The 70,900-nt window shown below is 38.3% G+C and overlaps 6 protein-coding genes across 6 annotated transcripts; 2 read left to right on the top strand and 4 right to left on the bottom strand.

Moving 5' to 3' along the window:
- The first annotated feature begins 41,323 nt into the window (after nucleotides 1-41,323).
- On the top strand, nucleotides 41,324-46,001 carry LOC112749835 (probable RNA helicase SDE3). Its single transcript, XM_025798251.3, has 5 exons — nucleotides 41,324-41,505; nucleotides 42,023-42,840; nucleotides 42,957-43,130; nucleotides 43,674-45,125; nucleotides 45,471-46,001. Exons 2-5 carry the CDS (start codon nucleotides 42,052-42,054, stop codon nucleotides 45,705-45,707), a joined length of 2,652 nt encoding a protein of 883 aa, XP_025654036.1. The 5' UTR covers nucleotides 41,324-41,505; nucleotides 42,023-42,051; the 3' UTR covers nucleotides 45,708-46,001.
- Nucleotides 46,002-46,091: 90 nt separating this feature from the next.
- LOC112749838 (non-specific lipid transfer protein GPI-anchored 25) lies at nucleotides 46,092-47,184 on the bottom strand. Its single transcript, XM_025798254.3, has 3 exons — nucleotides 46,706-47,184; nucleotides 46,536-46,592; nucleotides 46,092-46,439 (listed from the first exon to the last, which is right to left on the bottom strand). Exons 1-3 carry the CDS (start codon nucleotides 47,058-47,060, stop codon nucleotides 46,234-46,236), a joined length of 618 nt encoding a protein of 205 aa, XP_025654039.1. The 5' UTR covers nucleotides 47,061-47,184; the 3' UTR covers nucleotides 46,092-46,233.
- Nucleotides 47,185-47,507: 323 nt separating this feature from the next.
- On the bottom strand, nucleotides 47,508-48,737 carry LOC112749837 (non-specific lipid transfer protein GPI-anchored 20). The gene is made up of 4 exons (XM_025798253.3): nucleotides 48,288-48,737; nucleotides 48,140-48,166; nucleotides 47,937-48,011; nucleotides 47,508-47,842 (listed from the first exon to the last, which is right to left on the bottom strand). Exons 1-4 carry the CDS (start codon nucleotides 48,625-48,627, stop codon nucleotides 47,643-47,645), a joined length of 642 nt encoding a protein of 213 aa, XP_025654038.1. The 5' UTR covers nucleotides 48,628-48,737; the 3' UTR covers nucleotides 47,508-47,642.
- A 430-nt stretch (nucleotides 48,738-49,167) lies between these two features.
- LOC112749840 (non-specific lipid transfer protein GPI-anchored 5) lies at nucleotides 49,168-50,691 on the top strand. Its single transcript, XM_025798255.3, has 3 exons — nucleotides 49,168-49,986; nucleotides 50,155-50,250; nucleotides 50,341-50,691. The coding sequence occupies exons 1-3, from the start codon at nucleotides 49,644-49,646 to the stop codon at nucleotides 50,463-50,465; spliced, it is 564 nt and encodes a 187-aa protein (XP_025654040.1). The 5' UTR covers nucleotides 49,168-49,643; the 3' UTR covers nucleotides 50,466-50,691.
- An 805-nt stretch (nucleotides 50,692-51,496) lies between these two features.
- Nucleotides 51,497-53,380, bottom strand: LOC112749836 (protein CDC73 homolog). Its single transcript, XM_025798252.3, has 3 exons — nucleotides 52,082-53,380; nucleotides 51,855-51,937; nucleotides 51,497-51,731 (listed from the first exon to the last, which is right to left on the bottom strand). Exons 1-3 carry the CDS (start codon nucleotides 53,151-53,153, stop codon nucleotides 51,639-51,641), a joined length of 1,248 nt encoding a protein of 415 aa, XP_025654037.1. The 5' UTR covers nucleotides 53,154-53,380; the 3' UTR covers nucleotides 51,497-51,638.
- A 184-nt stretch (nucleotides 53,381-53,564) lies between these two features.
- LOC112749841 (uncharacterized protein At2g34160) lies at nucleotides 53,565-55,119 on the bottom strand. The gene is made up of 5 exons (XM_025798256.3): nucleotides 54,795-55,119; nucleotides 54,500-54,548; nucleotides 54,173-54,235; nucleotides 54,000-54,061; nucleotides 53,565-53,884 (listed from the first exon to the last, which is right to left on the bottom strand). The coding sequence occupies exons 1-5, from the start codon at nucleotides 54,942-54,944 to the stop codon at nucleotides 53,798-53,800; spliced, it is 411 nt and encodes a 136-aa protein (XP_025654041.1). The 5' UTR covers nucleotides 54,945-55,119; the 3' UTR covers nucleotides 53,565-53,797.
- Between the last annotated feature and the right edge of the window lie 15,781 nt (nucleotides 55,120-70,900).

The following is a 70,900-nucleotide window of genomic DNA, read 5'->3' as shown; positions in this document are numbered from 1 at the left end:
AAAGAATTGGCGGTTGATTAGGTTAAAGGAGACTAAATTTCTAAGGAATTAAGGTTTAGTCAATTACAGTTTGCCATGAATTGAATCTTGCATGATTAAAATAGTTGGTAAGAAAAGTTAATCCGGAAAATAAACATCTCTGAAACCTTAACTGTTTTCTCCCATATTCTTCACACCAATTTACTGCTTGCTTTCTAATTTTCTGAATTTACTGTTTAATGCAATTGATTATCAAAACACCATTTTTTGCTTATCTAACTAAGCAATTCACTCAATCATTATTGCTTGATCCATCAATCCTCGTGGGATCGACCCTCACTCACCTGAGGTATTACTTGGTACGACCCGGTGCACTTGCCGGTTAGTTTGTGGACTTTAAATTCCGCACCACATATTTAAGAGTATTTGGTTCTCTTGCATATGCCTCCACATTAACAAATTCAAGAACAAAATTAGACCCAAGAGCCAGGAAAACAACTTTTCTCAATTTTAAATTAGGAACAAAGGGTTTTTGACTTATTGATTTAAAATCATAGGAAATTTTTATATCTAGAAATGTAACTTTCTATGAAACTCATTTTCTATTTTCACATTCCAGTAGCACTGACATTCCTGCGGTACCCACTCATACTCCACAATGCATTGATTTTTTTCAATATGATACACCATCCATACATCATTTGCAATCACCCACACATATTATACTCACAGATTCAAATAAACATTTCTCAAGCTCAATGCACTCACCAATGTACTCACACACCATTGCACCCACTACCACACCACACACTAATAATGCACCTGCATTACAAAACTACGACATTACACATGACTGCGTCACTAGAAATCTAAAAGAATCAAGAAATCACTTTTTTGTTTAAAGGACTACCATTGTATGATAACCCACGCAGCTCACTCTTGTAACTTTGCCAACTCTAGCTCTTTATATCCTATCTCACAACACTTGTCATATGATAAACTAACCCCAAAATATAAGTCTCTTTCTCTAGCCATCACCTTAAATCTGGAACCTAGCACTTATGAGGAAGTGACTACACATGAATGTTGGAGAAAGGAAAATTGACAGCTCTAGATCAGAACAGAACTTGGTATCTCACTGAACTCCCAAAAGACAAGAAGGTTGTGGGTTGCAAATGAGTTTTTCGGATAAAATTCAATCCTAATGGCACCATAGAAAGGCACAAAGCGAGGCTAGTTGGAAAAGGATCCACTCAAGTGTAAAGAGTGGATTATGGTGATACTTTTAGTCCAGTTGTCATAATGACTACTCTACGAGTAATGTTAGCATTAGCAGCGGCAAAAAATGGCATTTAAAACAGCTGGACGTCAATACTGCATTCCTTCACAGAGATTTGGATAAGAAAGTTTATATGAGGATACCACCCAATTTGGCTACGTCACAACCAGGTTTGGTTTATAAATTGCAAAAGTCTCTATGTGGGCTTAAGCAAGCAAGCAAGCAGACAATGGAATATTAAGCTCACTCAGACTCTTGTTGATGCTGGTTATAAGCAATTTTTTTGTGATCATTCCCTCTTTATCAAGAAACAATCTGAAAGCTTTACTGCCATTCTAGTATATGTTGATGACTTAGTTTTAATCGGGGATGGCATTGGCAAAATCAATTCCATCAAGCAAATTTTGGATGACAAATTCAAAATAAAGGATCTTGGTAATCTCAAGTACTTCTTGGGAATGGAAGTAGCATGCTCCAACTCTACAATTCACAATTATCAGCGGAAGTACGCCATGGACCTTCTCAAGAATTTTAGTTATCTAGATTGCAAGCCTCTCTCCACTCCATTTGATTATAGTCAGAAACTCTCGAAGGAGTCAGGTACCATTTTAACCGACAACACTACTTACAGACATCTCATCAGCCGACTCCTTTACCTCACAAATACTAGACCCGATATCTCTTATGCTGTGGGACATTTGAGCTAGTTTTTGGACTATGAAACCACTTTTTAGTTTTCACCCACAGGCTGATTTCCACGTACTTTGATATTTAAAAGGCAGACTTGTAACTGGTCTATTCTTCTCCTCTACTTCTAATCTGCATCTCACCGGATTTACCGACGCTGACTGGGCTAACTGTGCCGATACTCCTCGCTCTGTTTTCGATTATTGCTTCATGCTTGGAAACTCTCTTGTTAGCTGGAAGAGTAAGAAGCAAACCACCGTTGTCAAGTCTTCTACAGAAGCTGAATATAGGTCTCTTGCAGTTGGCATTTGTGAAGCTAGTTGGTTATCTTTCTTAATGGATTTCATTAGTTTTATGCTTCAAAAGTCTATCACTCTATGCTGTGACAACTAGTCAGCCATTCACATTGGCAATAATTCCATTTTTCATGAAAAAACTAAACATATTGAAGTGGACTGCCACATTGTTCGTGAAAAATATTTGTTTGGTCTCATTCATCTTACGTCAGTTCATTCCAAAGACCAACTTGCTGATTTTCTTATCAAAGCGCTGCCATCGGGTCCTTTTCTTACTAATGTTTCCAAGTTAGAATTGTTAGATTTATACAATTCTAGCTTACGAAAGGGTGTTACCTAGATTTTTTTTATTAGTTTAATGTTGATAGTAATTAATTATAGTTGGAGTACATAAGAAGTATATAAGGTTAACCACAAAATATTTTTTTTCAGTTTTCTGTTTTCATTCATTTAAAATTTTAAAAATGAGAAGAACCAATTTTTCTCACTCTCTCAACTTTCATTCTTCCTCTATTTTCTGGTTCGTCAAACCATTAACATTACAACTTGAATAGCTTAGGACATGAGATTTTCTTCAAGATAAGATAACAAACTCGAACTATTAAAAAGAGCACATTCCTACCCTCACATATACCTCTTTGATCCATTCTGACTTGAGCATTGGAGTTTTTTTGCAGGTATCACTCCCGTCGCTCCAAAGATCCAACTGCATCACCACCTTGACCGGCGAGTCCCTGATCCATCCTACAACCCGTACTAGTGACATCTTGAACAGTATTCACGAATTTTTTATTTGTTAGGAACAAGAGAGTAATATGAAGAAAGTGATTGTGTATTATTAAGTGTGATACTTGAATGATACAATATACAAGAGTATTTATAGGTGCTAGAAGAATCAAAACAATAAAAGCGTAATATCCTATAATAAATTTACAGATATGGTAAATAAATATAATTGATGCTAATTGATCGTAATTGATCCTAATTATACTCTAACATTCTCCCTCAAACTTAAGTGGGAGCTAAGGATACCATCTTGAGTTTGGATATTAGAGTCTAAAAACGAGTAGGGTGTTGAGCCTTCATGAAGATATCAGCAGTTTGATCCAAAGTCTCAACAACTATAAGATGAACAACATCAATAAGGAGACATTGTCAGAAAAAGTGATAATTAATTTCAATGAGTTTGGTGCGTTCATGAAAAACATCATTATAGGCAATCTAAATAGCACAACAATTGTCACAAAAAATATTAGTTGGGGACGACTGAGGAGCACCCAAGTCTTCGAGAAGCCAACGAATTGAGACAACCTCAATAGTAGTGTTAACAAGAGCACGATATTCAACTTTGGTGCTTGATCAAACAGTGAACGTTTGCTTCTTGGCTCGCCAGGAAATGAGAGAGTCACCAAGAAACAAATAATAACCAGTAGTAGAACGACGACTAGTGGGATCACCAGCCCAATCAACATCAAAGTTCATTTGAAGAGTTAAAGATAAATGGGTAGAAAAATGAAGGCCATGAAACAGAGTGCCTTTGATGTAGCAAAGAATGCGAAGTACTGTCGCATTGTGAGTAGTACGAGGAGCTGACAAGAACTAGCTAAGAACATAAACTTGATAGGCGATGTTTGGTCGTGTGACAATCAAGTAGATGAGACCTCCAACTAACTGTCAATAAAGAGTAGGATTATCCAAAACAGTGCCATCCATTGGAGTAAACCGAACATTAGTCTCAAGAAGAGTAGACTCAGTGTGACTATCTGTAATTCCAGCTCGAGCAAGAAGATTAGAAGCATACTTAGCTTGAGAGAGATAGACATCATCATCTGAGGATATGACTTCAAGGCCAAGAAAATAATTGAGAAAACCAAGATCTTTCATCTCAAAAGCGTAGTGAAGGGATACTTTAAGATCAGAGATACTATCAACATCTTCTCCAATAATGATCATGTCATCGACATACAAAAGTAGAAGAATAACCCCATGTTCACTTTTACGAATAAAGAGAGTATTCTCACGAGGCCTGCAAGTGAAATCGAGATTGCATATAGCGGTGCTAAACTTTTTAAACCATTCACGAGGAGCTTGCTTCAGATCGTGCCATATGAAGGAGACAAACTTATAAGGATATCTCGAGGGTGGTTTCATATAAATCTTCTTCTTCAAATCCTGATTAAGAAATGCATTCTTCACATCCATCTAACTGAGAGCCCATTTTTTACTACAGCAATGGCAAGGAAAGCGGGAACAGATGTGAGACGAGCAACAGGAGTAAAAGTCTCTTCATAATCAATACCATATTCTTGCATACATCCTTGAGTAACCAATCGTGCCTTATAACGGTCATTAGTACCATCAGAGCGAGTTTTGATCTTGTATATCCATCTACTATCCACAAATTGTTGATCAGAAGGAGGATGAACAAAGTCCCAAGCATATACTTTTTCAAGTGCTTGGATTTCTTCTTATATCGCTTGTTTCCAATTTGGATTTGTGGAGGCTTCTCAAAATAACTTAGATTCATGGTGATGAAGAGTAGTAGAAAAACAATGATAATAAAAAAGATAAGGAGGTGGATTTTTTATCCTAGAAGAACGAGTGGAGAAAGGAAACATGACAGCAAGAGCAAGATCATCGTCTGGTCTGGAATCATCGAGAGATGGAGAAGGCAGAAAAGTAAGAGGCTCGAAAGGTTAACTTGAGATAGAACCTGTAGTATTATCACTAGAAAAAAAGATCAACATTGGGGTTAGCAAAAAATAGTGATTGAATAGAAGGAATGGACTCAAAAGAGGAGAAACTAGAGAACATGTGATGCTCCCAGAATACAACATAACGAGATATACGAATACGTCAAGAGATAGGATCCCAACAAAGATAACCCTTGTATTCAGTGCCATAACCAAGAAAACAACATATGCGAGCCCAAGGTTCAAGTTTATGATGCTTATGAAGCTGAAGAAGGACAAAACAGAAACAATAAAAAACACAAATAGAGCTATAATCTAGAGATGTATGATAAAGACGCTCAAGGGGAGTAGCATTACCAAGGACAGAAGAAGGAAGTCTAATGATAGTATGGACAACAGTGAGAATAGCTTCACCCCAAGTACATTCAGGACACGAAAAAAAATAAGCATAGCATGAATAAATTCAAGAATGTGACGGTATTTGCGTTTAACTCTTCCATTTTGTTGAGAGGTACTAGGACAAGAAAACTCAGACAAAGTACCATGTTCATTAAAAAAATTTAAAAGTTTGGAATCACGATATTCCATAGCATTATTGCGTCAGAAGACTTTGATGACCTTGGAAAACTGAGTTTTAATCATAGTGACAAAGTTAATATAAAGGTGAGGTAGCTCATGATGATTAGTCATCAAATAAACCCAAGTAAAATGTGAATAATTATCAATAAATACTACAAAGTATCGAGCCCTTCCCATAGAAGCGATAGGAGCAAGGCTCTAAACATCAGAGTGAATACGATCAAAAGGAGAGCAAGCAAGAGATGGATTATTATGAAAAGATAATACTAGTTGTTTTGCAGTTTGACAAGAAATGCAATCAAAAGACTCATGATTAACCTGACCTAAAACATCTTTAGACATAAGATGACACAATTTTTTTAAGTAGCTGTGGGCAAGACGGCGATGCCACAAGTGAAGTGTAGATGGAGAAGAAATAATACAAAGATTTAACGTAAAAGGAATATAAAAATTCTTGAGCTCAAATAAACTTTCGACCTTACATCCAGTCCCGATGATCTGTCCCATCTGACGATCCTGCACACAACAACCAGAAATAGAAAAATTGACATCAAAACCGAGATCAACAAGTTGATCAACAGAGATAAGATTAAAGTTTAATTTTGGAATAAAATAAGTGTCAGAAAGAGTAATATTTGACTGTGAAATAAAACCCTTATGTGTTGTATGCAAGAGAGAACCATCAGCAGTATTGACAGAAGGTGCATTTGTAGTAGTAGACAAAAACGAGAAACGAGGATGCAAAGGAGAGATGTGGTTAAAGAAACTAGAATCAAAATACCATTTATAATTACCTAGAAGAGTGAAAAGAGTAGTAAAGGTATTACCAGAAAAGGAGAAAAGTTGCTTAAGAAGAAACTCAATACCGAATGGAGAGACAGAAGGTGGGTTGAGAGAAGTAGAGTTGGTGGATTCATTAGCAGTAGTAGCAATAGTAGAAGCAGCACATTCTTAAAGTAGTTGGGACGAGAATGATACTTGTTTTGATCTGAACGTGGTGGACGAGTAGGACAGGTTGTAATCAAATGTCCCAAGAGCTTGCAATAATGGCAGAATAGTTTTGGACAATTGTAGCTAATGTGACCTTTCTGTTTGCATTGCGACATATGATTTTTTGACATACAATTTTGACAGAATTTACCATTTCTGTCTGTGGCAGCAAAGACATATGATTTTTTGATAATATATAATAGATATAAACATGAAAGAGAAGAAAAAAAAACTATAAGATCAGAACAAAAATCGAGGAAACGGAAGTTAAAATTGAAAAGATCTCACCAAAAAAATCTTAGGATGGGTCCCACTATGTGCCACATCTACAGCCACATCAGCAGAGGAGGACACATGGCAATGCGTAAGAGGAAGAGGAAGACACGTCAATGCTAACGCGGTGAGGAGCTGGCGCATGGGTCAGGAAGCAGGTCGGTCCATGTTGACACGTGGACTGGACACGGGTTAGCAGGAAGCACGGTCTACGACACGTGGAGGAGTCTGGACTGTTGATCGTGGACATTGATCAACAATGTTGGATGCATCTGGAAGGAAAAGAAAGAGGAGGCGGGTAGCGATCTTCCAGCGATGCGTGGCGGCGCGTCTGGAGGATTCCGGCAACGTGGTTGGACTCAGAGCGACGAGAAGAAGACGATGGTATGGTCATTGACGAAGAAAAACATCGGTAAATGGATCGATAACAGGTACAAAAAGGCTGTCGGAAGAAGAAAACATGAAAGGCTAAGAACTAATTTTCATGAAAAAAAAACATATACTCTTGATACCATGTTAGAAATAAGAGAGTAATCAGAAGAAAGTGATTGTGTATTCTTGAGTTTGATGCTCGAGTGATACAATATACAATGATATGTATAGGTGCTAGAAGAAGCATAGTAATAAATACGTAATATCATATAATAAATATAAAGATATGTTAAATAAATATAATTGATACTAAATAATCTTAATTGATCCTAATTATACTTTAACATTATTAAATGAAATTTAAGGCTCATATTTAATAATAAAAAATAATAGCTAAATATGCTCCATGAATACCATGATATGGCTATGCTTAAAGTGGAGATCAAATGATATGTTATATCCCTTGTTTATTTTGAGTCATGTTATTCTTATCGTTTTAGAGACTAAATTAGTATTATATAGTATATATCTTTTAAGGAATCAAATTACTATTATAATCCCTCTATCAAAAAGTAAAATAAAATAAACTACCAGTATTATAATCTTGAATTAATAAAAAATTACGAGAATGCACAAAAATGTAAGATAGTTTAACAAAAAAAGAGAACACGAAGTTTGTGTATTGATGAGCGGATATTTTATACGCTTTTTGGCATCATTTTTATATAGTTTTTAGTATGTTTTCTTTAAGCTTTTTTAAGTTTTCATAGGTTTTAGTGTTAAAATCACAGTTTTGGATTCTACTTTGAGTTTGTATTATTTTGTGCAATTTCAGGTATTTTCTGGCTGAAATTGAGGAGTTGGAGCAAAAGTCTGATTCAGAGACAGAGAAAGCACTGCAGATGCTGTCCGGATCTGACCTCCTTGCACTCAGAAGAGTTTTTCTGGAGCTACAGAAGTCCATATGGAGCGTTCTCAACGGCTATGGAAAGCTGACTTCCAAAGCTTTTCAACAATGTATAATAGTTCATACTTTTCTTCAGAATTGAAGGCCCAAAACTGGCGTCTAACGTCAGCCTCCTGCCCCATTCCAGGCATCCAGCGCCCAAAGGAGGAGACCAGCATCCAAACGCCCAAAGAGGACCTCCTAGCCAGCGTTCAACACCTTAGAGACCTCATAGCACGTAGATCTCATCAAAGCTCAGCCAAAATACTCACCAAGTGAGCCCCAGAAGTAGATTTTAGCACTAAAAAGACTGTTTTACCCTTCTTATGTAATCCTTAGTCATTAGTTTAGTATTTAAAAGATATTTTACATTATCTCAGAACTCTATGCCATATTTCATTTTTATCATTGTGTTTCCTATCAGTATGAGTTTCTAAACCTCTTAGGTTGAGGGGAGGAGCCCTGCTGAGTTCTATGAATTAATAAAAGTATTACTGTTTCTTTTCAATCCGTGTTTGATTCAATTCTAAGATGTATTTTCGTTCTTCAACTTGATGAATGGAATGACCTGTGACAATCATCTCTGTTCTTCATACTAAGACCGCCTGCCTGACAACCACCCGTGTTCTTCTTGGATTCGTGTGAATACGTGACTGGAAAGCATCGAACCGCCAGCTTGATTATACATCTCTTAGACGGCTAATCCACGACTTCGTTGGGGACTTCTCGAGACATCAGTTCAGCTGAGGTATGGGTTGATTAGAGTCTCTGTAGTAGATGCTAGAACCCAAAGGCACAGAATTCTCTGATCCAGAAGATCCGACCTTGTCTGTGGCATTTTGAGTAGGATCATTAAAAAGGATGGACTGTAGGAGCTTCACCCTCAATTAGAATGGATCCGCACTAACCTTGGGGTTCAGATCTGGAGAAGATTGGCAACTGCGACCGTACGGCGTTGATCACATACATCCTGCCATAGAAGAAATTATTCACAATTGAAGAAGACAGTAATATCAGAGTTAATCCAGAAGGACAAAGCATCTCCAAGCCTTGACCATCTTCTTATCACTGGTTACATTCAAATTCACAAAGTATTTTATACCCTTTTTCTTTATTTCCTTTTTTTGCAATTAAACATGTCAACCTAGTTTAGATCTCACAAATTCAACAACTCTTCTATCCACCTAACTAAGACCTGCAAGATAACCATAGCTTGCTTCAAACCACAATTCTCGTGGGATCAACCCTGACTCGCTCAGGTATTACTTGGACAACCCAGTGCACTTGCTGGTACAGTTGTACGAAGTGAAGGGATTCGTGCACCAAGTTTTTGGCGTCGTTGTCGGGGATTGTTCGAGTTTGGACAACTAACGGATTATCTTGTTGCTTAGATTACATAAATTTCTTTTTCTTTACAGATTTAATTTTATTTTATATGAGTCTTTTATTTTCTTTTCAAAAAGCTTTCAAAAATATTTTCTTTTCTTTATTAATCTTGATCTTTTTATTTGAGTCTTTTGATTTTGTTCTTGCTTAAAGTTCGAATTTTTTTGTTTTCTTTCAAAAAAAATTTTCAAAACCTTTTCTGTTTTTGGCTATGTATTTTCTTTTGATTTTTCTTACTTTGAGTCTTACCTATTTCTTGTTTTCTTTTTCAAAATTTTTTCAAAAATCTTTTCTTTTCTTTATTAATCTTTATCTTTTCTTTGAATCTTTAGTTCTTGTTCTTAGCAAAAGTTTCGAATTTCTAGGTGTCTTTTTTTTTAAAAAAAAGCGTCTTTTATTTTGAGTCTTGTGTTAATCTTTAAGTTTAATGTCTTCTTGTGTGTTTTCTTTATTTTTTCGAAAATAGTGTTCTTGGTTTTCAAAAATTTTAAGTTTGGTATCTTTTGCATGTTCTTATGTTCCTTGAATTCTTTGAGTTTTGTTCTTACTATTCTTGTTGATCTTCAAAGTGTTCTTGTTTTTCTTTTTGTTTTAATCTTAAAATTTTTAAGTTTGATGTCCCTTTGTGTTTTTCCTTCTAATTTTCGCATAGTAGGTGTCCTTAGATATAAAAATTTTAAGTTTGGTATCTTTTTGTTGTTTTTCTCTCTCTTCATTAAATTCAAAAATCAAAAAAATAAAATATCTTTTCTTATTTTTAATTAATTTTTCGAAAATTTTAATTAAAATTTCAGATTTTAATTTCAAAATTTTTATCTTATCTTATCTTAGTTTAAATTTCAAAATTCAAATCTTTTCAAAATCAAATCTTTTCAAAAATCATATCTTTTTCAAAATCTTATCTTATATTTTTATCTTTTTTTAAAATTCAAAATTTTATCTGATCTTGTTTCAATTTCAAATTTTAAAAGTTATACCTTTTCAAAATTCAAATATTTTTCAAATCTTTATCTTATCTTATTTCAAATTCAAAATTCAAAATTCAAAATTTAATTTTCAAATTTAAAATTTAAATTTCAAATCTTTTTAATTTAAAAACTTATCTTCTCTTAACTTTCTTATCTTATCTTTCTTACCTAACTTATCTTATCTTTTCTATCTTATCTTCTTTTAAATTTTAAAACTAAAATTTTTTCAAATCTTTTCAATTCTTATCTTATATTGTTGACCTTTTCAAATATTTTTGAAAATCAAATCTTTTCTAATCTTCTATCTCATCTTATTTTCAAATATTTCTTAATTAGTTACTTGTTTTTTCCCTCTTCTTTTTCGAAACTTCCTAACTAATTTCTCTCTCTTCTAATTTTTGAATTTATTCTTCTATTTCTCTCTCTTCTTTTTTGAAATTTATTAATTAATTTTCAATTCTTTTTAATTGATTAACCTTTATTTTTGAATTTAATTAATAAATAAAATAAAAATAAAAATATTTTAATTACAATTTACATTCTTTCTCTTCTTCTACCTTTCTTCATCATGAACCCGAATGGGAATGAAGAGTTCAGAAGAACTCTGGGTCATATACACACCCCACTACTGACTTTTATGGAAGAAGTATTAGCATACCTTACATCAGAGCAAGTAGCTTTGAACTGAACCCTTAACTCATTACTTTAATGCAGCAAAACTGCCAGTATTCTGGACTTCCATAGGAAGAACCTACTGAGTTCCTGGCAGATTTTTTAAAGATTGTTGACATAGTACACAATGAGGGAGTAGACCAAGATGTCTACAGACTATTACTATTTTCTTTTGCTGCAAAGGACCAAGCAAAGAGGTGGTTGGATAACCAGCCCAAAGCTAGCTTGAAAACTTGGAAATAGTTAGTAGACAAGTTTTTAAATCAATACTTTTCTCCAAGAAAGATGACCCAGCTGAGACTGGACAACCAAGGCTTCAAACAAGGAGATAGTGAATCTCTTTATGATACTTGGGAGAGGTATATAAGGATGCTAAGAAAATGTCCCACTAAAATATTTTCAGGATAGGTACAATTAGACATCTTCTACTATGGGCTTTTTAGACATGGCTAAAATGTATATGGACCACTCTGCTGGTGGTTCCATACAGATGAGAAAGACCGTTGAAGAGGCTCATGAGCTTATTGAGACAGTTGCTACTAATCAGCATCTGTACTTAGCTACTGAGACTTCTATGAAAGGAAAGGTTAGGGCAATATCTACTTAACCTAACCCTCCAGAGCAAGATGGCCGATTGACTCAGTAGTTGTACGCCCTTGCCCAGCAACTACTGAAACTGCAAGAGGCTTTGCGAGAAACTCAGGCTTTTAACAGGAATGTAGAAGCCCAGCTTAGTCAAACAAGGCAGCAGTTATCTAAGCAGATAACAGAGGAATGCCAGGCTATTCAACTGAAGAGTGGAAAATCCTTAAACACCTAACCTCAGTACAACAAGAAAGAAAAGCTAATAGAGGAACACCAGACTGATATCCAAGATGTCTCTGAGGGCATTGAATGCCCAAAGAGAAATGTCATTGGGTTCAACACCAAGAAGGGGTATTCATCCCTCGCATTGAATGCCCAATTGGAGACATCAACAAGGGCATTGAACGCCCAAAAAGAAGTAGTATTCCTGGCGTTGAACACCAGGAAGGGGGCAGCAATATGGGCGTTGAACGCCCAAGCAAGGGAGGCCAGTCACATACTGATAACAACCCTCTTAAGCAAGCTAGTAACCTCCCTTCCAACACACACAGTACTCAGCCTTCATCAACCAAGATTGATGAGTATAAGGCTAAAATTTCATTTCCTCAGAAACTCTGTTAAGAGGAAAAAAATAAACAATTTTTCCGCTTTGCAGATTATCTCAGAATATTAGAGATCAAGATCCCTTTTGCAGAGGCTCTTGAACAAATACCTTCATATGCTAAGTTCATGAAGGAAATACTGAACAACAAGAGGGATTGGAGGGAAGTAGAGATAGTAGCTCTTACTAAGGAGTGCAATGCAGTCATTCAGAGGAACCTTCCTCAGAAACTGCAGAGACACCCTAACACTCTTCTCAGAGACACAAAAGTGAATCCAAGAGAAGAGTGTCTGGCCCTCATTAGTACCAAAGAGGCTGAGCCTCAGATGGTACACATTGATGAGGAACTAAATGAAGAAGAGACTCAAGAAGAGGCTGGGAGCACATTGTTGCACGCCCCTCTTATGGGAAGAAAGCCTGAAGTACCACACCCTTAGATGTCCCAAAAGGAGACCAAGGACGAGCAATGCTCACAATCCTTAGAAGGCTCTGAAAAGATACAAATCAATATTCCTTTTGTTGAGGTTGTGGAACAATGGTCTCTATTTACTGAAAGAAACGTCTCTGATGTTGAGAGAGGCAAATTAGTGAGGAGTTTACAAAAGGATTACATGGTTATCAAGGTCCTTCAACCTCCACTACCCCCTGACAAAGGAGGTACTTCCATGCAAAGTACAATACTGGAGCCTCCTCCCCTGGTGAAAACTCATACAGTTTCCCCAGACATCAAACTTAAGTTTGGTGTTGGGCAGTCATCACCCACCAAGGAGGAAGGTCCCAAGAGGAATATGCATAGGGGATGGAGAAACAACACAATCCCTACCCTAACAAGCAAGGAGAATCAAGCTCATCACACTAAAAGAAAGCTTGTTAGGAGGAATTCAAATCTGAGGGCACTAATCTCCTCCTCTTCTCCTATGGAGTCATTTCTGTTAACCAACTGGAAGAAGAGGAAGAAAGTCAGCAATCGAATGTCAAGCTAATGACATTAAAGAAGCGCTTGTTGGGAGGCAACCCAACCATGAGTAAAGTATTTCTTTTCTTATTTTATTTGTTTATTTTTGTTTGAGTTTATTTTAGTTTATTTTTAGAGATTTTCCTTGATTTTTAATGTTTGTGATCATGTGCAGTAGTCAGAACAGAGAACAGAAAGGTTCAGCAATGAAAATAGAACACTCTGGATGGAGTGTCTTGCTGGTGTTGAACGCCAGCCAGGGAGCCAGGCTGGGCGTTCAAATGCCCAAGGAAGAAGAAGACCTAGTGTTGAACACCAGGAAGGAGTCTCTCCTGGGCATTCAACACCACAACTGGGAGGAAAGCTGGCGTTGAATGACAGCCATGGTGTAGTAACTGGGCGTTCAACGCCCATATGGAGGGCAGGGAATTCAATTGCCCTACTCTCAGGACCAATAGGTCCCACAGAATCTCCACCTACACCACCCTCTTCTACTCTATTCTTCCCATTGTTCATATTTGCTCGAAGATGAGCAAAGTTCTTAAGTTTGGTGTAGCAAAAACTTTGCTTTTTAACTTCTACCACTCCTAAGTATGGTACCAAAGACTGGTGCAACCTCTTTGGGAGAGTGGAGCTCAAACGTGGAGCAACTGAGGTTGGAACATCAAGAGCACTCCACCATCTTCCATGAAATAGAGAAGATCAGAGAGCTATGAGGGAAGAACAACAGAGACAAGGGCGTGACATTAAAGAGATCAAGTACGACATTGGATCCTCAAGGAGGAGTAATAGCCGCCATCACTAAGGTGGACTCGTTCTCTTAATTCCCTTTTTTCATGTTACTTTTTTCTGTTTTCTACTATGTTTTATTGTTTGTTCTCTTGTTCTTGTTGCATGATCATCTATGTCTTAAGGCTATAAAATGTTCCATATATCCCTAACCTTGCTTAAAAGAAAATTTTTAATTGAAAATGAATTGAGAGATACATGAATTTTGAGTTATATAATAAGAATAGTCAATTATTTTGATGTGGTGGCATTGCTTTTGTTTTCTGAATGTATGAATGAACAGTGCATATTTGAAATTGAAATTAAGAATGTTGATTCTTGAAAGAATGATGAAAAAGGAAAAGTATTATTGGTAATCTGAAAAATCCAAAAATTGATTCTTGAAGCAAGAAAAAGCAGCAAAAATAAAAAGAAAAAGCATGTTGCAATAAAAGAAAAAAATACATATGCATGCAAAAAAAAAATAAAATGGCAAATAAATAAATAAATAAAAATTAGAAAAAGTCAATAGCTCTTTAAACCAAAAGGCAAGAGCAAAAAGTCAGTAACCCTTTAAACCAAAAGGCAAGGGTAAAAGGATCCAAAGATCCTAAGAGTGCGCTTATGAACTCTAGACACCTCTCTCTGGGGATTCTAGCAAAGCTGAATTACAATCCTAAGGGGTTCACCCAGTTAAAGTATCTGTGGCATTTATGTATCCAGTGGTAATACTGGAAAACAAAGTGCTTAGGATCACTGCCAAGACTCTAAAAGCTGTGTTCAAGAATAAAAAAGAACTAAACTAAGAGAGTCAATAATATCATCTGGATTCTAAGTTCCTAAAGATGCCAACCATTATGAGTTTCAATGGATAGTGAGATGCCAAAACTATTTAGAAGCAAAAAGTTACTAAGTCCTGCTCATTTAATTGAAACTGAGCTTCATTAGAAACTCTGAGATTTATTGTATCTGACTATTCTTTTTATCCTACTGTGTTTTTAGTTGCTTGGGGACAAGCAACAGTTTAAGTTTGGTGTTGTGATGAGCAAATATTTTATACGCTTTTTAGCATCATTTTCATATAGTTTTTAGTATTTTTGTTTAAGTTTTATTAAGTTTTCATAGGTTTTAGTGTTAAAATCACATTTTTGGATTCTATTTTGAGTTTGTGTGGTTTTGTGCAATTTTAGGTATTTTTTGGCTGAAATTGAGTAGCTGGAGCAAAATTATGATTCAGAGACAGAGAAAGCACTGCAGATGCTATCCAGATCTGAACTCCTTTCACTTGGAAGAATTTTTTTGGAGCTACAGAAGTCCAAATGGAGCGTTCTTAATGGCTATGGAAAGCTGACTTCGGGAGCTTTCCAGCAATGTATAATAGTTCATACTTTGCTTCAGAATTAAAGGCATAAAACTGGCATCTAATGCCAGCCTCCTGCCCAATTCTAGGCGTCCAGCGCCCAAAGGAGGAGACCAGCATCCAAATGCCCAAAGAGGACCCCCTAGCCAGCGTTCAACGCCCTAGAGGCCTCATAGCATGTGGATCTCATCAAAGCTCAGTCCAAACACTCACCAAGTGGGCCCCAGAAGTGGATTTTAGTATTTAAAGGATATTTTACATTATCTCAGGACTCTATACCATATTTCATTTTTATCATTGTGTTTCCTATCAGTATGAGTTTCTAAACCTCCTAGGTTGAGGGGAGAAGCCCTGCTGAGTTCTATGAATTAATAAAAATATCACTGTTTCTTTTCAATCCATATTTGATTCAATTCTAAGATGTATCTTCGTTCTTTAACTTGATGAATGGAATGACCTGTGACAATCATCTCTGTTCTTCATACTAAGACCGCGTGCCTGACAACCACCCGTGTTCTTCTTGGGTTCGTGTGAATATGTGACTGGAAAGCATCGAACCGCCAACTTGATTATACATCTCTTAGACAGTTAATCCACGACTTCGTTGGGGACTTCTCGAGACATCAGTTCACCGAGGTATGGGGAGATTAGTGTCTCTATGGTAGAGGCTAAAACCCAAAGGCACAGAATTCTCTGATCCAGAAGATCCGACCTTGTCTGTGGCATTTTGAGTAGGATCATTAAAGAGGATGGACTGTAGGAGCTTCACCCTCAATTAGAATGGATCCGCACTATCCTTGGGGTTCAGATCTAGAGGAGATTGGCGACCGCAACCATACGGCGTTGATCATATACAGCCTGCCATAGAAGAAATTATTTACAATTGAAGAAGACAGTAATACTAGAGTTAATCCAGAAGGACAAAGCATCTCCTAGCCTTGACCATCTTCTTATCACTGGTTACATTCAAATTCACAAAGTATTTTATACCCTTTTTATTTATTTCCTTTTCTTGCAATTAAACATGTCAACCTAGTTTAGATCTCACAAATTCAACAACTCTTCTATCCACCTAACTAAGACCTGCAAGATAACCATAGCTTGCTTGGACGACCCAGTGCACTTGCTGGTACAATTGTACGAAGTGTGGGGATTCGTGCACCATGTATTGATTAGCACACGAAAACCAGTAGCATTTATGGTGGAGCATTTTTTTATGGATTCACTTCTAAAGTTCTAATACCTTATGATCCGTTACCCCAAATTCGGTCTAAAACAACAAACTCAGAATCGAAAACTATCAGAAGAAATAACCTCCCCAAAAATATCTCTAACTAAACCACTAAGACCTCAGTCACCGGAAAATCAGGTGAAAGACTCCGAGAAACAAGTAAAAAGATTTGGATAACCGTCTCAAAGTAGCTCAATATATATGAGTGACTTACTAAGTCACAGGTATGCTATTCATTCCATACTCTCTCTAAAAAACTCACACTCTTTCTTACTTGAGCGTTGGAGTCCCTTTGCAGGTGTCCACCGCCGTCGTTCTTGGAAGAAACCGAAGTATTATCCTTTGTCCAAGGAGAGCAAGTTCAAGCACCAACAGAACGAGCTATACCTTGGAAACAGCTACTCACACAGGAATATTTGGCACCCATCATGGGGCTCGAAATTCATCTAACCCCACATTCTATTATTACTTGTTGTAGCTTCTCTTTTTTTCTTGCAGGTTGCAGTCTATAGTGGACAAACATGGTCACCTTCCTTCAAATCCCACTCCAGCCGAGTTAATGACCATCAATGAATCCCTCCGGGCAGAGAATCAAAAGATGGCCGAATTGTTACGTCAGAGGCAACACAGTCAAAGCAAAGGAGGAGAACAGAAGAATACTGAAAATAAAGATGACCACAACAAGCATACGTTAAAGGCCAAGCATGTCATACCAACTTCTTTGAAAGCAATAACAAAAAGAATCAACCCCTTTTCAAAGGAGATCATGAGCTTTCAAATGTCTAAGAATTTCACTCTGCCAATGACTCTGAAACCTTACGAGGGAATAGGAGACCCTAATATCCATGTCATCAAGTTTTATACAGTGATGTTCATGAACAAGGAATTCGATCCGATCCTATGTCAAACTTTTCCCACCCTCTTAGACGGAGCCACACTGATTTGGTTCTCTAACCTACCCGAAGGATCCATTTCTAGCTTTGATGAATTGGCTGAACTTTTTATGAATAATTTCGTCGCATCCAAAATATATGTACACAACTCCGACTACCTGAGCACGATAAAACAAAGACTGCATGAAAGAGTGGGCTCCGCCCTAGAAAATTCCAGAAAACCATAGTCATCACAAAATCAAAAACCCTAGTTAAATTCTGAGAAAAAGCAACAAGCCAAATCAAAATAGAAGAACTCTGGCAACTTCGAAAGGCAGAGAGACCTGTTCCGAGTAGAGAAGACAACAAACAAAACAAACATACAAACAACAGAACGGACCAAAGGCCATTCAAGCTGACGCCAAAGTTTGACAGCTACACTCCTCTTAACACGAAAAGAGAAAACATCATCAAAGACATCTTGCATTCCAAGATCATCAAACCTCCAAAAAAAGTAGGCGCATACCAAGATCAAAGACACGTGGACAAATCCAAATACTGCACTTTTCATCAGAAATACGGGCATACAACAGACGACTGTGTTATAGCAAAAGACCTCCTTGAGAACCTGGCTCGCCAAGGCCTATTAGACAAATACATCGGTACCCGAGGATGAAAGTGGAATACGGAAGATTTCGGCCAACATTCCAAAACAGCTGACAATCCCCAAGATAAAGGGAAAAAGGTAGATGAGGATATCAATCCACCTCGTCGCATAATAAATTGTATTTCTGGGGAGGTGAATGCACTAGCTCGGCCATAAAAAGATCCTACAGGACTATGATGTCAATAACAGGTTCAAGCTCGTCCCACACCATCAACTCAGACAAGCTAGAAATATCTTTCCTGCCCACGGATTACAAAGCAAACGACCGAAACCTCGACGATCCAGTTGTGATATCCACACAAATAGGAGAACTACTAGTAAGGAAAGTTCTCATGGATCCCGGAAGTAGCACATACATTCTGTTCTACTCAACATTTCAAAAAATGAAGCTAAGTGATAAAGCTCTCCAACCATCATCAGGAGAACTGGTAGGTTTCTCAGGTGAGCGAGTTCCAATCCGAGGTTACATTTGGTTACAACCACACTTGGTAACTACCCTGACTGTAACATTATGGATATACAATATTTAGTCGTTGACTGCAAAAGTCCCTACAATATAATTTTAGAAAGACCTTCTTTAAATGCTTTCAATGCTATTATCTCCACTATGCATCTATGTGTTAAGTTTCTTTCGCAGGATAACAAAGTAACTACAATCCTTAGCAACCAAAGGGAAGCCAGGCAATGCTACAATGCAAGCCTAAAGACCGAGTACTCAAGACAACCTGAGCAACAACACGTCCAAGTAGTATACAATTCGGAACATCTACCACTATTGGCAAACCTAGATCTTTGGACCCATAATCAAAAACGACCAATACCAACAGACAACCTGACGAAGGTCCAATTAACAACCGAAGAGAGCAAGTATACATATCTAGGAAACACACTAAAGATGAAGAAAAGGAATAAATCGCCGAATTATTATGATAAAATGTTGACCTCTTTGCTTGGACATCAGCAGACATGCCTGGCATAAACCCAAATGTCATCTGTCACAAATTAACTATTGACCCATCAATTCGACCTATAGCTTAGAAAAAATGATATCTTGGCACAAACAAAAGGGCAGCTTCCTTGGAAGAAACATAGAAGCTCCTCAATGTTGGGTTCATCAAAGAACTCAGATACACAACTTGGCTAGCCAACGTGGTAATGGTTAAGAAACATAACGGTAAGTGGAGGATGTGCGTGGACTATACAAACCTTAATAAGGCATGTCAAAAAGATGCATACCCTCTCCCATGTATTGATAAATTAGTTGACAGTTCTTCTGGTTTTCAATGCTTAAGTTTTATGGATACTTATTCTGGTTACAACCAAATACTAATGTATTCGGCTGCTTTTATTACTGACAATGGAAATTTTTGTTATAAGGTCATGCCATTTGGACTCAAAAACACATGTGCAACGTATCAAAGACTAATGGACAAAATTGTTTTATACCAGATCGGTCGAAACATAGAAGTATACGTCGGCGATATGGTAGCAAAAACACAATCTGCTGCAAACCACATTAATAACTTGAAAAAAAATCTTCCAACAACTTCGACTATATAACATGAAGCTCAACCCTGAGAAGTGTGCTTTTGGAGTACAAGGAGGGAAGTTTCTCGGCTTCATGCTTACATGCCGAGGTACAGAGGCCAACCCCGAGAAGTGCGAAGCTATATTAAACATGAGAAGCCCGAGAATCGTTAAGGAGGTCCAACAACTTACTGGCCGGTTGGCAGCGTTATCATGCTTCCTGCCTCGCATAGCACATCGATCACATAATTTCTTCAAGACATTAAGGAAGCAAAAAGAATTTGCATGGTCCCACGATTGCGAGAAAGCATTTACTGAACTCAAAAACATACTATTAGAACATCATGTCCTTGAAACACCTGAACTCGGTAAACCCCTCTATCTTTATTTATCTATTACTAATCATGCTATCAGTTCTGTCTTGGTAACAGAAATAGGGAAGCAACAGCACCCAGTATACTTCATCAGTAAATCACTACAACACGTCGAAGTTAGGTAACCAAAGCTAGAAAAATTAGCTCTGGACCTAGTGACAACGGCTAGACAATTATGACACTATTTTCAAAGTCACACCATCATAGTTCGAACAGAACAACCTCTCAGGAAAATTCTAACAAAACCCGAACTTGCTGGAAGGTTAATCAAATGGTCCATAGAACTATCGGAATATGACATCCAATATCAACACGTCGAAGTTAGGTACCCAAAGCTGGAAAAATTAGCTCTGGCCCTAGTGACAACGGCCAAACAATTACGACACTATTTTTAAAGTCACCCCATCATAGTTCGAACAGAACAACCTCTCAGGAAAATTCTAACAAAACCCGAACTCGATGGAAGATTAATCAAATGGTTCATAGAACTATCAGAATATAACATCCAATATCAATCACGAGGAGCTCCAAAGTCTCAATCACTGGCAGATTTCATCACAGAGCTTACATTGGATGAGCCTAACCTAACTGAAAACAATTGGACATTATATGTCGATGGTACTTCAAACACACAAGGTTCCAGAGCAGGAATATTACTTGAAGATAACCAGGGGACAGCCCTAGAGTAATCCTTACAATTCACCTTTCATGCAAGCAATAACTAGGCAAAATACGAAGCACTTATAGTAGGACTGAGACTGGCTCACAACGTCGGTATAACACAACTAAGTGTCAAATGTGTTTCCCTACTTATGGTACAACAGATAACAGGTAACTTCCAGGTACGGGACACACTTTTGGAAAAATATAATGCTATTGTCCATGCCCTTATAAATGGTTTTCAAAAATTTGAAATCTCTCACAAACCTCGAGAGCAAAATAACAGAGCTGATATCCTTTCAAAGTTAGCAACAACAAGAAGCACAACTAAAATACCCAGCTTATCCCAATTAACACTAGACGAACCTAGTGTTATGCTAACATCATTTTTGAGTACTTCACAGGGGGAAGATTGGCGAAGACCTTTCATACAACATTTACAAACAGAGCAAGTACCTGACGAGATCTAAAACAAAAGGAAATTCAAGAGAAGATCCAGCTTTTATACACTAATTGGCGCGAAGCTATACAAACGAGGATTCACAAGACTACTTCTAAAGTGTCTTGATATGCAAGACGCCAAGTTAGCAATGGACAAAGTCCATGAAGGTGTCTGTAGAACACACATCGGAGGACGGATTTTAGCTTCCAAAATACTCCGAGCTGGCTACTATTGGCCTACACTACAATGAGATTGTATGCACAAGGTCAAACACTGTGACCACTGCCAACGACACCCCCTAAATATCCACAATCCGGCCGAGCAGTTACACTCATCAGAGGTAAGCTGGCCCTTCAACAAATGGGGGATGAACATCATCGGCCCTTTCCCACCAGCCCCAGGACAAGTTAAGTTTTTAATTGTTGCTATTGACTATTTTACAAAATGGATAGAGGCAATACCGTTAGCAAAAATCAGTTATGAAAAAATGATATCTTTTGTATGGAAACACATATTATGCAGATTCGGTATTCTTCAATCCATTATAACTGATAATGGTAGATAATTTATCGATCATAAATTCACAACCTTTCTACAAAATTTCAAAATTATTCAACAATTCTTATCAGTAGAACACCCACAAACTAACGGTTTAGCTGAAGCTGCCAATAAGATTATATCACATGGACTTCGGAAAAAAACTCGAAGATTCCAAAGGAGAATGGGCTGAGCTCATTCCAGAAGTACTATGGACCTATAACACAACAGAACAATCATCCACAAGAGAAACTCTTTTTAGACTGGTATATGGATGCGACGCCATGCTGCCAGTTGAAATTTTCCTTCAATCTATCCGAACCCAAGACACAGCGTAAGATAATAACATCGAAAAAAGAAAAACCGAGCTGGATCTCATTAAAGAGGACCGTGACAAATCAATAATTCAACAAATTACAGCAAAGCGTGCTTGATAAACCACTATTTTATGGTTTATCTTGTGCTAAATTGAGTGGATTTTATTAATTATTTGCACATTTATTCATACAAACTGCATGGTTTTACAAATCCTTTCTAATTTTGTTCCATGATTAAAAACTTGCTTCCTAAACTTTTAAATTGTCAATTTTTAATTCTCCTTTATTACCATTCGATGCTGTGATGTGTTTGTGAAATGTTTTTAGGTTTACAGGGCATGAATGGCTTGAAGGATGAAGAGGAAGCATCTTAAAGTGGAAGGAACACAAGAAACTAAGGAGCTGAGCAGCGAGGATTGACGCGCATGCATCGCTGACGCGTGCACGTGACTTGGAGCATTTTACAGCGACGTGTACACGTGACCAGCGAAGTCGCACAGTGACGCGTACGCATAACTGACGCGTACGCATGACAAGCGTAGAAGTCCAGCGATGCATACATATGGCCTATGCGTACGCGTGACAGAGCGTCATGTGCTACACTAATCAGAACTCGCAGGGGGCGATTTTGGGCTGATTTTAGACCAAGTTTCAAGCCCAAAAACACAGACTAGGGGTAGGGATGTAGCAGAGACTGGGGACACACTTCACTTTTATTTTCACTTTAGTTTTTTTTTATTTTAATTCGAGAGAGGGAAAAATGCTACTTCTCCTAGGGTTCTTAGATTTCTTAGTTTTGTGCTTTGGATTGGATATTGAGAGAGCTGCTATTACCTTCGATTGAAGTCTTCATCGTTATAGTTTGTCTTTCTATCACTCTACTCTTTTGTTTTCCATCTAATTGCTTGTGGTCATATATGGATATTGTTAATTTTGAATTTATTAATGCAATGAACTATTTTTATATTTAATTCCATTACTTTTTTTATTTCTTTTAATTAATTATCAGCTCCAATTTTTTTTATTAATTTAATTTTACTTACCATGTCTTCCATTTATTCTTATGCCATGTTGTTGAAAATGGCATTCATTTTATTGATTTGAAGCTCCCAACTTGGCTTGGGAGTTGATTAATTGGACACCCTTGAGTTGGAATACTCAAGTATTAATTTGTAATTGGGGATTGCTGGCTAACTCAATTTTCACTAACTCTAATCCTTCCCTAGGAAGTGATTAGAACTTGTGAATCAGAGTTAGTGTTACCCACTTGACTTTCCTTTATTAGTTAAAGGATAACTAAGTGGAAACAACAACCTTTTATTGTTATACTTGGAAAAAATCAACAAGGATAGAAACTCCAATTAATCTTCTCCTAGTCAAGGCCTTTTATTTTAAATACATAACACCTCTTGTCATTATACATTGCTTTAATTTCTGCTTATTTAATTTTTCCGTTCTCAACCTTAAAAATACTCAGAAAATTCATGATCAATAATTTACACTGCTGTGTCAACTCTTTGGGAAATGACCTGGAAACTCTACTCCCAGTATTTATCCTTAATTGTGGCATCTTTTAAATTGATAGTGGAAATTTCGTCGGTTAAGACTGTACTCACAATGCAGTTTAGAAAATATAATTTTTAGAAATTCTTAACCGGCATTTTTTCCACCCATCAATTTTTGGCGCCGTTACCGGGGAGTTGTAACAGTATGCTAAATTATTGGTTGGTGTAAATATTTTTATATTTACATAATTGCATTTTTTTTCCTTATTTTTATTTGTGTGCTTTCTGTTTATTAGTAGTTTTATTATTTAATTTTCTTAATATATTTTACTACCATGAACTCTATGTTTCTTTCATTGAATGACGCGTTCATTACCGGATTCGAGCTTAGCCGCATTTGATCCAGAGATTGAAAAGACTATTTCACGTATTAGGTGAGCTCGGCGTCAGTTAGCCTCTGAAGGTGGTGAAGGGGTTTCTACCAATTCACCAGTCTTATCTGAGGTTGAGCCTGAAGTGTCATTTGAGGAAGAAACTAGCTCCTCTTCTACTGATTCTATTGATGCCTCTTCTGTTGATTTAAGTGCAGATACTATAGCGGAGCCTAGAAGGATTACTCTCCAGGAAGCAAGAGCTCCAGACTTTACACTGCAACCATGTCAAGCGCGTCATCCAAATTTGGCTGCAGATTTTAAACTGAAGACCATTTTGATCAATCTCCTGCCTAAGTTTCATGGCTTACCTACTCAAGAGCCTATCAAGCACCTCAGGGATTTTCAGACAGCCTGCTCAACTTCTAGGCGGCATGGTGTGGATGAGATTACCATTTGGTTATATGCCTTCCCATTTTCTCTTAAGGAAAAGGCAAAGGAGTGGTTCTACACTCAACCGGAAACTGTTGTTACTAATTGGGATTTGCTCAGAAGGAAATTCCTGGATAAGTTCTTTCCAGCAGAGGTTACAGATAGATTGCAAAAGGAAATTTCCTACATCATCCAAGGTGAATCAGAGACTCTCTACGAGTATTGGAAATGCTTCAGGAATCTCCTTGACTCATGTCCCAATCACAAGATTGACCAGTTGGTGTTGATTAGCTATTTCTGCCAAGGCATGAAGCCTCAAGACAAGACACTCCTAGATGCTGCGAGTAATGGCTCTCTGACGAAGTATAAGATGGCGACAGAAGCGTGGCAATTGATCACCGATCTAGTTGAGTTTACCCGGAATTCAAGGCAAAGGAATAATCATCCTATGGCTATTACAGAAGTTTCCTCTAGTAGTGAGACTGTTGCTCTCACCAAGGCTCTGGGAGAGATGACCAATATACTTAAGCAGCTCCAGCTTAATCAACAACAACCTCAGCCTCCTCCACAGCAACCATGTCAACAGTTAATCCCTCAGAGAGTGTGTGGAATATGCGCTTGCTATTCTCATTACACTGATGAATGTCCACAACTCCAAGAAGACAACACCTTGGCGGCTACCAATAACTATTACAACCGTCCAAATCAAGGCTACTATCAACAAGGCGGTAATTATAACGAAGGTGGTAACTGCAATCAAGGTTGGCAAGACAATTCCAACCAAGGATGGAGGGACAACTACAATCAAGGCGACAAAGACAATGGTGGAAATCAAAGGTGGAACAACAACTATCAACAGAATCGGTATCAACAAAATCCTCCATACCAACAACAAAACCAAGGCCAAAGTTACCAGACGCCTCACCAAAGGCAAGCTCAAGCACCTCAACACAACCAACCACAAGCTAGCCCCTCAAATTACCTACTTCCTTCCTCCCCCAATGATGACATGCTTCGCTCTATTATGCAAGGACAAAAAGACCTTCAAAATTCACTTAACTCTAGCATCACCGGTCTTAACTCTACTCTACAAGCTCTCATATCCTGTATAGAACCACCCTCTACCCCCAACAATCAACCTTCAAGCTCTAGTACACTTCCCTCTAAACCTTTACCTAACCCCAAGGGTGGAATTAATGCCATCACTTTGAGGTCCGGCACTACATTACAAGGGAGGAGTCCCGAGGAGCTAAGCTCAAGAGAAGACATGCAAGTTGAAGACATTGTTGAGGTAGAAGATGTTGAAGAAGAGGATGAGGTACAAGATGCGGTTGAAGAAGAAGTTACTCAACCAAGGAATGGAGTATCTAAGGAAGATGAGGTTACAAGAGAAGCCATTCCCATTCCTTTTCCACACCTTGCTAGGAGGACCAAGAAGCAAGTGGAGCTAGACCCCAAGATGGTGAAGATCTTCAAAAAGGTTGAGGTAACTATTTTCCTTTTTGATGCTATTTGACAGGTTCCTAAGTATGCTAAGTTTCTAAAAGATTTGTGCATGAATAAGGATAAAATATATGATTTAGAAACTATTCCTTTAGGTAGCTCTATTTCTGCTCTAATGGGTGATATACCGGAGAAATGTGGTGATCCCGGTCGTTGCATGGTTACTTGTATTATAGGGGGTGTACAATTTTTTGACTGCATGTGTGATTTAGGTGCATGTGTTAGTATTATGCCATTATCTGTATATGATGCTTTGAGGCTCCCACCCTTGAAAAGGTCGGCAGCACATTTTGTTTTGGTAGATAAGAGCATAATCTCAGTGGTTGGCATTGCGGAAGACGTCTTGGTGAGCATTAAGGGGTTGGCATTTCCTATTGACTTCTATATTTTAGAGATGCCCCCTAATGACTCAGGAAGACCTTCGTCCATCTTGCTTGGAAGGCCATTTTTGAAGAATTCGCTGTTTAAATTGGATGCCTTCTCGGGTACCTATTCTTTTGAGATAGATGGAAGAGAAGTGAGCTTCAACCTTGATGAAGCTATGAAGCACCCACCGAAAGACTACTCTATCTTCCAATGTGACATTATTGATGAGACTGTGGCTGAAGTTCACCAAGAGGCGGTAGAAGAGAAGAACATGGAGCAAGGTGCAAGTGTGGGGAAGCCCTCTGAGCATACTGAAGACACCTTGCCACCTCCAATAGTTCCAGATGATCAAGTGCCAAGCCATGAGCTGAAAATAGAGTTGAAGCCCCTTCCACCCCATCTCAAGTATGCTTATCTTGAGGATAATCAAAGGCTCCCGGTTATTATTGTAAAGGAGCTTACTTCCCAACAAGAGGAGCATTTGCTTAGTGTACTTAGAAGACACAAGAAAGCTATTAGGTGGAGTTTGGCGGACATAGTAGGTATAAGCCCTCAAGTCTGTGAGCACCGCATATTTCTAGAGGAGGGAGCAAGGCCTATCCGTCAACCTCAATGGCGGTTGAACCCCAACATTTTAGAAGTTGTGAAGAAGGAAGTGACCCGACTGCTTGAAGCCGACATCATCTATCCAATCTCAGATAGTGAATGGGTTAGCCCAGTACAGGTGGTTCCGAAGAAGTCTGGCATCACAATAGTAAAGAATGAGCATGGGGAACTCATGGCTACAAGAGTGCAGAATTCCTGGAGGGTGTGCATTGACTATAGGTGTCTGAACCAGGCTACTCACAAGGATCACTACCCACTACCTTTCATTGATCAAATGCTTGATTGCCTGTCAGGTAAATCATTTATTTTCTAGATGGTTAAACTGGTTATTTCCAAATTCATATTGCTCCAGAAGATCGGGAGAAAACAAATTTTACATGCCCCTTTGGAACGTATGCATATAATAGAATGCCTTTTGGCTTATGTAATGCACCGGCTACGTTTCAAAGGTGCATGATGAGTATCTTTTTAGATCTTCTTGAGCATTGTATGGAAGCTTTTATGGATGAATTTAGTGTCTATGGTGATTCCTTTGACCTTTGTTTGGATAATCTAGCTAGATTATTAGAAATGTGTGTTAGTTCAAACCTTGTACTTAATTTTGAAAAATGTCATTTTATGGTAAAACAAGGTATTGTTCTAGGCCATGTTGTTTCTAATACTGGTATATCTGTTGATCCTGCAAAGGTAGATATTATTTCTAGTTTACCTTACCCCTCCTCTGTGAGGGAAGTCCGTTCTTTTCTTGATCATGCAGGTTTCTACCGATGATTTATTAAAGACTTCAGTAAGGTTGTATTGCCTCTGTCCCGACTGCTGCAGAAGGACATTGAGTTCGAGTTGAGTGAAGACTGTATAGAAGCATTTGACAAGTTGAAGATTGCCTTGACCCAAGCTCCTATTGTGAGAGGGTTTGACTGGAGTAGGCCATTCGAGATCATGTGTGACGCATCAAACTATGCAGTAGGAGCGGCGCTGGCTCAACGCGAAGGTAAGGACCCATATATTATTGCTTATGCTTCTAAGACTTTAGATGGTGCCCAGTCTAATTATACTACCACTGAAAAAGAACTGTTAGCTATTGTTTTTGCTTTGGATAAATTCCGAGCTTATTTACTTGGAACTAAGGTGGTAGTATATTCAGACCATGCGGCCTTGAAATATTTGTTAGCTAAGAAACAGTCTAAACCAAGGTTAATCCGTTGGATATTGTTGTTGCAAGAATTTGATTTAGAGATCAAAGATAGGAGTGGTTCTCAAAATTTAGTGACGGACCACTTGAGTTGCCTTGAACATATTAAAAGTGACTCCACTCCTATCAATGACGCTTTTTCACTTGATAGCTTGCAAGCAATATCTGAGGTGGTTCCTTGGTATGCACCTATAGCTAATTATTTGGTTAGTCGTACATTTCCTCCTAATTTTTCTAAGCATCAAAAGGAAAAGCTTAAAAGCGAGTCCAAGTATTACATATGGGATGACCCATATTTGTGGAGATGTGGTGCTGACCAAATAATTAGAAGGTGTGTGCCACAATCAGAATTCCAGTCAATTTTGGAAGCCTGCCACTCTTCTGAGAACTGGTGGACACTTTGGTCCTCAAAGAACTGCTAGAAAAATTTTAGACTGCGAATTTTGGTGGCCTACACTTTTTAAGGATGCTAATGTCTTTTGTGACTCTTGCCCTCAATGCAAAAGGATGAGATGCCCTAACAACTTATGTTGTTTTGTGAAATTTTTTATGTTTGGGGTATTGACTTCATGGGTCCATTTCCAAATTCGAATGGTTTCTTATACATCTCGTTAGCTGTTGATTATGTTTCTAAATGGGTGGAAGCAATTCCTACTCGTACTGATGATGCTAACATTGTTGTTTCTTTTGTTCAAAATAATATTATTTGTCACTTTGGATCACCACGAGCAATCGTGAGTGATCAAGGCTCTCATTTCTGTAAAAGGAGAATGACAGGTCTGCTGAAGAAACATGGCATTATTCACAAGGTAGCGACGGCTTACCATCCCCAAACGAATGGCGAAGCCGAGGTGTCTAACAGAGAGATAAAGCACATATTGGAAAAGATTGTCAAGTCTCAGAGAAGAGACTGGAGTAATAGACCTGCAGATGCGCTTTGGGCTTATCGGACAGCTTACAAGACACCTATCGGAATGAGTCCATTCCGCCTAGTCTACGGAAAGGCTTGTCACCTTTCAGTGGAGGTGGAGCACAAAGCTTACTGGGCGGTGAAGGAATGCAACTTAGGATTGGGGGGAGCCGGAATTGAAAGGAAGCTGCAACTACAGGAATTGGAGAACCTTCGACTAGAAGCGTTGGTGCATGAAATTGTGATCCTTAACAACGGCGCCAAAAACTTGGTGCTCGGAACGTAATTCACACACTTTGTCACAACTTCGCACAACTAACTAGCAAGTGCACTGGGTCGTCCAAGTAATAAACCTTATGTGAGTAAGGGTCGATCCCATGGAGATTGTCGGCTTGAAGCAAGTTATGGTCACCTTGTAAATCTCAGTCAGACGGATTCAAATGTTTATATAGTTTTAATAATTAAAAGATAAATAAAATGTAAAATGGGATAGAGATACTTATGTAAGTCATTGGTAAGAATTTCAGATAAGCGTATAGAGATGCTTTCATTCCTCCTGAACCTCTGCTTTCCTGTTGTCTTCATCCAATCATTCCCACTCATTTCTATGGCAAGCTTTGTGTAGGGCATCACCGTTGTCAATGGCTACTTCCCATCCTCTCAGTGAAAATGGTCCAAGATGCGCTGTCACCGCACGGCTATTCATCTGTCGATTCTCGATCATACTGGAATAGGATTCAGTAATCCTTTTGCGTTTGTCACTACGCCCAGCACTCGCGAGTTTGAAGCTCGTCATAGCCATCCCTTCCCTGATCCTACTCGGAATACCACAGACAAGGTTTAGACTTTTCGGACCTCAAGAATGGCCGCCAATAGTTCTAGCGTATACCACGAAGGCTCTGATCTCACGATCAGAAAGCTAAGAGATATACATTCAAGCTTGTTTGCATGTAGAACGGAAGTGTTTGTCAGGCACGCGTTCATAAGTGAGAATGATGATGAGCGTCACATAATCATCACATTCATCATGTTCTTGTGTGTGAATGGATATCTTAGAGAAGAAATAGGCTTGAATTGAATAGAAAAACAATAGTACTTTGCATTAATTCATGAGGAACAGCAGAGCTCCACACTTTAATCTATGGTGTGTAGAAACTCTACCGTTGAAAATACACAAGTGATGAAGGTCCAGGCATGGCTGAATGGCCAGCCTCCATGATCTAAGAACTAAACGTCCAAAGATTCAAAATACAATAGTAAAAAGTTCTATTTATACTAAACTAGTTACTAGGGTTACAGAAATAAGTAAATGATGCAGAAATCCACTTCCGGGGCCCACTTGGTGTGTGCTTGGGCTGAACATTGAGCTTTCATGTGTAGAGACTTCTTTTGGAGTTAAACGCTAGGTTGTAACCTATTTCTGGTGTTTAACTCTGCTTTGCAACCTGTTTCTGGCGTTTAACTCCAGAATAGGGCAGAAAGCTGGCGTTGAACGCCAGTTTGTGTCGTCTAAAATCGGGCAAAATATGGACTATTATATATTTCTGGAAAGCTCTGGATGTCTACTTTCCAACGCAATTGAGAGCGTGCCATTTGGACTTCTGTAGCTCTAGAAAATTCACTTTGAGTGCAGAGAGGTCAGAATCCAACAGCATCTGCAGTCCTTCTTCAGCCTCTGAATCTGATTTTTGCTCAAGTCCCTCAATTTCAGCCAAAAATTACCTGAAATCATAGAAAAACACACAAACTCATAGTAAAGTCCAGAAATGTGATTTTTATTTAAAAACTAATAAAAATATATTAAAAACTAACTAAATCATACTGAAAACTATGTAAAAACAATGCCAAAAAGCGTATAAATTATCCGCTCATCAAGCGTATGAGAACTCAAGGATCTACAAAGAGAGGGTGAAGGCAGTGTATGATAAGAACATCAAGAGAAGAGAGTGTAGAGCTGGGGATTTAGTCCACCTTTACAACTCAAGGTTGAGACTCATGCCAGGCAAGTTGAGATCAAGGTGGGAAGGACCCTATAGAGTGGAAAAGTTTGAGCCATATGGAGTCCTCCACATGAGTCACCCTTCAAGCCCCACCTTCTTCAAAGTCAATGGCCACCATTTGAAGTTATATCATGGTGAGAAGATGAAGAATAACAAGGAGCTGGAGGTCTTCCTCTTGAAGGATCCGGCAAAGGAAAAGGACTAAGGTTGTGGACCGTCCAACTTAAGGACGTTAAAGAAAAGTGCTAGGTGGGAGGCAACCCACCATGGTATGATCTTTCCTTTTTATTAGTTCTATTTTATTTTTATCAGTGTTAAATTCCAATTCTGCGTAATTACCTCTATTCTACATTATTTTAAAAAAAAGGGCATACGACGCGTAAGCGTCTAGGATGCGTACGCCTCATAAGGGGGTTCGAGTTTTATAAAAAATGAGAAGAGAGTTACGCGGGAACTGTGCAGGAGGGGTGTCTGGCGCACAAGCCACCCCACACGTACGCGTGCTCTACACATACGCGTCACCTGCGATTTCGCCAATCCACGCGTAAGCGTCAGCGGCGCGTAAGCGTCAACAACGCATATGCGTGGCATGAAAATCGGCGTAAAGTAGTGTTTTGAACAGAGAGTTGTACGACCGTGGGGTTGGAGCCGTGTGTCTAGCACGGCCAGTGGTCACGCGTACACGTGACCGACGCTTACGCATCCCCTGAATTTTTGCCCACCCACGCGTACACGTGAGCGATGCGTGCGCGTCATATGCGCCGTATCACTTACTCAGCGCGCCGTCTAGATTTCTTTTCCTGCATTCCTCTCTTCTTTCTCTAATCCTAATTCTTCTCCTTTCTACTTCATTCTTTCTACTTCTTCCTTCTTTCTTCTTCCCTTCTCCCACCACCACCGGAGACCACCAACTCCGGTAGCTACAATTTCCTTTTCTTTTCTTCATCCCTTCTTATTCTTCTTCTCTCATTCTTACTCCCATTCATCCTCCTATTTTCATCTTCTTCTTAAGGTTTCTTTTCCTACTCTCTTCTACTCTTTCATTCTTCTTTTATTTATTGCATTTGATTATTTTTAATTTTATATTAGCTTAGTTATTTTTAATTTTTTTTCATTCATTTATCTTGCATTTTTTTGTTGGTGTTGGAGCTTTTTTTGGGTGATTCTTTTGCTATATTTTAGCTTGTATGTGTTATGAGGTGTGTTTTGACAATTGACATTTTATTTTGGGTCTCATATACACTTGGATTGATTACCTTACTTTCTAATTTTAATTGGCACACCAAGTGTTTGTAAAAAAGCTCTCATGGAATTTTGATCTCTTTTCTATGTTATTCTTACACTTTAATGCCTCTTTTTCATAACCCTTGCAATCCATGTGTATTGAGTATCTTAGTCATTAATTGTCAACATACAAGTGCTCATTATTTTGTTACATGTGATAATTATTGTTGTTATTGATGCTTGAGCCATTCTTCTCATGCTTGTTACTTGCATGCTTTTAACCCTCTTGCATCTAGTTGTTATGATATGCCTTCATGATTTTTATTGATGTCTTCCTTGCATATTGTAGCTACCATATATTTAAGACATTCTCTTTTCCTTTAGCATTTATTATCACTTGGACTTTCTTCCTCCTGGTTTTTAGCTATATATATTTGATATTATTTCTCTTTCTTCCTTCTTTAGGATGGCCACCAAGAGAGGAAAAGAGAAGGCTTCTAACGAGACACCAGTGAATAGAGGAACTAAAAGAGCACCGGTCACGGTGCAACCATCTACAAGTGTCAAGCCACCAACTAAGCGGGTGAAGAGGACCATTCGAGTTGATGAAGCAGAGAAGGCATTTCCTGCACGGGACTCCGCACAGTTCACTAACAGTTACTGTGAGCAGATGTTTCCAATCTTAGCAGAGAGGAACTACCATAACGAGCACCTACTCATCCTTCCAACACATTTCGTTGACTTTGTGATGCCCCGCATTGAAAGGAGACAGTGGGGATTCTTGATGAGGCAGCCACAGGAGGCCAATCTTTCTTGGGTAGTTAAATTCTACTCCAACTTTCACTTGCCTACCTTGCAGTCTGTCTATGTTCGTCAAAAGCAAGTCCCTATCTCCGAAGGTGCCATTCAGAGGGTCCTGGATCTTCTACCTAGCCTAGAGGGGTTGGATGCCTATCAAGCGGCCCAGCTTGAACGCCCGACATACCAGTTTGACTGGGGCAGTGTCCTTGGAGTCATCGCCCAACCTGGCAGCAACTGGGTCTATGGACGACACTAGGCAAAACCCAAGAGTATTTCCGTCCAAGCACTTACATTGGAGGCTCGCGTGTGGGCACAGATCATGTCCCACTACATCTTTCCGAGCACTCATGAGTCTACATTCACTGCTGATATGGCTGTTCTAGTCTGGTACATTCTTACAGAGCAACCTCTCAACTTGCCAAGACTCATCCGGCAGGCTATGGGACACATGCAGATCTTGGGCAACCTACATTTTCCCGCATTGGTTACAGACTTGGTATCTGCAGCGGGAGTCTCCTATCGGACTGGGGATACGAAGGTCATGATCCCTAGGGAAGATCAGTTTGTCCCAAATGGGAAGTATATTAGACCTCCAGCATTTTTTGCTCCACCATCATCCACACCTCAGACACCTTCCACCAATTAGTTGTTCCTACGGATCCTTGAGAGGTTAGACCAGCAAGATCGGCGGATTGAGCAAATAAAGCACCACAACAAGCGCCGATACACTCACCTGAAGGAGCTCATTGTTGGTAATTGCCCACCTCTGAAAGAGACCGATACCCCGGATTCCACTTCACATGCCAGCCAGGACGAGCCGGACAGTGGAAGTGATGCTCCCAGCCCCACTTTGTTCATCACTGATGGCACGGAGGACCGTGCCAAGCCTTAAGTATGGGGAGGTCGGTGACCGATTTCCGAAGGTAACATCTCTCTCTCTCTCTCAACACCATTATTTTATTATCTTTTGTTAGCTAGGATAGATTGCATGGTAGTAGTTGCTTGCATGTATGTACTGCTTGGTTGAAGTAATAAATCCTTTTTCAAGACACTATTTTATAGAATTTCACTAATTTGAATAAAATTTTTTGTTAAACTTGTTTGAAGATTTTAATTTGGAACATGGTTTTAGAGCTAAGAACACACAACCTGTGAGATTTTGAGCTTAATTATATGGTTATATTATTTAACCAGGATTTTTATTCTTGTGTGTTTTCTTCTCTTTGATTGCAATATTTGGTTTGTTCCATTCTATATGTCCATTATTTAGTGTATATTCATGCATTTATGTGATTGAGGCCATCATTTGATTATAGCTCACTTATCCCAAATAGCCTACCGTTTTATTTGCCTTTGTTTGCCACTTAGAGCCTTTTAACTCCTTTTTTTGTTCTTTATGTTACCACATCACTAGCCTTAAGCGGAAAAACAAGTAATTACCCTATTTGAATCTTTGATTAGCTTAAGATAGTGTGTGTCAACTAAGTGTGGGAAAATGTGGAAGCTTTAGTTGATGAGAATGTGTTTTGTTTTTATTGACAAATATTGGGAATTTGGGTGCTCACTCGTGTGAAATTAGAAAAACCATATGCATTGATATATTATGCTTTCATTCATATTAAAAAAGAAAAAAAAGAAAGAAAAAAAATGGCAAAGTGCCTCAAAAGAAGAATAAATGAATAAGGGGATAAAATCACCCCAATGTTAAGTTCAATAAAAGGATCAATGCATATGTGATGGAATTAGAATTAATACATGAGTGTGCGACAATATGCAAAAGTGAGACTTTGGGTGGCTAGGCTTGATTTTAGAATTGTATAGAGAGTGTGCATGTATTAGGTGAGAACTCAAGTTAGTCAAAGATTCAAATGACAGCTCACTTGGCCATACATATACCCTCACCCTTACCTTAGCCCCATTACAACCTTGAAAAGCCCTCATGATATTTGCATTTGTACACCAAATATTTGTTGATTGGTTAGATGAAGAACAAGTTTTAGAAAACATGACTAGAGGAGATTCGAGTGGATTAACCCCAAACACTTGAGCGTTTAGAGTGCATATACACTTCTAGTGAGGGTTCGGTGCTCTTTTCTGTGTTCCCGGCTTTCATGAGCTCTCTTCTTGCAAGTTTACTTGTACCTTATTGCGTGATTTGAATTAGTGAAATTTATTTATGCTTGTCTTAGAGAATTTGTTTACTTTTACCAAGTAAGGAAAAAGCATTTTAGCATGTAGTTGCATTCATATAGATAGGTTGCATTCCATAGGTCTCACCCTTTTTCCCGTCACTCTTTTGGTTTCCTTGAGTTTAGCATGAGGACATGCTAATGTTTAAGTATGGGGAGATTGATAAACCACTATTTTATGGTTTATCTTGTGCTAAATTGAGTAGATTTTATTAATTATTCGCACATTTATTCATACAAACTGCATGGTTTTACAAATCCTTCCTAATTTTGTTCCAAGATTAAAAACTTGCTTCCTAAACCTTTAAATTGTCAATTTTTAATTCTCCTTTATTACCATTCGATGCTGTGATGTGTTTGTGAAGTGTTTTTAGGTTTACAAGGTATGAATGGCTTGAAGGATGAAGAGGAAGCATCTTAAAGTAGAAGGAACACAAGAAACTAAGGAGCTTAGCAGCGAGGATTGACGCGCACGCATGGCTGACGCGTGCACGTGAATTGGAGCATTTTACAACGACGCGTACGTGTGACAAGCGCAGAAGTCCAGCGACGCGTACGCGTGACAGAACGTCACGTGCTGCACTAATCAAAACTCACATGGGGCGATTTTGGGCTGATTTTGGACCCAGTTTCAAGCCCAAAAACACAGTCTAGAGGCAGTGGTGTAGCAGAGACTGGGGACACACTTTACTTTTATTTTCACTTTAGTTTTTGTTTTTTTTTTTTGAATTCGAGAGAGGGAAAAACGCTACTTCTCCTAGGGTTCTTAGATTTCTTAGTTTTGTGCTTTGGATTGGATATTAAGAGAGCTGCTATTACCTTCGATTGAAGTCTTCATCGTTATAGTTTGCCTTTCTATCACTCTACTCTTTTGTTTTCCATCTAATTGCTTGTGGTCATATATGGATATTGTTAATTTTGAATTATTAATGCAATGAACTATTTTTATATTTAATTCCATTACTTGTTTGATTTCTTTCAATTAATTATCAGCTCCAAATTTGTTTTTTTTATTAATTTAATTTTAATTACCATGTCTTCCATTTATTCTTATGCCATGTTGTTGAAAATGGCATTTATGTTATTGATTTGAAGCTCCAACTTGGCTTGGGAGTTGATTAATTGGACACCCTTGAGTTGGAATACTCAAGTATTAATTTGTAATTGGGGATTGCTGGCTAACTCAATTTTCACTAACTCTAATCCTTCCCTATGAAGTGATTAGGACTTGTGAATCAGTGTTAGTGTTACCCACTTGACTTTCCTTTATTAGTTAACGGATAACTAAATGGAAACAACAACCATTTACTGTTATACTTGAAAAAAATTAACAAGGATAGAAACTCCAATTAATCTTCTCCTAGCCAAGGCCTTTTATTTCAAATACGTAACACCTCTTGTCATTATACATTGCTTTAATTTCTGCTTATTTAATTTCTCCGTTCTCAACCTTAAAAATACTCAGAAAATTCATGATCAATAATTTACACTGCTGTGTCAACTCTTTGGAAAATGACATAGGAACTCTACTCCCAGTTATTTATCCTTAATTGTGACATCTTTTAAATTGATAGTGGGAATTTCGTCGGTTAAGACTGTACTCACAACGCAGTTTAGAAAATATAATTTTTAGAAATTCTTAACCGGCATTTTTTCCACCCATCAGTGCTATAGCTCGGAAATATAACAAGAAAATCAAGCTGAGGACATTTGGCGAAGGAGACCTCATACTAAGAAAAATAGAAGAAGCACGGAAACCACCAGGACATGAAAAATTAAACGCCAGCTGGGAAGGACCATTCCGAATAGACAAAGTCATCGGCCGAGGAGCATATAAACTCCAAACACTAGAGGGTGCAGCACTACCAAACAACTGGAACATCTCTTCTCTGAAACTATATTACAGTTAGTCTATAAGTCGGATATGGTGATGTATTCTTTTTTCTACTACTAGATTTTATCCCTAAGTTAGGTTTGTTGGAGAGGTTTTAACGAGGCATACCACCCGCGCCTTTACAATCGCTAAAGGTTCTTATTCTGACAATTCAATAAATATAATAATATATACCATCTCCTATCAGCTCAAAAGTATTTGTCTTATGTACCATTCAAATAAGTACAAATAACACAAAGCACTTTCTTGCAAGAAAGCTATCAAACCATCCAAACAGATTTTCAAAAAGAAAATCATATAATAACTGAAAATGCACTAAGCATGCAATCAAAAGTTACAAACAACGTACCAAATATCTTTTGGCTAAAACTACAAGCCAACAGTCTCCGAAACCATACAAACGTATAAATACACTACTCTATTACAAAGATCAAGGGACATTCGGGTTCTTATCCTCCCCCTCATCATCATTCTCCTCATCATCCACCAATTTTCCACCAATAACAACCTTGCATGGATCCATGGAAAACAAATCCACCTCAGGAGCCAATATCTTTGCTTGCTCAACTGCCCTATCAAAGCCAGCAGAAAACATTTCCAGCCCATGCTCCTCTTTATCAATCTCCAGCTATTTTTCTCCACGCTAAGCACCACCAACCTAGACTCTAGTGTATTCTTTTTCTCTTCAAATTTCTTTCTAACATTGTCAACTAGAGCTACCTTCTCCTCTAAGAAATTTACCAGGTCTAGAACCTCACACAGCTTCTTACTTTTCTCCGAATTTTTTTGCACCAACTAATCAACAGCAGCCCTGTCAAAAGCATCTCGTGCACATTTAAGCTCCTGAGTTCGGCTAATAAAAATCAGTCGAGCTCCTATTACCTAACCAAACAACATACAGCAAATAAAAACTCAGCAATATTAACTATAATGAAAATTACCCCAAACATAAACACAAACATACCTGGAAGTATTGAGAAACACCAATATCCCCAGCATCATGAACGAGCTTAATATCAGAAGGACTCTGACGATACTTGTCGGCCACCATAGGGAAGGGAAAATGCTCACTGCATAACGAAGTCAAGTCCTGGTCACCCCTATACCCATGCAACATTCTTAGGTTCTCAGTAAACCTCTTCACCTGCTCAAAATCGACCTCTTTCCTGCCAATCTTTTCCTCGGTGACACCTACAACCTTCTCCTTTTTGCTATCCCCCCTTTTTCCTCTTATAACTAACCTTTTTCCCTGGCGAAGGCTGATTAACTTCTGTACCTTTCTCTTCCATAGCGTGGCTACTCGAACCTTGCCTCTCAACGTTTTTAGTCCGAAAGAAAGCTCGCATACTACTTGACGTCACCTTCAGGGCCTTCTCAACTACAACAAACAAACACATATCAACACATCACATAAACAAAATAAATCAAAATTCATCCCATTATTACCTATATACTTTGACAATGCATCTTTATCTGATTCCAACTCAAGAAGTTCCATAACAGACAACAAATCAGACAAAAAAATGTTTACCAAAAACTCATCAACAATCATCTAATTCTTATACTCCATCCTTTCCATACCCAGTATTTGTCTAGGCCTCGGAACCCAGAACAGCGAAAACTTCTCTAACAGACATTCATCAAAATACCATGGAAATTCATTTTCAGCAACACCAACTTTCACAAACATCAACTTAAAGCCCTTATAAGAAGATTTATACAAGCTAAAAATGGCATGGCCAGGGGCACTAGTCAAGTTCAACCAACACCCCCTCCTAACACCTTTACATTGAAATAAGGTGAAGAACACCTCTAATGACGGTTCTACTTCAAGGTAATCCATCAACACCTCAAATGCCCTCACAAATGCCCAAGAGTTTGGGTGTAGCTACGAAGGAGCACACTTCAACTGCATCAATACTCCACATTCAAACTCCGATAACGGGAGCCTAACACCCAATTTCACAAACACACAACTATACATAAAAAAGAATTTAAAACTGTCACCTCGGTAGTATACACGATTAACAACATTACAAGTCAAAAACCTAAAACCTAATATTAATACATGAACCTTCTCTAATCCACGACGATGAAGAACCTAACTGAGACACACTATGTTCATCATCAAAAACCGAAACCCACTTCTTTACTGAATCTGCAACCCAACCAAAGGGATCACTTGGATCCCACACAAATACTTCCTCAACTATTTTATCACTTTCCTTGTCAATCTCCTTATCTTTTCGACCCTAGTACTCTTCTTCGACACATTTTTTTCTTTCTCCATCCCAAAAAACAGACTGAAAAACAAAAATGAGAAAGAAATCGAAGTAAAAATCACTAACATTTTCTGTTCATCTTCAGCAAATACCCAACAACAAAATCCGAATGGATAATCAAAGGTCCAAACTTTCACCCACTAACCCACTACACACACCTTCAGAAGACTAGTAAAATATTCCCCAACAAATCACCGATGTTGATCAAAAGAGCACTTCATAAATCAATGGACGATATTAATAACCGTTTCATTTTTCAATATGCATTAACTGCAGCTGTCTTTTCAAATATTTTCTCTCTCATCTTCACACCTTTTCAAATATTAATATTCTTTTTTTAATATTTTATTGAATATATGGTAATAATAAATACAAACTAATTAATAAATTATTCAAATTTAAAAATATCATTTATTATGAAACTAAATAAATAATTCTCAAATATAATTTTTAAATATATAAATAATAAATATTAAAATACGGTTATTACATTAATAATAATAATCCTATAATATAATATTAGTATGGTACAAATCGATAAAGATATATCAATATAAGAATAACGTGGATTAACTAAAATTTTATGTATATTAAAATTCAATTAAATTTACATATATTTTTCTCAAAAAATTATTAATAGATTAATAATATTATTGATATTTTGAGTTTGTTGAGTTTATAAATAGTCTCCATAATATATATATATATATATATATATATATATATATATATATATATATATATATATATATATTATGTTTTATTTCATTTAGTATTAGTAGCCTACTCATAGTGTATTTTAGTGCAAAGATATCAAAGAGAATTATTAATTTAGTTTAAAGAGATAAAAAATTAAATTTATTATTACTCAAAAAAATTTTACTATATATCAAATAATGTGTTCATTAGTTTTTATTTTATTGTGAAAATTATCTAGATCATAATACTAATAGTATATTATAAGATTATTATTATTAATGTACTAACCGAATTTTAATATTTATTATTTATATATTTAAAAATTATATTTGAGAATTATTCATAATAAATGATATTTTAAATTTGAATAATTTATTAAAAAAATATTAATATAATGAATTAAAAAAATTTTAAAAAGATATTGTTTAAAGAATAGGAACAAATAAATTTCTAACAAATTTAAATTTAGAGACAATTATGTGTCTGTCTATTTTTGAACATGATACGTCAATATTTTCTGTTTAAAATTGACAAAAAATTACTCATAAAGACTGCGTTGTGCTACGAAAAGAGAAAAAGAACCAAAGTAAATTATTTTTATTGTAAAAAATTGCTTTATCATTCTAAAAAATGGATAAAAATCGAATTGATACTTCACTCTCAATATTAGTAATAGAAGGAATATAAGTCCAATGTGATTGAAGTTATATATGTCATCTAACTAGTATTGTGAGTTGTGACGCATATAGCCATATATGATGACTATATAAGTGGATCGAGTATCGTAAATCGTAAGCATGAAAGGTAAGGAAATAACACAGCTCATATACCTTACTTTTGTTTCCTTTCATTTGGAGTAGGAAGGAAGAAATGGAGCAAAACACCTAAATTAGTGAAAAACAAAAAATAAATAAAATAAAATTTTGAATGAGTATTTTTGTTATTGATAAATTTTTTTATTATTCTCAGACGAATTGTTTGATTTATTTTATAATAATTTTTTTAAAAAAGTTTATTACTTTTTAATAATTTTTTTATTAAAAACGTATCCATTAAATTACAAAGAGATTACAAATTCTTGGTTACTTGTTAGTGACCAAATTCGAGTGTTTAATGTGATAACAGTGGGCAATAGGTTGAGACTGAAATTAAATCCGGGGACTAAATTAAATTCACGATAGTGGTCAAATATTAAAATTAAAATTTTAATTTGAGATATTTTTAAAAATGAGAAAAGAGAATAAAAATTTTTGTGATAAAAAATCTTTGATAATATTCTTTTAAAATATTTTTATTTTAATATTTTAAATTTTAAATTTAATTCATAATATTTAACATAATTCAATTCAATATATTTTATATCAGGTACAAAATAGTCTCATCCTCTGGGGCTCTCGCTTCACCTCCCTTCTAAACGTTGCCGAAGCCGAAGAGTGTTTCCGAGGAAGCAGGGGAGTGTGAGTATCTAACTCACTCTCACTCTCACCCATTTTCATCTCCAGAATTTCTTCTCTGGTAAGCTTTCATCGCAAAAATCCTCCTTTTCCTTTTTCGAATTCCCCAAAGTCATTTTTCCGTAGAAATAAATAACAAAACCACGTCACATAATGCCACCCTGCAAATTTCAAATTTTCATCGCATTGTTATTTTTATTTTCTTAGTATTTTGTTTGCGATTTATGTCCTCTGCAAAATCACAAATATTGAAGAGCTGCTTGCAAGTTTACCTAATGCTAGCGTATTGTTTTGTGGGCGTAATTTTGTTTTGTTGGTTCGTGTTTGTTTCTCCTGTATTTGGTTGTATGTTATGGAAGAGATAAATGTGTAATTTAGGTTCTATTGAGAGATAATCTTTTAACTTAGTAATGATTTTGGATCCTCTCCTTTTGCTTGATGACAAGAGATTTTTCTCTTATGTGAGATACACTATTTTTATGGTGGAGTGACCTAACAGATACTCTCTTTAGGGATGCTTTGACTTTATCATCTATGTTTTTTCCTTCTCTGAAATTCTCATCTTGTATCTTTTGCAGAACTGAGTTGGAAGTTCTATTCATCCCCGATGAGTACTGTTGGATATAGGTCAGATGATGAATGCTCTTATGTTGGAGGAAAAGGAGAAATCGGGTTTCTAGATTTTGAGGAAGAGAAATCTGTTTGTAGTTACGCTGCTATTGATGATGGCGATCCGGTTATCATATCCGTCCCATTTGCATTTGTGAATGGGAAGCCTCAATCAGTGTTTGTTGGAGATACTGCTGTGGATTTAATAACCATCAATAATACCACCAAAGAGCCTGTGCAGTTGTGGACTGTTCATATTTTTGCCTCAAATCCTCAGAACACTTTCACTCTTTCTCTGATGGAACCTCCATCAGCAAATTCAAATTCAAATGGAGATTCAGATGAGGGCTTTCTCGAATCATTTGGATTGGAGGATAGAATGCTTCAGCCTGGTGAGATTTTAAAAATATGGTTGTCTTGCAAGACAAAAGAAATGGGCATGTACCAATCAATTGTGCATTTTGATGTTGGAGAAGAAAGAATAGAAAGGGTGGTTTTTGTCTTAGTTGAAGACAAGATTTCGAAATCGTTGGCTTCTAAGAGGCCTTATTCTCGACAAAGAAGAAAAGACAAATTTGCAGTAGATAATTTCATTGCAGGCTCACGTCCTGCAGGGAAAACAAATCGGGCCTACATTAATAGGCTTCCAAAATATGATATTCCTGGGGATATTAGAAACTTGCTTGAGAGCAATCAGATCCCTGAAGCTGTTGAAGGTGGTCTAACAAGAAAGAATTATGCTTCTTTTTTCAAAACGTTGGTGATAATGGAAGAAATACAATTAGAGGTAAGCTAATTTGTTTATTCATAAAGAAAGAACAAAAAGAGAGTAGCTTACGAATGATCATATGCAAAGACTGATCTTGGTTCCCTTTGTATTCTTGTCACCGACTTATGCTTCAGGAAGACATGAGGACTTATGACATGGAATGCGTAACAATGAGGAAGAGACCCAATCAATTTTTGTCCATGTTGGTTCCTGGGCTTGCTGAGAGAAGACCATCACTGGTTCATGGGGATTTCATCTTTGCCAAACTAGCATCTGAAAATGATAAGAACACTGGACGCCCTTATCAGGTTTGTTAATTATTTAGCTGCATATCACATTGTCTTTTCATACTCCTTGGACAAATCAACTTATTAACTAGAAATCATTATACCAGAATCTGGTCGTTAGAACTAGTCCGCAGATGCTTAACAGTAATTATTCATTCATATATTTCAGCTTTATCAATGGAGTTATTATTACTTTGTTTGGACTCTTAATTAGGAATCTATGGCATTTATAATTTGATTGCATGCAATTGGGAAATGACAAATACTGTTAAGATATGCATATGAATATGATTGTATTGATATATAATTGGTAAGCATAAATTGTAGAATCTAGAAATTATATTATACTATTATAATTTTTTTTTTGAACTTACAGACTGGTATTCTGAACTTTAATTTAGCCAAAGCTATATATATATATATATATATATATATATATATTTGGGATATTTTATTCTTCATAATATGTTCATATCTGATTTTCTTTCAAACAAGTCTGAGAATATATTTATCAAGTTACTGTCAATATTCTGCCGATGTAAAATCATATGTGAATTTTTATAGGGATTTATCCATCGTGTTGAAGCTGATGAGATCTTTTTGAAGTTTGATAATGAATTTCACCTGCGTCATAGAGATGGAAATCTTTATGATGTTCACTTCACCTACAATAGGATCAATATGAGAAGGTTGTATCAAGCAGTTGAGGCAGCCAGTGGCTTAGGATCCGAGTTCCTTTTTCCATCTACTTTAGCCAGGAAGAGGTTCATTGAAACCACTGATCTGATTCCCATATCTGGTACTTTTAATGATGAGCAAATTTCTTCAATCAAAAGTATTCTTGGTTGCAAAGGGGCGCCACCATATCTGATTTATGGGCCTCCAGGTACGGGAAAGACTAAGACAATAGTAGAAGCAGTTCTCCAGCTCTACAAACATAATAAGAATGCCCGCATTCTTGTCTGTGCACCATCAAATAGTGCAGCAGACCACATATTAGAGAAACTGCTTGCTGAGAAGTCTGTTGAGTTTCAAGAAAATGAAATATTCAGGCTCAATGCTTCTACCAGGCCATATGAGGATATCAAACCTGAAATTATCCGTTTCTGCTTCTTTGATGAGTTGATATTTAAGTGCCCGCCAGTCAGTGCCCTCAGGCATTATAGGATTATAATATCAACATATATGAGTGCCTGTCTTCTTTATGCAGAAGATGTTTCACGGGGTCATTTCTCTCACATTTTCTTGGATGAGGCTGGCCAAGCCTCAGAACCTGAAACCATGATCCCTATATCCCATCTCTGCAGAAGGGAAACTGTTGTTGTTCTAGCTGGAGACCCAATGCAGTTGGGTCCAGTAATTTATTCGAAGAAAGCAGATACACATGGATTGGGGACATCATACCTGGCACGACTGTTTCAATGTGAGATGTATGCAACTGGAGATGCAAATTATGCAACGACATTGGTTAATAATTATCGATGCCATCCAGAGATATTACATCTCCCTTCAAAGCTGTTTTATAATGGGGCGTTGATTGCATGCAGAGACAAGACAACCTTCATGGTGAGTCCTGGCTTCCTCCCTAATGAGGAGTTTCCCATTCTTTTCTTTGGCATCCAAGGATGTGATGAAAGAGAAGGGAATAACCCCTCATGGTTCAACCGAATTGAAGTGAGCAAAGTTGTCGAAGTTGTCAAGAGGCTGACAGCTGGTGGGAATATAATGGAGGAACACATTGGCATAATAGCACCATATAGGCAACAAGTACTCAAAATTAAACAGACTCTTGAAAATCAAGAGATGCCTGATATCAAAGTTGGTAGTGTTGAACAGTTTCAAGGACAAGAGAAGGAAGTTATTATCATATCAACTGTTCGATCAACCATCAAACACAATGAGTTTGACAGAGTCCACTGTCTTGGCTTTTTGAGCAATCATAGAAGGTTTAATGTGGCTGTAACTCGTGCCATATCATTGTTGGTTATCATCGGGAATCCACACATTATTTGCAAGGTATTGCCTTTTTCTCTAATTAGCCATGAGTTGATGTCCAGTTAGTTGTCTATAATCTATATGATTAGCTTTATGCTATGAATGGGGTATTTCTATATATTATCTGAAAGATTGCATTCCATATTCACTTAAAGGTAGTATTACTATTACTTGTATGAATGATACCGAGAACTCGGAAATGCTTACTTTAGACATTAATTCGGTTGGTCTTTCTAGAGGATAATTATTGCTAGAAAATATACAAAAATGAAGATGATTAATAGTGAAAACTGGATAAAACCCTATTGTTAGATAGATCCTTGGTTTTGATAGTTATACACATTTTAATCTCCACTTGTTTGACAGGACAATTATTGGAGCCAAATGCTGTGGCACTGCGTAGACAATTCATCTTATCAGGGTTGTACACATCCTGATAAGCCAAAACCTTATGTTGAGGACGCTGGAGACAACAATGTGAAGCCTTATGGAGAGGTCAATGGAGAGGACTCTGTAGAATGGGGTCAAGATTTATCCCAGGTGGAGATTCCCAAACCTGTTACTGATGAGGCTGAATGGTCTGATGGCTGGAGAAGTAGTTGAAGATATCCGACTTAGAAATGATATAATTTTGCATGTTATTTACAAGTTTGAACTTGTACTCGCTACTACTAGTCTACTACAACTACTACTATGTTAGAAGTCTTACTTAGGAATGTGGGAAAAAGATATCAATGTTACGTTTTGTTACGATGGGGTGAAAAGAAGAGTCCCGTTCAGTTATAAACCCGGGCCAAGCTGTGATATTGAAAACCTGGAGGAATTCACTAATCACTATTTATAGTATTATTTAACCATTGGTGATGTATTTCCAAAATGAAAAGAAAACTTTAACCATTGGATTGTGAAAAGGCTATCATTTTTTCAATAATAAGTAATGGAGGCGTAACACAGTAACAGTTAATAGCAGTAGTTAGCAAAAAAGTGTGATTCAATGATATTGATATAGACTACCAACTAGTCACGTATATACAACTGCTACTGAAAGCAATGATAGTAAAGAAAATCATGCTACGTAGCAACCAGTTATGAAGGGTAATACTTACGCATACACATTGAGCACTATACACTATTGAGTGTTGAGGAGTGACAAAAAGATGGCAAGTGCTACTGAGAGTAGTAGCAGAGAGTTGCTGCTGCACAAGTGTGTTGAAGCTGCGCCGTTTCCATTTGACGACAATGGAAAGAAAAACGGCCTTCCTCTTCCAACGCTTCTTGGTGACCTACCACCAATCTTAGGTGCTGTTGAACTTCCTCCACCGCCACCCTGGATCCCTGTCAATCACAAACACCAAAACGTTAGTGTTCATTATGGTACTTGAAAACCATTAAAGATTAGAGAGAATAAGAGCCAAAAATGAGTTAAAGAACCAGATATGGTGAATCCCAGTGTCGCTGCGCTGTTGAGAGGTGGCAGAGCCGGTGATGCTGCACATGAAAAGAACAAGAATGGATGAATGAGAACACTGTGATGCGAATTGTGATGATAGAAAAACCAAGAACTTGTGAAAGATTGAAGAAAAGAAAGAAAGAAGAAGAACCTGAGCAAAGGAAATTTAAGGAAAGAGGAGGAGTTGGATTGCAAATGGAAGAAAGCGAGATGAGCCTTGTGGAGTTGATAGGGAACCCGAGGATGTTAGGGTAGCGTACGAAGTAGCACAGGCAGATTGCGCCGCCGGACTCCGCCGCCGAGTTGAAGGCGGCGCAGCAGTTGGCGGAAGGTCTCTCGTTGAGGTCGTTGGGCGGGGACGACACGTATGAAAGACACGCTGAGAACGACAGCAGCTCGTCGGTGCAGCCACCTGTCGCCGTCGGGGAAGTCGGCGCCTCCGTATGTGCAACCAGGGCGAGGAGGAGGACGAGTGCTGCAGTGACGCCGGTAGCCATGGTTGGCATTCACGGGAGCAAGAGAATTGAGATTACGTTTACACTCTCGCTAGCTTTACGCATAAAGCTTTCTTTTGATTAGTTAATTTTATAACTATCAAACAATTAGGGTGCGTTTGGCTGTGTTTTCATTTACTATTGATCTTAATTCCAGTTTAATTTCGATTTAAACGAATACTTGTGATTACAAGGTCAAGAACAGGGCAGACCGTTGGGACTAATTCTGCATTGGCGGGAGGGAACCCGCACAGTTTAACTGAATTCCCGCAATTGCCCTTCGAGTTTTTGCATAACTGCGTTGAGTCATTACAACTCGAGTAAAAATATTTTTATGGAAAAATAATAGTTAAAATGTAGACCGATGTTATATTAAAGTTTGTTTGTGCATAATTCCGCCATTTTCTTTTATCACTTAAAAGTGAAGTGGAATAAGTAAATTAACGTGTAGACTAAATGGAAACAATAAGAATTTATTGTGCTCATTTGTGGATACAATCATTGCCTTTTCATTTGATAAATAGTGTGTCTCCCAATGCGGGTATGAATGAATCAGAGCAAAACCCAAAGAAATAACCATGCATTGCACACAACCTAGTAGTGTTTAAGAACACCATATCCCAACGCAACAAGTACGGCAGAAGGCAGGAGACTGTAAGATGAAACGGCGGATGATGGAGTCAGACCGGCACGGCCACTAGTCGCAGAAGGGGCACCAGAGTCAACCGATGGAGGGATCGTGTCAGATTCCGGGGCCAGAGAAGGTGTAACTGGTGAGGGGAGAAGAGGAGAATCTGTTAAAACAAAAGAGAAGCTGATATTAGTATTCACAGTTGAGATAAGTATTTTTGTTACACTAAGTTCTTTTGGTGAATATTAGTAAAGTACCTTGAGGACTTGGAGATGGAATCAATCCAGAAGGAGCAGATGCAGGGGAAAGAGATGGTCCAAGTGCTGCTGGTCCTGCAAGAACAAATCAAAATCATTCAAAGTACTAGTTATTAGTTCAAATGAAAAAGATTTATACTTTACTTGCATAAAAAGAAGCCAAGGAATTTCAGAAGGGAAGGGAAATTGAATACTGGCATTACCTGGAGCAGGAAGAGGAGAACCCGTGCCTGCAAAGTAAGGAAGAGAGAAAATTAAATGTCTTTAGTCTTATTGATGGGAAGATCAGAATTAGATTTCACAAACAAACATTATTACTAATGAGTAATGAAATTGAAGAAATATATATACTTTTGCATTGAACAGGAACACCAGGCAAATTGCAAGCACGAGGAAGAGAGATGGCCAAGGTTCTATTGAACGGTATTCTGAAGGGAACACTGCCGGTGACAATGAGGCACAAACAATCCATGCCGCCACTTGTGAGGGACTTGACTGAATTGCAGCACGCCGCCGTGGGGGAGGTGCTATTGGAACTGCTGCCTGTGAGGTAGCCAACACATGGGGTGAAGGAAGTGCTTATCGTCGATGTGTTGCAAGGGGTACTGATCTGGGCATAGGCCGGCACAACCATTGCCACAGCCACGGCTAACACCGCAACTATGCGGCACAGAGGCCCCAAGCGTTCCATGTGTGTTTTCTACTTAAGATTTTGGATTTGCTAGGAGTTGATTCTCTAGTGGACTTCTTGTGCTTTTGAAGTACAAAGAAAAACTGGGTCAGCGAGTTTTATGATTGGGAAAGAACAGGATGAACCAATTTATATTAAGGAAGGGAAACTCAAAGTTGGTTCAAGAGTTCAACTACCATAACTAATCACTAATCAGTGGGAAATGGATAACAGAATCATTCTTTATTAGGTCAGCTGCTAAGGTGGATAACCGAATCCATGTAGCAGTTCTTTCTTCATTGGTTTCCTTGCCCCTCTACTACTTTGAATATTTATTTATTACTCGTATGACTTACCAAATGTTAAATTTGGTCAACTTGCCAATGAAACATAGCTTACCAAATCTTATTGTCTTTGCTGCAGATGCTACTGATATTATTATTATTATTATTCACTTGAATATGACAAGTATCAAATTTGCTTTAAATTGCCGCATATATATTCTTAATGAAGAAAATGGTGACAAAAAAAAATAATCGAATTAAATTCTTCATAGAAAGTGCGAAAAAATTGTGTTAAATTAAATCACTAGCTTAGCATGCCCAGTCATGCCCGCAATCTGATAACTGGGGTTACAAGAATACAAGTTACAACATAGCAAGCAAGGACACCATTAAACTCCTTGCTCAACATTGTCCCACCGTAAGACACGTGGATATCTCTGGATATGTCATGTTTTCAAAGTCCCTCTGGCCCACTGCCAGGTGAACACATGAGCAAAAAGTTGGTTATCTGCATAACCGAATTTCACATTTACGCTTATTATATTACAGAATAATGGCCGCCACAAAGTATTAAAAGAATTCCGTTAAGAGAGTGGGAGGAGTTGTTCAACAGCATCACCTTCCCATTGTCAGTTTCTGACTTTCTGTGCATCCTTTCTCTACAAAAGGGATCCCCTACCTCGCTCCTTCAACACCATTCTCATCAAACTACATAGTATTTCTTCAATACCAAAAGACAAAAAGAAAACATATATGCATCAAACAATTACAATGGAACACAGAATATCTAAGATGAGCTTTGCTATGGTGGTGATGGCAATGCTGTGTGCAGGGGCTGCAGCACAATCGTCAAGTTGCACAAATGTTATAGTGAGCCTGTCACCCTGCCTTAACTATATCACAGGGAACTCCTCAACCCCATCTTCAGGATGCTGTTCCCAGCTTTCCAGTGTGCTGGGCTCGCAGCCACAATGCCTCTGCCAGGTCCTTAACGGAGGTGGATCATCATTGGGGATCAACATCAACCAAACTCAGGCTCTGGCTCTTCCCAGTGCTTGCAAGTTGGGGAAAACCCCATCTGTCAGTCAGTGTAAAGGTAAAGGCAACAAATCCCTTCAAATATGCATATCCAAACCTTCACAATGAATATGGAGAGATACTAGGAAAATATCTAACCTGCTAATCTTATGAAATCTCTACTACAAGTACATCCTATTCCAATTCACATCATTTCTGCTAATAAGTTTCATGTGTTTGTCGACAGCTTCTTCCCCCTCCCCAGCAAACTCACCAGCTGGATCAGCAACAGGAACAGGAACAGCAGCAGAGTCTCCCAACTCTCCAACCACAGATTCTTCAGGTACAATATACTAACTTCTCAGCTTATACCTGATGAATTCATTTTCCAAGTTTGTCTGTGTTAACCATTCAAGTTGACATAAAATTGCAGGATCCGGATCCAAGAGCGTACCTACAACGGATAGTGGCTCATCCAGTGGCAATTCTGTCAAGTTATCGGTTCCTCTGTTCCTTACTTTGGCAGTACTATACGCTTCAGCTTTCAGAACATACTGATTCTTTCCCTGCTGGCTGGCTTGCCTTTTATGTTTTATTTTCTTTTCCTTTTTATTGCCATTGTCAATTTTCATTGTTTTTCCTCATGTATTATTGAGAAACCCTTGGGCTAAGGGGTTCAATCTATTCATTTTTGTCACCTATATTGGATTATGTTGTTCTGTATCATGGAGATATCATTTTCTCCCATATGAATAAAGATGCTTGTAATTGTGGTTTGCTACTATGACCTAATTCGAAACAAACATTACCGAGACAACCTGCCCCCCCTCACCCAAGCTCCCAAAGGGGGAAAAAACAAAAAACAATAACAAGCTAAGCTTTTGTTTCTAGCACCTTTAGGCACTGACAAAGGCAATCAACTATCACTTGAAACCCGTCAAAGAAACTAATGTATGTTTATCACACCTAGTCCAATGAATATTAATATGTCAAAGTTTTTGAATGGTTTTAACTTTTAACAATACAAAAGTTGCCGAAGCAATGGAAGACTGAATATAAAGCCAATTAAGAAACTACAATTCTGAAGGAATTATATACTTAGTATCTATTCTGAATCAGCGGCTTCTCTGTAAAACTTTTCATAAGATTTCAGGAGATTATCATTCCCTTTACATTTAATAGTTACCACAATCTTGACTAATGACTAACGACACTGAGTAAGCTTCAAATTTGTGAAACCAGACCAAGTAATTGGAGCATAACTGATCATTCCATGGATTCAAGATTACTTTTCTATCTATTTTCTACCATCTTAGTTATGGAATTGAAAAGGGTTCTCTGTACTCTGTAGTTTTCTAGGCCATGGAAGAGTTAGCAGAAAAACTGTAAAACCTCAACTAGATTCTAGACATTAATAAATCCTCAAAGTTACTAAGTTCAACAACTCCAGCCAAGGTGACTAGTCCTATAATTTATCAGATTACTTGAGAGTGCAAATGCCTCAACTTTCAGCAATACACAATCTTCAATTATGTTTATCTAATGCATTGGAAAACAAGCAAGGGTAGCATAAAAAAGAAATCAACAAATTGTCAATACTAATTTCACTAACAATAAATTATTTGGACTATTTATCTCATCTCATAACACATCATAAGACAGCCAAAAATGTTTAGTATTCAGTTTGAGGAAACGAATATTACATACAGGGTTATAAATATGGTACACACATTAAGAATGTGATCGTGACCGTACAAACTCTTCTAGCCTGTCCCAGACCTCCAATGCTGCAGCCTTGTCTTGATGTCGCTTGTTCTTGCTAATCTGCAAAAAAATTAGAAATTTATAGTTAGATCGCAAGCCAGAAGAGGGGAAATATATAGGAAGCAAGAAGAGCAATAGTTTGAACAAGCATGCAAAATAAAACCACCAAGGTAGGGCACCCACCGATATAATCTTCACATTCCATTGCTTCACAATTTTTGCTGATTCCAAACTATCATCTTCAAAACGCATGTAAAACCCAATAACTGCAAGAACATCTCAAATGGTCAACACGATCATCATCAACATAAAAAACATGAATGTGGCATTTCTCAACTGACAATCCGAATAGGAGAGCAGAGGCTTAAGCACAGATAGAAATACACAAAAATCATAAAAAATTGACTGACTTTTGTTAAAAATCTCGACATGATCCTTGAAAGGCCATTCCTTAAATTGCCACTCCTTGCCCAAGACGAAAACGGCGACAACACGATCCCAATCCTCAGCCTTGAGGGAAGAGGGCTTATCCCTGACCTCATAAGCGGTGACCACCCTGTCCCTGCTCAGCTTCTTCTGCACCGTCACGCAATCAGGCCTGGCGCCCTTCATCTGCTTCACCTTAACATCGGTGGGTATATAGACCCCATCCTCCAGAAACTCCTTCACGTTGTAAATAGTGATCAGCGTCTGAAACGCGCTGGGCACGAAAATGATGGGGACCCCTTCCCCAATCTTGGAACCCTTGAGATGCATCTTGGGCTTGGGAGTGGGGTCGTAGCTCATGTCGTCACCAAACCCTAAACCCCTCTCGTCGGCGCCCATGAGACGGCTCTTGGCGACAAGGCCGTCCTTGCGCTGCTGAGACTCGATGCGCTGGCGCTCCTCCTCACGCTTGGTGGCGGCGACGAGGACGCTGTAGAAGTCCCTGTTCTTGCACTCGAGAAGGGACTCGCGGTCCTTGAGGGGCTTCTCGACGGAGCGAATGAGGGAGATGAAGTCCAATTGGGGCTCCTCCGGGGCGGCAGGGGTATGAGAAGGGGGAGGGTGAGGGTGAGGGGCATTTTGGGGAATGACGCCGGAGGGAAGTTGTTGTTGGTGGAGTGGGGGATTATTAGGGTTGGGAGGGAGAGGGAGAGGGAGAGGGTGGGGGATATCCTCGGGGCGATACTCGACGGAGTCGGTGGAGGAGAGGGAGCCCTGGAGGTATTGGAGGAGGGGCTTGCGATCAGGGAGGGTGACGGAGGGGATGCCGAGGGCGAAGGTGCTCTGGAAGTACTCCGTGTGCTTCAGCTGGTGGTTGTTTATGTAGTGCACCAGCGTCTCCAGTGTGTACCTGTTCCCCTTCGTCGACCGATACGCTGTCTCCGCCGAGCAGGGGAACGAGTACTCCTCCCCGAACCGGAACTCGCCGTTCACCCTAACGATCTTCTCCAGCTCCCCTCTCATCGTGAAGTCTCTCAGAGCTGACAGCGGATCCATTCTCTCTCTAACTACACTTGCAAGTTTTCACACTAGCGGCTCCGCCTTCCAAAGACGCAAGCAAATTAGGTTTTTATTTGCCGTAGTTAATAATGAATATACACACTTACTTTAATTGAATGTCATTAGAACGTAAGCGACCACCCATGGAAAGTTTATTTTATAACATAATAATAATAATAATAATCATCATCATCATCATCATCACATCCAATCTCTGCTTGCCACCTTCATCAACAATAATATAATCAAATTAATAGCTTCATGCAAAACAAGGATTTACCTATCTTTCATCAAAATCTCAGTTGTGAATCTTGTGACTTGTCGTTAGCCAAATTGTGGCTTCTCTAACTCTAACTGGTGTGATTTGATAAGTCAGTTTTAAAATGTAATTTAAGACACAGAGTAATGTGGCAGAAACAATACACCTAGCGCGCATTTCATTTCATTGTGATTCAGTAATAGTATGAAGTATCATTGAAAGATCTGAATGCGTGGGTAGAGTACACTTTGCATTTTATCACCTCATCCCAGAAGAAAGAAAGAAAAAGATTAACAGAATGAACGAACGAACATATACAGGTTCTAACTCCATTGCATACAGAAGATGCGGAGAAGCATCATCATGCACGACTCCACTACTTTTACGCCTTATTCTCAGCACCATTCTCCAATGTCTCAGCAACAGTGCTTCCGTCAACTTCATTATCCTTACCCAGAACAATCTCAATCTGTGCAAAAAAAAAATAATATCAGCTACGTCACTAACACAGCACACTGAACAAATAAGTGACAATCAAGATATAAAAGAAAGCAAGCAAGCATGCAGGGTAATAATAAAAAAACCTTAGGCTTGTGAATCGCCCGGCCTTCCTTGACTTTAGCGGCAACAGTGGCTATCGCTAAATCTGCATCACATACAGGCCTATATGAAATCCACTTTCATTGAAACTTAGCATTAGTTAGAATAAACGTATTGCTTTGTAGACACTAACTAAGGACAGTAGTAGTGATCGTACTTTTCTCAGTTGCCCACCCATTGCGTTTCAGAATTTCAGAGATGAGTATAGCAGTTGGAATAGCTGAATTCAATTAAACAAAAAATACAGTTAGAAAACAAGAAAGAATGGATCGCAATTCAAGAAAGAAAGGAACATATTTAATCTTCTAAAATTCCTGTATCTTCATTCTTAATTGCTTTTTCCACAATCAGTGAAGTAGTTGTACTCCATGGTTCATATTGAAACACAATGATAATTTTCCTGATGGAACCTAATGGAAAAAGAAGTAATGTGGTAATAAGGTGCAGAAAGAAAAGAAAGCAGAGAAGTAAAAGAAATCGATACCCATGCCTAGTGCGCAGAGAGCGACGTCATTGTTCTGCTTTATATACCTCTGCATCAGCAAAAAAATACAGATAAATATAAGGTATTTGAATCTAATTCTATCTATATATGAATTGAAGACGTTATATTATCATTGGATTGCAAATTGCAGTAAGGTGAACGATCAGTAAGAAATCAAATCAAGAACGTACAAGAATCACTACAAAGCTAAACTAATCCAAAACCGAAACAGATTGATTCAATGTAAAAATAATGAAACCGAAAATTAAGTGAAGGTGAACTCGAAGAAAGATACCTTAGAAAGGTTGAGGTAGAAATCGAGGCGTTTCTTGGTTTTGGAAACCTGAATGCGAACGATCTTCTTCTCCTCCTTTTCATTACGACGATGATTCGCCTCGTTGTTGTTCTCAGCACTAACAGCATCAGCACTCAATATCACCTCCATTATTGCAACTTGCGAGCTCTCTCTTCCTTCGCGTGCGCTTTTCCTCTCTCTTTCTCAGCGACTATTGTTGAACTCAACTTTCGTAGTTAGCTAGCTACTCTCTCCGATCTCTTTATCTCAGCTCAGAACTCAGAAGCTTCTTCAACAAGAAATGCACGTTCCATCAAGTGATCACTAATCTCTTATAGTGCCTTTCAGTTATAACTTCTCAAAACCATACCTATCACACTGCGACGCGTGTCCATTTTTTCCCTCCATCTTACTTTGGCCGTTATGGATTTTTTTCTTACTCTTTGGCGGTTAGCTCGTCATCGCCATTCTTTATTAAATTACTTTCTTCTTATAGTTGGAAACAGTTTTTTTTTATCCTTTTAATTTCGCTTACATTCAGTTACATTAATGAAGAGAAGTGGATATTAAGGATTTACATAATAAAAATTTGGTGAGTTCTATAATACTTTTTATTATAATGTTTAAATTGCCTAATTTACTTTTATAAATAAAAAATAAAATATATAAAATAAAAATAGAATCTTTAAAATTTATTAAATATTATTTATTTATCTTTCTTAATAAGTTAGGCCCATGTCAAAGACCTCGTCCTATTCACCTAAAAATTTAACTCCGACTATCTTTACTTATAAACGGATATTAATAAGGGTATACTGTATACATAGGTCAATAAACAAATTTGAAGTAATCTGCGCGTTGCAACTTTGATGAAATAATGCCTTATATTGCATGTGGATTTAAGATCATTTTATTTATTTATTAGTAGATTAATTATTTTGTTAGTTCCTATAGTTTCGCAAAATTTTTAATTAGATTCCTATATTTTTTTTTATTTTAATTAGGTTCTTGTACCATTTTTTTTTTCAATTTAGTCCCTACATTTCTTTTTCTTTTATTTGAATCATTGCACTAATTTTTTTTTAGTTGGGTCCCTATACAATTAAACTAATTACTACAAAGAGGAACCTAATTGAAAAAAAATTTGGTGCAGGAATCCAATTAAAAGAAAAAAAGTATAAGAATCTAAGTAAAAATTTCACGAAATTATAGGAACTAATGGAGTAATTAAACCTTCCTTGCTAGTATACTAGTATGTAATTCTAACATATAAAACCAATTGTTTTTCAATCAATTCAAACAAACACATTCCATCTGTTATGTAATCAATTAGACTTATCATCACAGCATAATCATTTTAGCATTTCTCAATGTTATTTCACAAAATAAGATAGTAGTACAAATATTTCTCAATTTCAAAACTCAGCCTCAAGTTTGTTTTTACATTGTAGACCACACTCGTATTAAATGCATTTTGTTTTCTTCTCTTTGTTGTTGTAGCCAATTGAGCAGCCAGAATAATTGCCAAATATCCATAGATGATGCATAGTCATGTAGCTAAATAGCATAGTAATATAAACTAACATTGTCCTCCACTGAGAAAAAATAAAATAAAAATACTAACATTATCTCAAGCTATTTAATGTGCCTGTCTTAATATGGCAAGACATGTGGGCATAGCGAGAAAATAATCAAAATATACAACTTAGAATAATGACTCCGCCCATTAAATTGTTTTAACCTTTTCCTCATTTTCAACCAATTAATTTGTTTCATTTTTAAAATTTTCTATTTGGTTATCCTCTGTCTTCTTACCACTTCCTCTTTATCACTGCATCTGTTCTAGCACAACCAGGATTTCTTTCTATATAAGCTTGGAATCTCACTGTTTGAGAGCATCATTGATCAATGAAGAATATAAAGGTTCCCATTTCTTCCCTTGATCAATCTCACTGTTCTAGGGGCCCCTTTTTTTTTCAAGTGGCAAGCAAAAGAGAGAACTACTTTAAACACCTATCTAAAGATCATGATCATTATACACACTGTCTTATTTGCTTTTAATCACTGTTTAATGCAACAATTCATAACTCTGGTCTCACACTCATGCAAAATGTCCATCGAATTGAATATAAGTAAAACAATATCATCAATTTTATATATTTAGCTAACAAAGAATGCTATGTAATTATGTTACATATTCATTGTTTGAAGAAAAATATAATTCTCCCATGGGGGGAATTTCTCCACCATAAAGACATCAATATTCCAAGAAATGGGAATAAAGAAGGCAGGATTTAAAGGGAGCTTTGCAGGTCCTTTAACAAATACTAAAAGAGGTTGTTACTTTTGCATCACTACTAACCAACCAATCTTTTATTGATGTGAAAGCATTTACCATCAATAAGGCAAATATGGGTCCTATTTAGTTATTTACTACTTTACATTCCATAAATTTATCTTTCCTTTTCATTTTCAAAGACTTATATAAATTTGCCTATGTTTAAGAAAAACAAATAAAAGTACACATCTGCAACAAGTATAACTATAAATAATATAAATGGGAACCCCTAATTATAAACAGACAACCATATAGGTCAGAAAATTCTACCTGCTTGCCCCCACCCACACCCAAGAAAAATCATCAAAAGGACAAAGGAAATTTCACATTCAAAAGATAATTCACTATTTAGTTGCAAGAGAAAAGATAATAAAAAGAAGAGAAAAGATAACTCAGTATACAAAAAATCCTAACTTAATGTAGAGTTCAAAAAAAAAAAAAAAAAAAACTAGACCCAAAGAATATAAATAGCCTAATCTAATAATTACATCAATAACTGATTTTACGGTTTAAATCCGTGACCTGAACTCTAAAAATACTAAAGCTTACTTTATTATATGTTTAGTAAACTATACAATATACATACCTATGGATTTATATATATGAAAAGGTAAAATAGTGAATCCATGGCAACAATTTGGTTGGGAAGCAAGTGGGGGAGTTTAATTTTCCGACACATTCCCCACATTCACGTATATAAGAAGGGACCATGAAAGGCAATGCATGGCCATATCAATATCCAACAGTGCTCTCTGCCCTCTCCTCTCAAACTAACTAATCTTCCATTCTTTAATTCTCCCCCACTTTTCCCCGCACACACACGTATACATATGATGAAGGAGTTGAGGGGAATGCTGTCTGGTTCGAGACCATTCCTTCCATTATCTGCATCCGAACCCATGTGCGGATGCTCAGAATGATCTCGGACCAGGCTTCATTCCCCCCAGCTCAAACTTTCTCGAAAGGTGTGTTTGCTATCTGCTATGTATATTATATATCATTCAATGAGGGTGTAAGAGTTTTCTTTTCTCTTACATAAAAGCTTATGTGTTCCTTTGTTCAAATTTATTTGCTGTAGAAAGTAGAGAAAGTGCAGGGTAACTAGTTTAGTTTTTCCTACATACATCATTTTTCATTGTGCTGCTGCATTACAGAGAAGTTGCATTTACGAACGTTTCTTTTCTGTTTTCATGTGTTTGAATCCTTTAGTCTTCAACAAAATCAAATCCAGTTTATTATGTTAAAGGTCACGGAGTAATTATATACATTATAGAGAAGGAGATCAGAGTGAAGGAAAAATGGGAATGAATTTGAATGAAACAAAGAGGTTCATTAAGCACTATCAGTTAGTTGTTCTTTTCCAACAAATTGGTTGAAAAAAGCTTTGGTTCTTGTTTTTTGAAGTTGGAAGGAAGCTTTTGTTAATTGGGTTTGCTTGTGAAGGGTTGCAAAGAATATAAGTTTTGGAGCTTTCACTTTTTTAGTTATAGAGTAGATGAGAGGGGAGGGATCCAAAACCAAAGTAATAAATAACCAATGAAAGATGTATCTTTTTAGTTTGTGTTTCTTTCAACCCTAAGACTGCAATCATAACCATTCTTTTCAATACCGTGTGGGTCATGCTGCCATGCATGAATGAGCTTGTGGGTCTCATGGTCTTGTTTCTATGCCTTTACGCCTTACTGTTCAATCCAATGCAATGAGACTCTCCAATCCTTTGCCCATGTATATATGTGAATGTGAATAACTGAATATACTCTCTGTTTAATTTGTTTACTGTCTCTTGATAATAGAAACACAAATACAAAAGTATGTATACACACATACACACAAATACATATAATGATATAAATACATTTAGTTTGTTTGGTTGTTGAAATACTAATAAAAGGTCATAAACACATTTCTGATTAAAAATTAATTTTACTTCTAATATGGAAGAAATTGTTGAAGATCAAAGTGATAATTAGAATTTTAAAAATTTTGAAAAGATAAAATTATAATAAAAAGCTATGTCATCTCATGTTTAATATAATATTTCTGTCCTAATTTTTTGGAAAAACACTAATATATATTTTGTGTATTATTATATTTTGTGTCTTATTAAACAAATAATAAACATATTTGTATCTATATTTCTAATTGATATAAATAAATATCTTATATGATCAGTAAAATATTATTATTTTTTATTAGTGTTTGACCAATAATAATTTACACTCATATTTATAAATATTTTGCACATAAAAAATATATAATTTGTATTTATATTTATTAAAATTTTACACACATAAATCAATACAGTTTGTATCTAAATATTTTAAAATTAACACACATATATTTATAAAATTTTGGAAAGATATGTGACTCGAATCCGCGACCTCTTAATTGAGTATGGGGAGTCTATGCCATTTGAGTTATAACTCATTAAAATTTGGAAAGATATGTGACTCGAACCCGCGACCTTTTGATTGAGTATGGAGAGTCTATGTCATTTGAGCTATAAGCCTATAACTCATTGACAAAAATTTAGAAAGATAGGAGACTTGAACCCGCAACCTCCGAAAATTTCTCTATATAAATAACAATCATATATATATATATTAGGTGCATGTTTTATGCCACAAATTACAATTATATGTTTCTATGGAGATAATGATACGTGCATAAAATCCAATTTGAATGTTTTTTGCTAATTGCTAAGACTAATTAATTAGACATACCAGTCCGTACAATTAATTATTGTATAGCATCAATTACATCAGTTTGGATTTTTAATTACGTGGGCACACAAAATATATGGTACTTTGGGATGGGATATGAGATATGCGATTTCGCAGCCAAAGGAGTCAAAAAGGGTAGCACAATAGACTATAGAGAGAAAACATACTGAGTATGTTAGCACAAACACAGTTAATTCAATCATCGCTATGCCCCGCCATTATTACGATCCCCTTCTACTATCTCAATAGTCCTTGCATCCAATTGTTCTATTCAGAAACTACATTTTTTTTCAGAAGAGTTTATTTTAATTATTAACTATACATTGATATGAAACTCAATGATCTTTTACCATCCAATCTTGTTTCCAAAAAAAAAAGAGAAGGTTCTACTTCTTTTATCGTTATAAATTTTACTTGAATATTAGTATATTACTAATACTTTTGTCCGTTATAATTAAATATTAGTATAAAATAATTTATATTAATAGTTATAAAATTAAATCAAAGTCATTTTTTAAAATAATTGAATATTAATTATAATTATTAGTCACAATATTAATATTCTCTTCAAATTATAAATAATAAATATTTAAAAAAAAGAAGTAAAAATATAGATTAAAAAATAAACGATGAAAATTTAAAACTAATAAAATATAGATATAATAATAATATATTTTTTATATGAATAATATTACAAGATCATTTTTAATTATATTTAATTATAAATTTAATGTATTCTTTGTAATTTTATTAATTTATTTGAATTATATTATCTTATTAATTTTATTTTTTAGAACAGAAAAGTAAAGAGAAATAGAAAATAAGAGAGAAAAAAGAGAAAGATAAAAGAAGAAAAAAGAGAAAGAAAGTTTGTTAATTTTGAAAGAAAATATTTTATTTTAATTGTAATGAAAAATATCTCATAATACATTTTGGTTTGTCAAATTATTAATATAAAATATAAATTATAAGCTATATATAGAATGGAAATAGTAGAGAGAGAAATAGAGAAGGAGAGAGAGATAAATAAGAGGATGGAAGAAGGGAGTTTATTAATTTTAGAAAAAAAATATTTTATATCAATTTTAATGAATGGCATGTAACACACTTTGATTATTAAATTAGTAATATAATATAGTTGTTCATACCCTGGCCCAACGCTAAGACCCATGATCCAAGTAAAAAGGCCCAACCCAAAAGAGTTGAGCCTTTCATTACACCAACCAGATACCACGAAGTCGGCTATCTTCACGACTTGCTCTAAAGAAGTCGGTACGAGGACTAGCTGGCAGATAAACCCTCCTTCAAAAGGATAACTGCCCCTAGAATCTCTCTAACCACTTCCAAGAGCCATATCTCAACCTCCCTAAGATAAAGGGACAGTTATTCCCCCTTGAAAGGCGGAACTACTTCAACGGTGGTTATGGGATTATCCCTATAAATACACTGACACTTCTTAGGTATCTCAGAAGCCCAATACTCTCTAGACCTGTTTTGCCCCCTTGCTGACTTTGGCATCGGAGTGTCTTTGCAGGTACCACCCCCCTCTCCTCTCACGAACTAGTCGGACGGAGCCAGTGGATCGTCAACCCACTTGCAGGCCTCCTCTTTCATATGTTTGGGCCAATCAACACCATCTAGCCCATTAATCTCCAGTTACCCCTCGTAACATTGGCGCCGTTGTCGGGGACCCAAGAAATCAACCAGTGATGGCGGACAGATCCCCTGAGGAGGGTCATGTGGAGACAGATTCCGAACAAGAGAATCTGGACACCGGAAATAATGACGTGGACCTGACCCTCCACCAGGAAACCAACGATCAACATAGAGAGGGTACCTCCGGAGTCAAAACTCCGAAGGTGAATTCCTCAGAAGGGCGCGATTCGGAGAAGGACGGACAGTCCCACGCAGCCGAACTTATGGGATTAGTCCATGTCCACCAAAGTCGCTTGGAACAACTAGAACAGGAACGGGAGCGACAAAGGGAGATAGAAAAGCACCTAAGAGAGGAGATGGATCGACGAAAAGAGTTAGAGAAAAAACTCTTAAAGTTAGAATCCTCCCTCAAAAGTCGAAACTCCCGTGACGATAGAGAAGAGTCGCCCCCAGGAGGGGAGGATCCTTTTAGTGAGGACATAATGAGGGCAAAAGTTCCAAGAAACTTTAAAAGTCCCGATATGGACCTCTATGATGGAACCACAGATCCGAAACATCATTTGAGCAACTTTAAAAGTCGGATGTATCTGGCTGACGCTTCTGACGCAACGCCCTGCAAAGCTTTCCCGACCACCTTGTCGAAAGCAGCGATGAAGTGGTTCGACAGCCTCCCCCCGAGGTCGGTAACCAGTTTTGAAGACCTCTCAAGGAAGTTCTTGATGAGGTTCTCCATCCAGAAAGACAAAGTAAAACATGCGCCAAGCCTCCTGGGAATAAAGCAGGAGGTCGGAGAATCCTTACGAGCCTACATGGAAAGGTTCAATAAAGCATGTCTAGAAATTCAAGACCTGTCCACTGAGGCAGTCATAATGGGGTTAGTCAATGGGTTTAGAGAAGGTCCCTTCTCACAGTCCATATCTAAAAGACACCCCACCTCCTTAAGTGATGTACAGGAAAGAGCTGAAAAGTACATCAACATGGAGGAAAATGCTAGACTAAGAGATCCGAGCTGGCGACCTGGGCATCCCCCCTCAACGAAAGAGAGGGAGAGGGAACCCAAGAAGAAGGAAGAACTCGGTCTCGATAGACCAAGAAAATATCACTCTTATACTCCTCTAAAGGTCTCCATAGTGGATGTATACAGAGAGATTTGCAATACTGAAAGACTGCCTCCTCCCAGACCTATTAAAAATAAAAAGGGGGGAGTCGCAGCGACTACTGTGAGTACCATAAACTATATGGTCACTCGACAAATGACTGTTACGACCTTAAAAATGTGATAGAAAAACTGGCTAGAGAAGGTCGGCTCGACAGATATCTCATAGAAAGGTCGGACGGTCATGGGAAAAGAAAGCGAGACGATATGGATAGAAGAGACCCACCACCGCAGACCCCGGAGAGACATATTCATATGATCTCAGGAGGATTCGCGGGAGGGGGACTCACCAAGTCCTCTCGCAAAAGACATCTCAAGCGAGTCTACCAGGTCGGAGGAGAGTCATCCGACCTTCCCACCATTTCATTCACAAGAGAAGATGGGTAAGGAATAACCCCTGGGCATGATGACCCAGTGGTAATTACTATGATCCTCGCCAATGCCCATCTCCATAGAACCCTAGTAGACCAAGGAAGCTCAGCGGACATCCTTTTCAAGCCCGCCTTTGACAAACTAGGGTTGGAGGAGAAAGAATTAAGAGCCTACCCCGACACCCTGTACGAACTAGGCGACACACCAATAAGACCACTAGGATTTCTACCCCTACACACTACTTTTGGAAAAAGGGAAAAATCCAAAACTCTGAGTATAGACTTCATAGTCATCGATGTAGGGTCAGCATATAATGCCTTGATCGGCAGAGCTACCCTTAATCGACTCGGAGCGGTGGTGTCAACTCCCCACCTTTGCATGAAATTCCCGACCCCAGCGGGAATAGCAACGGTGAGGGGAGATCAGAAGCTGGCAAGAAAATGCTATAACGAAAGCCTGAACCTGAGGAGAAAAGGCAAAGAAGTCCACACCATAGAGCTCGGCGGTGCAAGGGCCCGAGAAGAACTACGACCACAGCCGGGAGGAAAAACTGAGGAAATACAGGTCGGCAAAGAGGAAGGAAAAAACACCAACATAGGAGCCAACCTAGGGGAAACCCTAAAGCAAGGGTTGACTAAGCTCCTAAGAGACAATTCCGACCTCTTTGCCTGGAAAGCCTCCGACATGCCCGGGATAGACCCCGAGCTCATGTCCCACAAGCTCTCGGTATACCCCGGGCCTCGACCTCTGCAACAGAGAAAGCGTAAGCTCGGCCCAGAACGAGCCTTAGTAGTGGAAGAGCAAGTACAGGCACTCCTAGAAGCCGGCTTCATTAGAGAAGTTAAATATCCAACATGGCTAGCAAATGTAGTGCTGGTCAAGAAGCAAAACGGCAAATGGAGGATGTGTGTCGACTACACCGACCTAAATAAGGCATGTCCTAAGGACCCTTATCCACTCCCAAGCATTGACACCCTTGTAGACTCTAGCTCAGGGTATCAATACTTGTCGTTCATGGATGCCTACTCGGGATATAACCAAATCCCAATGTATGAGCCAGACCAGGAGAAAACATCATTCATCACGCCCAAAGCTAATTTTTGTTATGTGGTCATGCCATTTGGATTGAAAAACGCAGGGGCCACATATCATAGACTGATGAATAAGGTGTTCGCTCCCCACCTTGGAAGCTTAATGGAGGTCTACGTCGACGACATGCTAGTAAAAACCAAGGAAGAAGTCGACCTCTTGTCAGACCTCTCGCAAGTATTTGACACCATAAGGTCACACGAGATGAGACTAAATCCCGCAAAGTGTACCTTCGCGGTGGCAGTTGGAAAATTTCTAGGGTTTATGCTGACACAAAAGGGAATCGAAGCAAATCCCGATAAGTGTAGAGCTATCCTAGAAATGAAAAGTCCGACTTGCTTAAGAGAGGTCCAGTAGCTAAACGGCCGACTCGCAGCCCTCTCCAGATTCTTGGCAGGATCAGCACTAAAATCCCTTCCGCTGTTCTCATTATTGAGAAAGGGATGTCAGTTCGAGTGGACTCCTAAATGCGAAGAGGCGTTCCAGGAATTCAAAAGATTCTTGAGTCAACCTCCGATTTTGACCCGACCTGTAGTTGGGGAAGACCTCGTCCTATACTTATCTGTAGTAGACAAGGCTGTCGCGTCGGCCCTGATAAGAGAAGATGAGGTCGGTCAGCATCCAGTGTATTTCATCAGCAAAGTCCTACAAGGCCCCGAACTAAGGTACCACAAACTAGAGAAGTTTGCCTACTCCTTAGTAGTAGCCTCACGAAGGCTACGGCCTTACTTCCAAGCTCACACAATAAGAATCCACACGAACCAACCCATGAAGCAAATCCTCCAAAAGACGGATGTTGCAGGGAGAATGGTTCAATGGGCAATAGAGCTCTCTGAGTTCGACTTGAGGTATGAAACTCGGATGGCAATCAAAGCCCAATGCCTCACCGACTTTATAGCAGAATACGCAGGAGATCAAGAGAAAAAGCTAACTACATGGGAACTCTACGTAGATGGATCCTCAAACAAAACAGGAAGCGGTGCAGGCATAATATTGGTGGATGAAAGAGGAACCCAAATAGAGGTTTCCCTCAAGTTTGAATTCCCAGCTTCAAATAATCAGGCAGAGTATGAGGCCCTGATTGCTGGATTGAAGCTGGCAGAAGAAGTCGGTGCTACAAAGGTAATGATATATAGCGACTCCCAAGTGGTGACCTCCCAGATAAATGGAGAGTATCAGGCAAAAGACCCAAATTTGAAGAAGTACTTGGAAAAAACTCTGGAGCATCTTATGCGCTTTGCGGAAACCGAGATCAAACATATAACTCGGGATTTAAATAGCAGAGCAGACGCCCTATCCAAGTTAGCAAGTACCAAGCCAGGAGGGAATAACAGAAGCCTGATCCAGGAAACTCTCCAGGAACTTTCCGTGGAAAAAACAGTAGAAAAGCAAGTGGTCCTTGAGGTAACCGGATTAAACCTCGGATGGATGAACCCCTTGGTCAAATATATGAAATTCGACATCCTCCCCAAGGAGGAAAAAGAGGCTAAGAAAATCCGGAGGGAAGCACAACACTACACTCTGGTGAAAAATATTCTCTATAGAAGAGAGATATCAACACCCTTGTTAAAGTGCGTACCGACCACGAGGACCACCGAGGTATTAGAAGAGGTTCACAGTGGGATTTACGGAAATCATCTCGGAGCCAGGTCGCTTGCCAGGAAAGTAATCCGAGCTGGATTCTATTGGCCGACCTTGCAGAAAGATGCCATAGAATTTGTGAAAAAATGTCAACCATGCCAAATGCATGCAAACTTCCACGTGGCTCCCCCCGAGGAACTCATCAGTATAACTTCTCCATAGCCCTTCGCAAAGTGGGGAATGAATTTGTTAGGTCCCTTTCCCCAAGCGCCAGGACAAGTCAAATATTTGATCGTGGGAATAGACTATTTCACAAAGTGGATAGAAGCAGAGCCATTGGCTACCATCACAGCCCAAAGAAGTCGGAGGTTCCTCTACAAGAATATCATCACAAGATATGGGATACCATATTCCATCACTACAGACAATGGAACCCAGTTCACCGACTCTACCTTCAGAAGCCTGGTGGCCAGTATGAAGATTAAGCACTAGTTCACCTCGGTGGAGCACCCGCAAGCAAATGGACAAGCCGAGGCAGCCAACAAAGTCATACTGGCAGGATTAAAGAAAAGGTTACAAGATGCAAAAGGAGCCTGGGCTGAGGAGCTCCCACAAGTGTTATGGACTTACAGGACAACGCCCCAATCCGCCACTGGAGAAACGCCCTTCCGACTAGTCTATGGTGTAGAAGCCATGATACCAATATAAATCAGTGAACAAAGTCCAAGGGTGATTCTCCATGATGAGATCGGAAACGTACGGGGGCACAATGAGGAGCTCGATTTGCTCCCCGAAGTCCGAGAAGAAGCTAGGATAAGAGAAGCAGCCCTGAAGCAAAGGATGACTACAAGGTACAATAAAAAAGTCATCCGAAGGAGCTTTGCCTCAAACGATTTGATCTTGATCAGAAATGACATTGGGGTTCAATAAATCGGGGGAAGGAAAGCTCGCCGCCAATTGGAAGGGACCCTACAAAGTTAGCGAGGTCTTAGGAAAAGGTTATTATAAAGTGACTGACCTGAATGGCACCGAGTTACCAAGGTCGTGGCATGCTTGTAATATGAAAAGGTACTACAGTTAAAAGCGAACTCAACTCCCTGATGTACTCTTTTCCCAACTTCACGATTTTTTCCCGAAAGTTAAAGGGTTTTTTCTGGAGAAGGGTTTTTAACGAGGCATCATAGTAGAGGCTAAGGGAAAATAGGCTGTCAAAAACCCTTAGTAGCAAGAAGGTACCTCCCCAATAAATAAAGATCTTTTTCAATATCTCTTATAAATTCCTTTTTGTTTTTCAAGTCTTTCTACGAAACGCGCCGACTTAAGCTCGACAAAACGTGAAAATCCCATGAACCGACCTAGATGGTCGTCAGGATAAAACGATGAGGTACAAGTCGGTGTAAAGAGGTTATGAAAGTTGATCGTAAGAAACTCGGAAACATTCCGACTCATAAGTCGAAATAAAGAACCGAGTAGAAAAGAAAACAAATCGCAAAAATAACCTAAGTCATAAGAACTCAATAAAACAGAATTGAGTACGAGGAATAACAAAAAAGAGATTGAAAAACCTAGGAAAAAGCTTAAAAGCCATCCTAAAACCCTTAAAGCAAAAAGGTTCAGACAAGCCAAAGGGAAGTTTTTCAAAAAAAAAGATCAAGGGGTCTTCGAAAAATCAAAATCAGAAACGCATGCACGCATAAGGTAACTTAAACCCTTATCCAAAAAAGGGTATTTATTTCGTTAACTTAAACCCTTATCAAAAAGGATATTTTTTAAATGTTTTGTTTACGGCCTCATAAGGCCAGAAGAAATTGTTCAACAAACACCACCACCAACAAAAAAATATTAAAAGTTTAAAAAAGGGGGGGACCCACAGGCCGGGCCCCCATATAGCCAATAAAATTATTTTTGCAGAGGAGTAGACGGATCGCCACCAGGACCAGGAAGAGCAGCTTCAGGGCCAGGGAGAGAAGTATCCATAGGAGTCGGAGATGAGGAACCTTGGGGCTTTGAGGAACTCAAAGCATCCTTCGAACGAGGAGGGGACTCAATGATTCTTTGCCCCCGAGTCTTCAACTCTGACTCGGAGACAACCTGAGGAACTGGGGGATAAACAATGGCCCCATCAATCACAACCTTGTCGGGATCTAAAGGAGAAAGATCCAAGTCGGGGGCAATGACCCCGACCTGCTCCTTAAACACCCTCCAAGCCTCCTCAGATCCCTCAGCAATGGAGTCCTCCAACTCAGTGTAGGCAGTCCGAGCATTCAAAAAATCTTTTCTAACCCCCACAAGGTCCTCGAACAAGCTCTGGTAACTCTCCTGGGCAGTCTTCCTCAGGCCCACCTCCATGTTACACTGGGCCTGCAGCTTGCTCTCCTTCTCCCGAAGGCTATCTCTCTCCTCCCTCAATTTGGTAACTTCCTTCTTCATCTCCCTCTCATGCTCCTGATACATGAGAAGCCTTCTCTCTAGCTCTTCAACCTTCGAAGTTGAACCCAAAGAACTAAGAGGGGTCTTCTCAAAGATATCTAAGAGCTTGGTACAGACTCCCGCCGCCCTGATACTCTCCTCAGCAAGAGAGAAAGGTGGTTCCGAACAGAAACATCATCCATACCTATACGAGTATGGGGATAGATGTATTTCCGGATGAATGCAGGAGCATCAATTTTAACCTCACCCTCCAAGGAAGAGCCAGGCTCCAAAGCCTTGCGCTTCTTCCTCTCTGGCTCAGGAGAAGGTCGGGGAGAGGGGGGCGGCTGAGAAGCAGATGAAGAAGAAATCACAATGGGTTCTGAAGGAGTCCCCAAATTTCATGGAGGAGGAGGAGGAGAGATAACCGCCCTGGCACCACTAGTCCTGGCCCGGGACCTCGCTTTAGCTTCCTGTACCCTCTAGTAAGACTCACTTAAATTCCTCTTCGCCATCTCTGTAAAAGCAAGTAACAGCTAATAGATTAGACAAGTCGGAAAAACAAGTTAGACAAGTCAGAAATCTAATAAACAAATAAAAGCCACCTAGTTGTGCCTGGACAAAGGTCGGAGACCCCTGGAGAAACTTCTTAGTGTCCAAATATGGGGCCCTCCCCCACACTTCTCGGAGGAACCCCACAATGGCTGCCTCCACTTCACCCAGGTCATCCAGGCCATATTTCTCACAAGGGGAGGCCTTCAGCCAATAAAAAGAAAAGCGAGGAGAAGAGTTATCATCCAGAAAAAAGGGGTGGTGACCCTCTACAGCTTGCACTTTAAAAAAGTAATTTTTGAAGTCATGAAAAGATTCATCAAAAAGGGTGAAAACCCTCCGACCTTGGATAGCTCGGAAGGACACCCATTGTTGTTTATTATTTTGCCCACTAAAGGGCTTGGTCATATGGAAGAGATAGAAAAAAATCCTCAAAGAAGTCGGGAATTCCAGGGCATGGCTGATGAACTGGTAAATTTTCAGAAAACCCCAAGAGTTGGGGTGAAGCTGAGTAGGAGCAACTCGGCAGTGGCGTAAAACATCAATTTTAAAGTCAGAAAATGGAAGAAAAACACCCAAACGGGTAATCATGCTCTCGTACATGAAGAAGAAATGAGGGGCCGCCTCAGTGGCCCTCCCAAAACACACCCGGTCCTCCGGATCCGGGGCCACTAACTCATATTTTGGCTCATCCTCCTCAGACGTACAAAGCCGGTGATGAGTGCGAAAGTGGGTGATAAATTCGGCATCAACCAAAGGTTCCTCTCCTAATACAGTGACGTCGACCCATTGAGCAAGAATGTCTACAGAGGCCATTATTTTTTCCTAAAAGGTGAGAAAAACCTACAAAGGAAAAAGAAAAAGAAAAATAAAAAACATGATCTCTAAGGGGAATACGGAGTCATAACCTACAAACCAACTTCTCTCTAAACATGCAAGCCAGAAGCATTTTTTCGTAGAAAAAAGAAGAAAGGACTAATCTTTGTCTGGGTGTGAAGGAAAGGAAGATGAAAGCCTTCGAATAGAGGTTGCACCACGAGCAAGTAAAGTAGAAGAGAAAATTTTAAATCGCAGAAACGAAACAACGAAGGAGAGGGAAAGTATTTATAAACATGCTAGGGGCATAATGGTAAAAGCGGAGCAGTCATTAATAAGAATGCACTGTTACCAAGGCCATCAATCCCTACGCAAATTCCTAACGGACGCGACCCTTGATTAGACGTAACTGTAATAACCAAAAGGTCACGAAAAGTCACGTCGGTTGCAGACCATCACGTCGATCCTCCAACAAGTCGGCTACGACCCCGAGTAGAATACTCGAACCCAAATCTTGAAGAGAAATTGGGCTCGAGTAGGGGCACTGTTCATACCCTGGCCCAACGCTAAGGCCCAGGATCCAAGTAAAAAGGTCCAACCTAAAAGAGTTGAGCCTTTCATTACACCAACCAGATACCACGAAGTCGGCTATCTTCACGACTTGCTCTAAAGAAGTCGGTACGAGGACTAGCTGGTAGATAAACCCTCCCTCAAAAGGATAACTGCCCCTAGAATCTCTCTAACCACTTTCAGGAGCCATATCTCAACCTCCCTAAGATAAAGGGACGGTTATTCCCCTTGAAAGGCGGAACTACTTCAACGGTGGTTATGGGATTATCCCTATAAATACACTGACACTTCTCAGGTATCTCAGAAACCCAATACTCTCTAGACCTGTTTTGCCCCCTTGCTGACTTTGGCATCGGAGTGTCTTTGCAGGTACCACTCCCCTCTCCTCTCACGAACAAGTCGGACGGAGCCAGTGGATCGTCAACCCACTTACAGGCCTCCTCTTTCATACGTTTGGGCCAACCAACACCATCTAGCCCATTAATCTCCGGTTACCCCTCATAACAATAGTTATATTTCACTTTTAATTTTAATTTAATTTTATTTGTAATTAGAAAATATTGTGTTACACATTTTTATTGTCAAATTTATAATTATTCATTAAAAATAATAATAATAATAATAATAATAATAATAATAATAATAATAATAATAATAATAATATAATAGAGAGAGATATCTTTAATTTTAGAGAAAAATATTTGAATTCAATTATAATGAAAAAGTAACATTACACATTTTAATTATAAAATTAGTAAGATATAATAGATATAGTAACCAAGAGTATGAAATATGAAATTTTTGTTCTTAGTCATGAACTAAATTTTTGGGCACTTCCTCTTCC

This window comes from Arachis hypogaea, chromosome 15, assembly GCF_003086295.3.
Source record: "Arachis hypogaea cultivar Tifrunner chromosome 15, arahy.Tifrunner.gnm2.J5K5, whole genome shotgun sequence".
Lineage (NCBI taxonomy): Eukaryota > Viridiplantae > Streptophyta > Magnoliopsida > Fabales > Fabaceae > Arachis > Arachis hypogaea.
The sequence above is the reverse complement of the archived record's forward strand: the minus strand, read 5'-3'. Positions and strand labels throughout refer to the sequence as shown.

What these genes read in the sequence shown, in the direction of transcription:
- LOC112749837 (XM_025798253.3), bottom strand. Translation starts at nt 48,627, where the DNA reads ATGGAACGCTTGGGGCCTCTGTGCCGCATAGTTGCGGTGTTAGCCGTG. An exon ending in TGTTCCTGTTCAATGCAAAA is followed by an intron (nt 48,167 to 48,287) that starts GTATATATATTT and finishes CTTACTTTGCAG; the next exon opens with GCACGGGTTCTCCTCTTCCT. An exon ending in TTCTCCTCTTCCTGCTCCAG is followed by an intron (nt 48,012 to 48,139) that starts GTAATGCCAGTA and finishes TTGTTCTTGCAG; the next exon opens with GACCAGCAGCACTTGGACCA.
- LOC112749840 (XM_025798255.3), top strand. Translation starts at nt 49,644, where the DNA reads ATGCATCAAACAATTACAATGGAACACAGAATATCTAAGATGAGCTTT. An exon ending in ATCTGTCAGTCAGTGTAAAG is followed by an intron (nt 49,987 to 50,154) that starts GTAAAGGCAACA and finishes GTTTGTCGACAG; the next exon opens with CTTCTTCCCCCTCCCCAGCA. An exon ending in TCCAACCACAGATTCTTCAG is followed by an intron (nt 50,251 to 50,340) that starts GTACAATATACT and finishes ATAAAATTGCAG; the next exon opens with GATCCGGATCCAAGAGCGTA.
- LOC112749841 (XM_025798256.3), bottom strand. Translation starts at nt 54,944, where the DNA reads ATGGAGGTGATATTGAGTGCTGATGCTGTTAGTGCTGAGAACAACAAC. An exon ending in TCTCTGCGCACTAGGCATGG is followed by an intron (nt 54,236 to 54,499) that starts GTATCGATTTCT and finishes AATTGAATTCAG; the next exon opens with CTATTCCAACTGCTATACTC. An exon ending in TGGGTGGGCAACTGAGAAAA is followed by an intron (nt 54,062 to 54,172) that starts GTACGATCACTA and finishes TATGTGATGCAG; the next exon opens with ATTTAGCGATAGCCACTGTT.
- LOC112749838 (XM_025798254.3), bottom strand. Translation starts at nt 47,060, where the DNA reads ATGCCAACCATGGCTACCGGCGTCACTGCAGCACTCGTCCTCCTCCTC. An exon ending in CTTAAATTTCCTTTGCTCAG is followed by an intron (nt 46,593 to 46,705) that starts GTTCTTCTTCTT and finishes TTTCATGTGCAG; the next exon opens with CATCACCGGCTCTGCCACCT. An exon ending in ACTGGGATTCACCATATCTG is followed by an intron (nt 46,440 to 46,535) that starts GTTCTTTAACTC and finishes TGTGATTGACAG; the next exon opens with GGATCCAGGGTGGCGGTGGA.
- LOC112749836 (XM_025798252.3), bottom strand. Translation starts at nt 53,153, where the DNA reads ATGGATCCGCTGTCAGCTCTGAGAGACTTCACGATGAGAGGGGAGCTG. An exon ending in TGTCGAGATTTTTAACAAAA is followed by an intron (nt 51,938 to 52,081) that starts GTCAGTCAATTT and finishes ATGTTCTTGCAG; the next exon opens with TTATTGGGTTTTACATGCGT. An exon ending in GGAATGTGAAGATTATATCG is followed by an intron (nt 51,732 to 51,854) that starts GTGGGTGCCCTA and finishes ATTTTTTTGCAG; the next exon opens with ATTAGCAAGAACAAGCGACA.
- LOC112749835 (XM_025798251.3), top strand. Translation starts at nt 42,052, where the DNA reads ATGAGTACTGTTGGATATAGGTCAGATGATGAATGCTCTTATGTTGGA. An exon ending in TGGAAGAAATACAATTAGAG is followed by an intron (nt 42,841 to 42,956) that starts GTAAGCTAATTT and finishes CTTATGCTTCAG; the next exon opens with GAAGACATGAGGACTTATGA. An exon ending in ACACTGGACGCCCTTATCAG is followed by an intron (nt 43,131 to 43,673) that starts GTTTGTTAATTA and finishes GAATTTTTATAG; the next exon opens with GGATTTATCCATCGTGTTGA.